Source organism: Anser anser (genome assembly GCF_964211835.1).
Source record: "Anser anser genome assembly, chromosome: 24".
In the NCBI taxonomy this organism is placed as follows: Eukaryota; Metazoa; Chordata; class Aves; order Anseriformes; family Anatidae; genus Anser; species Anser anser.
Genome location: NC_139745.1, coordinates 751,980 through 819,885, shown reverse-complemented (window position 1 = coordinate 819,885; position 67,906 = coordinate 751,980). Strand labels below are relative to the sequence as shown.

Genomic DNA, 67,906 nt, shown 5'->3' with positions numbered 1-67,906 from the left:
CAACGCTCGTGGCCCTTCCTCGAGCAGCCAGGCTCGAGCAGACAGGGAAATGGCTGTGCGAGCCAGGGCCTCCCTCCGGCATCGCCACCCCGCGCCTCGCAGGCCTGGCACGGGGCAGCTGGGCCCAGCGGCACGGCCACACTGGGGCAGGGCTGGGCAGGGCCGCAGGGGGAGCAGGGGCCCCGCAGGTCTGTCTTCTGGGCCTCTCCTTTCCTCCCAGGCACCGGGGCTGGGACCAGCATAGCTGCAAGCGCTGCTGTGTTCCGAATGCCTCCATGGTAGCTGGCGACTTGCTTGCAGCGTCAAGATGATACTGCTTTGCGTGGGAGTCCCAGTATGGGCCAACACCGGCCAGAAAAATATTCCAGGCTGTGGCAGTAAGTTTCCTTGTCCTCTCTGCAGCATTATAAGCCCCTCTCAGTTCTTGTTCTCCTCTGTTCCACCAGCCTGGAAAGAAAGGGTGGATGGGACATGTGAGGGACCCACCCGATCTTGCCCTTGCTGCTGTAGTCCCCAGGGCATGCAGCTCTGGCAGTGTGCTCAGGTCCCATGTGGGAATTCCCCAGATGCGTTTGGTGCACTGGCATCACTTAGGCTATGGGCATAATATCCATCTGAGTCACTTACATTGTAATGAGAGATCACATGTTTCTGTCTGCTATCTGTATTCACCATGGGTTGTCTAACAAGGAAATATTGTTACGTTTTCTTTGCTGTTAAGAGCTGGCACTGGTTTCTGCAAGGAAAGAGGCATGAGGTTTCTGAGGGCTGAGACAGCCCTGAGGGGCCAGTCACAACTGGTAGGTACACAAAGGCATGCTGAAAGCACATCAGAGCAGGAATACAACCTGAACTGTTATGAGAAGGAACCGGGTGTTTGCACATCCTGTAGTCTCCCCATCTACGCCTGCTAGACACCCAACTGCATCGTATGCAAAGCTACTGTAAATACCCGGATTTCCCAGCAAAGATGCACCAGCTTAATTACAGCCATTCTCCACAGAGAAGGCTGCCAGCATGCTCTCATTGTGATTAAAGAAAACTAGGCTATGATAGGAGGAGCGTGGCCAGCAGAGTGAGGGCAGTTAACATCCCCTCTGCTTGGTACTTATGATATTGCACCTTGAACAGTTTTTGCAACCATAAAGGGACACGGAAAGCTGCAGTGGGACTGACAGACAGCCGCCACTTGGCCCGAGCTCTGGAGCACAACCTACAAGGAGAGGCTGTGGGAGCTGGGCTAGGATAGAGCAGAGCCTGAGGGGCGATCTGGTGGCTGCCAGCAGCTATTGGAAGGGAAGCTGCAAGAGGGTGGTAGCAAACACTTCTCAGTGGCAAATGGTGTGACAGGGGGCAACAGCCACAAACTGAGGTGCGGGGCAGTCAGCTGGACATGATGAGATTTTCTCTAGGAGGGCCGTGCCGCCCTGAGCCAGGTACCCGGAGAGGCCAGGGGTCTCCACCCTTATCACCTAGCTAGATAAAGCCACAGCTGACCTCACCTGGCATTAGTGATAGCCCTACTTCAGACATGAGGTTGAATTAAAGACCTACAGAGGTCCTTCCCCAGAACATCAGTTCTGTGATTTGACCTGCAACAGTTGCACTGGGGCATGTGCCAGCATAATTTTCCTTTACAGATGCCCTCCGCATCATCAAAATACACTCATGCAAACTCAGTGCCATCCAGACGCACTGTTCCAAAGTGCCCAGGCAGGGCCTGCCTGCATTTGGAAAGGATGCAGTTTGACTGGACCCGAGAAGATGGGTGACAGATAAATCCCATGAATTATTTTCAGGTTACAGCTTTATCTGTTTTGGTGAGAAATGCTTTGGCTGTGAAGCAAGGGACTTTGCACCTTAGTGTTATGTTAATATTTAATACTACATCTGGACTTCTCTGCTGCTGCAGGACAACCGAATATCTCAGAAAGGCAATTTGAATGAAGCAGGCTGACAGAGAGGCTGGTAATGCGTGAGGGGCCATTTTAATGGTAGTGAAGAAGTCAAGCCAAAGATCTCCTGCTAGTAAAGAAAGACTTAATTCCCCCAAATTCTTATGCACCCGTTCTTGCCCGAGGAGTCTGAAGCCCTCCAGCTGGTGTGATGGGGGGGCCTCCTAGCAGGGAGGCTGCCAATCCTCAATAGCGAGTCAGGCAGCTCGGCAACGTTCTGTGCAAATGCTAGTCGCTGAGGTGCTGAGATCAGAGCAGGAAAGATGAGCCCAGCCCATAGGAGCAGCACACCCAAACATCTGCCCATCCTGTGGACAATGACAAGTCAGGACTGTGGAGATTCATCTTTTAAGGGCAAAAGGAGTTACCAGAGAGCCGAAACCACACGAGCTGCCAGCAGCCAGAGGTACGCTGCCACAGCAGGAGTTCTAGAAAACCAGATTTCAAACACTCCTGATGTAGCCATGCATGCTGAAAGGCCTGAGGACAGCTTGCTGGTGCCCAGGCAAGGGATGATGCCCCATTTCTGCTTGTGAATTGCAGGTCTTACAGCTCAGCTGCCTGACCAGCAGAGGTGTCGCTCACACTGTCAATTGTAAGAGGAAAAGGAAGCTAAGACAGCCCATTTACTCTAGATAACAACACTGCAATAGCCCATCACTTTTTTAGGGAAACTTGCTATGTTAAGTTGTATCGGGCTTATGTGGCAAGATTTTGGTAAAGGAAGGCTGCAGGGGTGGCCTCTGTGAGATTTCAGAAGCTGCCCCATGTTAGATGGGGGCCAGTTAAGGGCCAGTTAAGGGCCAGTTTCATCTGGTGCCAAAGGGACCCACCACCGGCCAGAGCCAAACCAATAAGCAACACTGTTTACGCATCTGTGAGAGCAGGTTTAAGAAAGGGGAAAAAAACCTGCTGCGCAACAGCAGCTGGGAGAGTGAGGAGTGAGAAGCAGCCCTGCAGCCCCCAAGGTGAGTGCAGCAGGAGGCAGGAGGTGCTCCAGGCTCACAGCAGCAGTTCCCCTGCGGCCTGTGGAGAGGCCCCTGGTGGAGCAGGCTGTCCCCCTGCAGCCCACGGGTCCCACACGGAGCAGATCTCCACGCTGCAGCCCGTGGAGGAGCCCCCGGTGGAGCAGGTGGATGTGGCCTGGAGGAGGCCGCGGCCTGTGGAGAGCCCCCGCAGGAGCGGGCCCGGGGCCGGAGCTGCAGCCCGTGGAGAGGAGCCCACGCAGGAGCAGGGGTCTGGGGGGAGCTGCCGCCCACCCGTGGGGGACCCGTGCTGGAGCTGTTTGCTCCTGGGGGATGGACCCCGTGGGACGGAGCCGTGTGGGAGCAGTTCTTGAAGAGCTGCAGCCCCCGCAGGCTCATTTCGGGAAGGACGGCATCCCGTGGGAGGGACCCCACGGGGAGCAGGGGCAGAGAGGGACCGAGAAGGAGCAGTGGAGACGAAGCGTCAGGGACTGACCGCAGCCCCCATCCTCTGTTCCCCTGCGCTGCTCAGAGGAAAGATGTAGAAGGGGGTGGATGGGGGAAGGTGTTTTTAGTTTGCTTTTAGTTTCGCACTGCTCTAGCTTGTTAGTAATAGGTAATGTATTTTATTAATCTCCCAAGTCTGTGTTGCCCATGACAATAACTGTTGAGCGATCTCCCCATCCTTATCTCAACCCTTGAGCCTTTTGCATTGTATTTTCTCCTCCTTTCCCTTTTAGGAGGGGGAGTGAGAGAGCGGTTGTGGTGGAGCTCAGCTGCCCAGCTGAGTAAAACCACCACATAAGCCCAACCTCTCACAGTTTCTCTATTTTCAGTTATTTTAAGAAAGCATAGAAGGACTAGCAAAATAAATTCTCTTGTGGGAGATGAGGAGAGCACCTGAACTTGGTCTTTTCCACATGGGTCCCTCTACCCAATGTTGCCGTGGCTATAGCTAATCCCCCAGAACTAGTTATGCTCCTGAAATACAAATTGCACGTGGCAAGAGTTGCTATAGCCCAAGGAGAAAGGGTGGAAGAAAGGGTTTTTCCATGCATTACAAAGACAGGACAGCTCTTTAGGAAAGAGGAAGGGTGGAAGAAGAAGATACAGCCACACAGACAGTATAAGAAACGTCATGTTGGATCCAAGCCGTCTGGCTCAGTGCCATGTCCAAGAGCAGCCAACAGATGATGATCAGAGAAGAAAGTGAACACAGTATAGTGCGTCCCTTATCATACTCCACCAGCATCTGCCAATATGTGGCAGAAACTTCCTCAGCTAGCAGTTACACTGGGATCTTTATAAAGCATTTATGTGCACGCATGCATGGATGAAAAATTATCAAACACTTCTGTCCTCAATGATAGTCTATGCTGAGTTCTGCAATCCACCATAGGAAAAGTACTTGTGTGTCTTTTCAACCAATTTCTTGCTGTTTTCCCCCCATTACCTCTTGTTCTCAGGTTCAGGAAAAGAACAGCTTTTGATGTCCTGGTTTCCCTCCGTACCACTGTTTGTTTTCACATACTCTTTTTGAAAGGCAATACACTAAAGCACGTATAAAAATAGGCATCTATGTAAACTGTAAGGCATGTCCACAACATGGCTTCATAGCAAAGATGACAGTATTTTCCATTTTACTCTGTGTCTTTGCCACTGTTCGCTGATTCATTCAGCCCTGTGGCTGAGTGACTAGGAGATGGCTCCTGAGCAGCAACAGCTCATTTAGAGCACCAAATGCCTGCACCAAACTAAGATAAATGTTAAGTAATACAATGGTTTATGTCTCAGCAAGAACGGATTTCATCTCTATCTTACCACTCAGGCTTTCTGCAGCCATCAGGACTTGGTTTAGGCTTTACCGAACAGCTTTTCCACCCAGAGAAATCTAGTTTACCTGGCAAGCATCTGGTGAAATCTAGACCTAGACCTGTCTACGTGTTCAGGGGGACACTCCACTCATCCCTAGACTATAAAGTAGCACCAAACATGGAAGTCCTGCACCCTGTCCCCTTTAATCCAAAAGGGAGGAGGTTCCTGTTGCAGTTTCCCTTTTGTTATTTTCTGGTACAAGTAAACTTGCAAAGGCCCTTTCTCATCCCACTATCACTGACCAGCAGAAAAATCCCCACAAACTGCAGATGAAGGGGAAGGCAACCCCCCTGCTTTAGAATGGAACCAAAACCTTCAGGAACAATTTCTGGGTTTCTAAAAAGAGCTGGACTCTGGTAGACCGTGGTGTACCGTCTTTGGAAATCAGACACATAAGACAAATGATTTCCACAGAAAACTAAAGCCAAGACCCTCCTGTAAGGTGTCTGTGTACCTATCTGGTACCTTTTCTCCTTCCCAAAGGAAAAAAAAATCCTTACTCCTACCAATGTATTTTCTTGTCCTACATAGCAAGGACAAATACTTTAGTCTACGTGGATCACTGACCCAAAAACTGCTCTAAAGATGGAGATATGAGGGTTTTTAGGACCTGCATCATTTCTATCTCTTGTAATTAAACAGTGAATTAAAATTCAACCTATCTCACTGCCTTGGCATACGTTGCAGAGGCCAGGCAACAGCCCAGCCTGCATCTGTTGGGCATCCACATCGTGCGTTCATTTCTTTCCCACCCAAGAAATTCAAAACAGTTTGCTTTTACAAAGCCTGAATGCAAGGGGAAGGTGCTTTTAGTTTCTCACTGCTCTAGCTTGTTAGTAATGGGTAATAAATTTTATTAATCTCCCTGTGCTGAGTCTGTTTTGCCCATGATGGTAATTGTTGAGTGATCTCCCTGTCCTTTGAGCTCTTTTCATTGTATTTTCTCCTCCTATCCCTTTGAGGAGGGGGAGTGAGAGCGCGGTTGTGGTGGAGCTCAGCTGCCCACCTGAGTAAAACCACCACAGAGAAACACTGCATGTTCAGACATACAAACATATCATAGGCGGAACAGGAAGAAAGGAAACAGGAACAGCTAACTTGAGAATGAACACCATTGTTTACAAGCCACATGTTTTGCTGCCCCAAACGAGTCACACTCAGTGGAAAAAATGACTCAAACTGAAGAAGCTCAGAAAATGATTACTTCAGTGACCTGGGCCACAGGCTACACTCTTTAGTGTGTGGCGTCATTCCACCGGTCAAATCTCAACCATCTACATCTCTGAGAAGCGGAACCAGAAGCTTAACATGGGTCTTAAAAGCATTTCAAGTTCTCATGGGACTCATTGTAAGCTACCTGGAAAAAAAACAAACATGTAGAGATCTGAAAGGTCTGTACCATGGGTCAGCAAAGACGGTAAACTGTATGAAAGGAAATGCTACCAGAAAGACCAAGATTTCAATATCAAAAGTAACGACTCTGGGAGAAAAAGTCACTGGGAGGAATCTCTAAGCCAGAAATAGTTTCACAGGGGAACCAGAGCCAGCCAAATTAGAGGGACAGCAAGTCCTCTGGGTGAGAGACTCCAGCTGGAGTCTCTCACACAGCAGTGCTCTAATCCGCTGTGCTACTGCCCAGCACCGTTCCTTTCTTACAGCCCTTCATCTAGGGAGCAGAAGAGCGTCTCAGAGATACCACCACAACAGTTAACTAACATTTTCCCCAGAGTAACCTTGTGTAACTGTTGCCTTTATAAAAAGTTGTGTCCCACCAAAGTGTTCCCAGTTAATGAGGGAATGGGCTATGCCAACAAAAACCAATTTCAGTGCCTGAACACAGCCATGCTGCATAGTTCAAAGTCTCCCATACCTATCAGCCCACTTTAGTCTACTGCTAAATATTGTTTGGCTCTTGTGTGTCACCCAGATGTCATCAACATATCATCTAAACTGTGTTTTGACCCTTGAGGCTCAGCTTGAGCTATCTATTTATCAGGTTAAACCTAGCAGGACAAATGAGGTAAAAAGAACTGTATTTCGCTATTTACACAGAAAATAGGAACCACATTTTACTGTTTTAAGAGCTAGTTTATGTATAAAACACCAAAATACCTTAGTTTTATTAGGAAAAGATGTTTCACTTTACATTCAGTCACACAGTCCAGTTCATTAGAGGAAAAGAAGAAACAAAGGCAAGTGGAGAACACACCAGCCGCTTTTCAGCAAATTCATTTAAGCCCTGGGCCCTGTCAGAAAGCACTATTTCTTTGGAAGCTACTTTCTGTAAGAAAAGCAATTTTCTGCAGGAAAATCTGTATGGTAACACAACAACTTGATTATGTCAGTCCTCGGCAGCATGCAGAAATAGAGTGCAATTAATCAAAACTTATAGGTTGAGACATTGGAAAATGGACACATCTCTTCAGCGGCAGCAGAACCAATCCTCCTCAAGAGAAACCTCAGCTGCGCCCTAGACACAAAGAACAGCACAAAGGATTGAACTCAACTGAAGATAAGGGTATAGAAGATGAAGTCCAAGTGAAGGGAGCAGTGAGGAGAAAGAAAAGCCGTATCTTCATGGAGGCAGCTACCAACAGGACCCAGGTGTGGGGACTGCCATCAGGAGAGAAGAGAAGAATCTCCAAACTCAGCCACAGGTCTCCAGAGGAGATTGCCAGGCACATGTGAATCTGTACTATACTCCACTTTGAATACCTTTAAATACTTCAGAATCTCTCCAAAACTTAAATGCACACCTGAAGTAGGCTTTTAAAACTAAAATCTACCATCTCTTACCAGGGAAAGTGTTCATGCCGAGCAGCCGTAACATCTCAGTGGCCATCACTCAACTCACACCCTTGCAATTGTATTTTTGAATAATTCCATGCAAAAAGAACGGTTACTTTGGGTAAAAATTTATTTTACATACAGACCATTGCAATTTAACTATTAATTGAGAGACGTTATTTTTTCCTTCACAGAAAGTGACCAACTGGTCTGAGATTAACAGGAGTCAAAGCCTGAGAGCTGGGATTTTTTTCAGTTTGGAAATCAGATCTTGGGGAGAAGAGTCCTTCCAAGCACCACTCAGTTCAGTGAGGAGCTGCAGGACTTTAACTGCAGGTCAGCTGCACTGCACAGTGCTGGAAGCAGATTCCCAGAGTCAGTTCGGACCTTTCCGAAGCTGAACTTGCTGAGAAAGGTGACGCCTGGACAGGTACAGGTACATTTCTGACACTGTGCTCAGCTCTCAAACTAGAAATGAATATGGTGAAACAGCACAATCTCTGTAAAGTACAAAACATTGAATTACAGGTCAGCGGACAGACGGGACAGCAATAATGGCGGGACACTCCTAAGCCAAGTATTCTACATGTAGCGGGTTCCTGGCTGGGTTCATACTATGGCCCTAGTTCAAATGGACAGAGTACAAAAAATACTTTGACCAATAATTAATTGTACTGGAAACAAACAGTCTACTAAAAAGCAATCCTTACTCTAGGTGCCAATGAGTCCTTAAAAGCAGGGAGGGGACTGAGGATCTGCACTTGGGCAGTGCTGCCAGGATCATTCACGCTGCTCCATTTTTACTTTGGGAGGTCTCAGGAAGGTCCTGTTTTTCTTTTCTTTCTTCCCCTTGGTATTTGCCTGGAAATTTCTCCAGCTGTCCACACGACCATCCCGACTTTCCTGGGAACAACAGAGAGGAACTAGAGGGTTAAGGAGTTCAAGAGCCAGAGAACAGACCTTGCGTACCAGTTTCAAGAGATTAATTTGCCTCTTACCCAGCACCCTGGCAGCCAGAACATACAGACATTGTAAAGAGCCGGAGCAGTAGACGTAGCACAGTGCAACCACAAGTGAGCTCATGAACACCAGTGTAAGCAGTATACTGGTTTCTTGTTTCAAAAGCAACCAGCTTGAAATGTGCAGTCCTGATTACGGTTTAGAGTCTCCTCTGACATACAAAGCAAATAAGAACCATCATCTCCAATGGATGTTCCCAATCTGTCAGCCCAGAATGCGCCATTTCCTTACTCTCACATCCTTGTGACAGCTCTCTTTGTGCTGCAGCTTGGAGGCAGAGAGAAGTAAGGGAGACGGGAAACATACTGCTGTCTTCTCTCACACTTTTTGCCACAGGCTTCACCACAAAGATGCAATAAGAAAAGGTCTCTAATGGTGCTCTCTTTTCTCCTCTTCCCGGCCTACCCAGTGAGCAGCAGAAACCCCTCAATAAATAAATTAATAAACTCACACCCCACAAACCCAGGCTACGATCCCTACAGGCTGAAGGTTTTACACAGTAGGACTGAACAAGTCCAGGGATGATTCACTTCACTGTACAATCCACGTGTTCAAGGCCCTTCTGAATATATCTGTGCCTGGAATACTGGTACTGCACACAGGCTCAGGCTAGGATAGCTGTTCTCCTCACTCCCATCCTCCTCTGCAGCCATACAGGAGAAGGCCGGTCACTATGAGCGATCTGGAATCACAGAACTGTAGCGGTTGGAAACAACCTCAAGAGATCATTGGGTCCAACCCCCCTGCCAAAGCAGGCTCCCTAGAGCAGGCTGCCCAGGTAGGCGTCCAGACGGGCCTTGAATATCTCCAGAGAAGGAGACTCCACAACCTCCCTGGGCAGCCTGTCCCAGTGCTCCGTCACCCTCACCATGAAGAAGTTCTTTCTCATGTTGGTGCAGAACTTCCTGTGCTCCATTTTTTGCCCACTGCCCCTTGTCCTGTCCCCACAAAGCACTGAAAAGAGGTTGGCCAAATCCCTCCGTCTCCCACACCTCAGGTATTTATACACATTGATGAGATCCCCTCTCAGTCTTTTCTCCAGGCTGAACAGGCCCAGGTCTCTCAGCCTTTCTTCATAGGGAAGATGCTCCAGGCCCCATATCATCTTTGTGGCCCTCCGCTGGACTCTTTCCAGGAGATCCCTGTCTTTTTTGTACCGGGGAGCCCAGAACTGGACACAGTACTCCAGGTGAGGCCTGACCAGGGCAGAGTAGAGGGGGAGGATCACCTCCCTTGACCTGCTGACCATGCTCCTTTTAATGCATGCCAGGATGCCATTGGCCCTCTTGGCCACCAGGGCACGCTGGCTCATGGCCAACCTGTCGCCCACCAGGACCCCCAGGTCCTTCTCCGCAGAGCTCCTCTCCAGCAGGTCACCCCCAGCCTGTCCTGATACGTCCGGTTGTTCCTTCCCAGGTGCAGGATTCTACAAAGACCGGACGGAATACACTTTCACTGAGTTTGCAAACAACACAGAACTGTGATCCCCCCCGATACATCGGGGGTTGTGCTGCTATCTAGGGGGACCTCGACAGGCTGGAGAAATGGGCCAGTAAGAACTTCGAAGATCAACAAGAAGTACAAAGTCCTACCCATGGGGAGGAAAAACTCCAGGCACCAATATATGTTGGACACCACCCAGCTGCAAAGGAGCTCTGCAGAGGAGGCCCTGATGGTCCTGGTGGACACAGAGCTGACCACAAGCAACGTGCCCTTGCTGCAGAGAAGGCTAAGGGTATCCTGGATTGCATTTGGAGCAACAGAGGGGAAAACACATTCCAACTTGTTCCTTTTCTGTGGTGCATCAAGATATGACTCAGCTCTCAAAGCAGACTATGAATAGCTTCAGAGATATTCCTATGAGGATTCAGCAACACTGTAGAACATACACAAATCATACAGGTCTTTAGGATAAGGAGACAGGACACCTGACCAGAACTAGTATGCAATATGCAGACAAGGACTGGAATCGCCAGGAGCAAGAAACCACAGAAGAGCAGTGCACTGGTACAACTCAAGCACCTTTGGGGTTCCTTTTTTTTTTTTAAATAAAACAAACAAACAAAAAAACAACTGCATAATGTCAATTTAGACTTTTTTTTCCTTAAGGTTTAAGCTTCATTCCAAGCACTAACATTTGTATCATACACGTTTCTTTCAGGTATACTGTAAAGGTAAATACTGAGTCAGTACACATACAAGAGCAGCTAAGAAATCACGTTATTTTGTCTCTAATTACCTTCCCTCAACAATGGTCACTAGCAGAAATAATTCTTATGCCTGTAGATTCAGATGATCCATTTTGGATGTTAGCACCTCGCTCTGATACTTTTTTTTTCCCCTCACATGGATTAAGTGGTCACCAGCAAGGCTGGAGAAGATACTTTTCTGCAACTGCAGAGCTTCAGCTGTCCAGGAGTAGTTGAGGACTGGCTAGTACTAAGATCTGCAGTACCGATAGGTCCATCATTACTTGCTTGTTTTGCTTGTAATACTTTCTCACATCTCCTCAGCTGCATCTGTAAAGCATCAACACCCAACTTCTCCAGCCACAACAGCCACAGAGTACAGAGCTTCTGCCAGCAGAATACCAGTGACATACGCATTTCTTTGTCCGGCATTACATGACAAAACCCCATAGCGCACTCAACACAACAATACACAAGTGCAGTCAATTCAGTGTTTTCCAGAATATCCAGCTTCCTCCATCCATATTATATAGTATATGGACACAGACAAACTCTGCCCAGATGAGTCTCTAGAAAAATGCCAGCTGTCTGCTTTCCACAGGATGCCAACCCAGCCTATACACTTCTCTCCCAGACACCCTGTTCTTAAAAGGTCTCTTGAACATACCCTGGGATCAGGTTTTGATTTAAATGAACTATCTAGCTCATCTTTTCAGCAGGTGCTGCACATGACTACTAACTTCCTTCCTGCCCACCCAGCCCTCCATGTCACAGAACTTTACCCCTGGTGTGTAATGAGGGAAGAGGCTAGATTAAATGTTTTGGCAGGCTGTAGGTTTGACACCTAGAATAACAGCACGATAACCAACCACAAAGCTACTTCTGATATGCCTAGACCTTGAATACAGAGTGGAAGTGGCAAAGAGAAGTGACATTCAGGTCTTTGACATCTGCATAAGATATAGATTGCATAAGTGTTAGCAACCAGACTGAAAAGTATCAACACCGTCCACACCAATGGTTGAACAGCTACTGGATTAAGTTTTACTGATCACCAGTGACCTGGGGTAAGAAGCAATTCAGATTTCTGACTTAGCTGCTGACAGAGCTGAAAAATACTATACAACTTCATTTAAGATACACCTATTGGAAAGGCAGTATCAAAGCTCTATCAGTGGGCTCTTCTCACCATACAAGGACAAAACCCAGGCTTCTGCAGAACATTTTAAGCGTCTATGTAAGTTATCTTGCAGCACTTGCAGACAAAAGTCTCTCTTTTTCGCTAGGACATTTCCAGCAGCATGGCTGAGAATTGCCGAGGCCCGTTCAGCAAGTGACATTGAGTTAACCTGCTGATTACCTCAAAGTTCTTCTGCCATTCTCGCTCTCGTTTAGCTTTCTCCTGTGCCTCAATTTCTTCTTCCCTCTGTCGTTTCCTGGAAGGGAAGCCATAAAGAAGTTTTGAACCACAAGCATCTACATTAAAGAAACACAGTGACACTTTCAAAATGTCCCAGAAAGCTCTTCTGACTTCTCAGCAGATTGAAGTGCTTATCAGAAGAGATAAATACGCACAACTAAGATTGCACAACAAATAAAATTTTGTTTCAAATCTGGAGAGAGCAGAGAAGATGGTTTGGCACCACTGACAGCACGCATGTATTTAATCAGTGAGTCATCTTCTCTTGCAAAAGAAGTTGGAATCCTTCAAAACTCTAGCAATAAGTCTCTAAAACGGTTGAGCGTACACATTAATAAAGTGTTAATAAATACTTGAGCATGCAAGCTAAGAAAGACAGATTTTTCTCCCTAATTTTCATTTGTAGTCAGAAGCAGTGCCTTGTAACCACCTCTCAGACTGCCTTCATTGACCACTAATGAAGCCCTGCTCTATGAAGTGCATCCACAGTAAGCACTGAAGCAACGTGATCAAAACACAAAATAGTTCAGGATCAACATGCCACAGAGTATTTCTGGCACTCAATTAAAAATCAATTATTTGCATGCTAACAACTTGCAGAAGTGTATCACCATTTGACTGTTTTGGCTGGCTTCCACAGAATATTAAACATACCAAATATACCAGTGTCTTAAATACTGGAGAGCAAGTTTTCTACTTGAATTTCTCATGCACGGACCTCTACAACCAACAGGATGCTCGGTGAACTGGTGGAATCTACATCACTGAAGTATGCGAGCCCCACTTTGAGAGGACCCTTCTTAACCCAATTCGAGGCTGTGCTTTCAGCAGGAGGTTGGACCACATGACCTCCAAAGGCCTGCTCCAACCTAGACTATTCTCAGATTCTGTGATTTCTAATCTTCTCCAAGGAAGCATGAGGGGAAGAGGAGACCCTGAACTGAACAGAGTGCTGCTCATACCTTTCATGCATTTCTTTAGCTTCTCTTTCTTTTCTCTTAATTTCCAGTTCAGCAAAGAGCTTCATTGTCTGTTTGTATACAGCTTGTTTGAACTGTGGAACACAAATCTTATCTTAAAATAATGCACATTAACACAGTTAGAGAAGTCTATTTTACTTAAGAATATAACAAGCATAACAAGAATGTAAAGAATACGTATGCCCACATAGCCTCATATCCTGCCTTGACTGTAGTTAATCGCAGAGGTGTGGAATAGGGTATCAACCACTACTGATTAAATTCTGGCCTGGACACCACTAGGAAACAACTACTAACACGACATTTTCATTTGTATTCACGAACCTGTGCCTGAACAGAACTTTTCATTTCAAGCTCTTTTACATCTTCTGTTGAGTCCTTCAATGTCATGATATTTGACAAAAAATGGTCACTGTACAGATGGTAATTTCCCAGCAGGCCTTCTTAACGTGTTTTACTAAAAGTCTAGCACTGACTTTCCAGTGGGACATGTCAGTATACTTTAAAACAAAAAAGCCCTTCATTATTAAAGAACGGCAAGAGTCTTCAGACAACCAACAGAAAATAAGACTGCTATGGGGTTACTGTGACAATACCAAGTGGAAAAAAAACACTTTGTAGGAAAAAAAAAAAAAAAAGGGTGAATACGGTAAGACTAATGTGTTTTGTTGTTTGAGAAACATCTAAATCATGTTTGAGTGTTTGAGAATCATCTAAATCATGTTTGAGACTATTAAAGCCTCAAATACTACTTGACTTTTTCAAACTAGAAACCAGCTAAGAGCAGCTATATTATGTCACGCCATAAATGACGTGTTGCAGAACTGCAAATCTGTCCTCACACGCTATATGCAAGAAACAGACCAAACAGCTCTTACCGCAAATTGCCACTAAAAGCCCATTTTAGACACGCTGCAATGGGTTCTTATACATTCCTCTGCTAACAGTAAGAATGTCAGAGTTCCAGCATTCAGAATACAAGATATTCAATTCAAAAAGACTGGGTGATGGACAAGCAATAAGGACTTGCTCATAGGAAAGTACTGGATATTCTGAGCTACATAGTCTCATAACATATTTCCTCTTTAGATTACAGTCAACCTATTTTCTGAAAGATATTGGATATTATTCAACACAAGGAACTTCTACAGTGATTTATCAGAATTTATTCTTCTGTAAGTAAAAGAATTTGCAACACCCTAACAAGTCTAATAAACGCTTGCATACCGGTTTTGATTCTTAATTTCTCAAAACACATTCTGTACTCCCCCGTCTCTCTGAACAGAACGTAACTTACAACTTCAGGATCATCCTCTTCTACGTTGGGAGGTTTTCCATCTTTCTTCAACTGCTTCTTTTTTTCTTTCACCTTAAGATTAAGGATGAAAATAAGAGTCTACAAAATTTTACAGGACTTCCATAATTGTATCTAAGCAGTTCTGTATTCTCTAGGAAGAACTTCAGATGACAGTAAGTTCTTGATTTGGATTTATTTCAGATCAAAACCTCACAGCCTTATGCCCAGATAAACACACACGTGATCACTATCATATGAACTGCAGTAATTAAAAATACTATGTTAGATACTATTCATCCAACACAATTCCTTTGTTTCGTTTCCAGTTAGTTTGTTTTTAAGATATATTTATACCCAATATGCACCATTCAAACCAGAAGGAAGTTTATTTTGCTTTGTAATATTTGAAAGACTAACAACAAGCAGAATATAAAATGTTCCTTGATTTATAGTATCTGAGTTCTCCCATATCATCTTCTTTCTCAGCTTTGTTGTGTTTTAGTATGCTCGTATCACTCAACTAACCTCTTGGCCAATGCAATCGGAGCTACTTTCTTTATCTTATAGGTCATTTTCCCCAAAACCTCTCAGTCTCCAGCTGCCAGCACCTATTTTCTTCCACCTACACATATCTGAACTGCATCATTCATTCACAGACTCGAAAAGAAATATTTAGGTCAGATCACGTGGTCTGACCTAATTATTTCAAGTACTGAATTTCACCGAATTATCCCGCACTGAGTTTAACAGCAGGCTTGGACAAAGCACATTTGTTCGTGCCTTGACTTGCTCAGAGTCCACCTGCACAGATACATAATGAATTTTGCTCAGCCCACCTTTTAATGACCGAAACATATAGCAGGTATACAAACAATTTAATTATAAAGGACTAGCTATGGAATACTTACAGTATGTTCCACATATTCTTTTCCTGCCTGTATCACATCCAAGGCTCTCTTCTTTTGCTCCTGATCTAGCAGCAACTTGTATGCTTTATCCACAGCTAACAAAAAGCATCACCATTAATAGCACCAGTAGTCAAATTCAAAAGGCATCACAAGATTGCTCTTTACAAAGATTTCAGAGTGTTTGGGTTTTTTTTCCAATACATCTAGGTAAGCGATACGATTTGTCAAACTGGATTTTGCGTGAAGTAATGGCAGAGACTGCCAGACACCTCTGGAGTTAGTAAGGTTAAGGCATCAGTCCTACCAAGTGATTTAGTTACAAGGCATGAGGTTAAGTTTAAGGTTCATAAATCCTCATGGTTAACGCAAAGCATATGCCTAAAATCAACACCTAATTTCTGCTGTATGGTCTTTTAACAAAATCTAATGCACAGACTAAACAGCTTTTTCTTGAACAATCCTGGAAACCCATGGATGTTTGTCCCCGTTGTGATCTGATAATGCCTTTACTGCCACCTTGTGAAATTCTGCTGCTGAAATGCCAACCCCCACATCTGTTCCCTCATCTAAAGCATCTCTACAGCAATTCTTCTGTCCTTCAGTGGGGCCTTCAGACCTTATACACATTTAAACCAGCTACAGAAAAATAGCAGTCCAACTACTGTCACACACCAGCCCAGAAAAGGTCGAGAGCATTACCTTCAAATGCCTTCTGTGCTCTGTCTGCATCATCTTGATTTTTGTCTGGATGTACCAATATTGACAACTGCAAGAGAAAGGATCTTGCTATCAAGATCATTGTAAAAGATAAAGACTACTTCAGAGATTTCTGTGAGAGCAGAGAAATAGTCTCAGACAGAAGTAATCACAGGGGATCACACCCCTTTGCATACACGCAAGTCAGCTGACAACATGTAGAGGTATGCATCAGTAAAAGCTTATAAAGATTTCTGACCGAAAATCAAGTACAACTCCTGTAGTAAACAGGCTATCTGAGAAAGTGGCTTGTGTGATACAGAACAACGCAAACACCTTTCAGCTGCAGGAGCATCGGGATGATAGGGTGACCCCTTGGCCTTAAGAAGAAACAAATCTACAAAGATCATCCTCAGCCAAAGTTTATCTTTCACTCAGTATCTCCCAGTAAGTTCTCCAGCATCCCTAACATTATTCAAATATTAAACTACTTAAAAGAATGGTAAGATTTTCCCTAGGCTCCTTTACTGAAAGTTTAGGAAACTTCCTCCTGTACTCTTCCTGTGCTATTCAGAGACAGGACACTGATCGCTACCATCTTTAGTGCAACCTTAAATGGACTGGAAAACACACGTTCTCCATCTTCCCCTTTCAAAGGATGAAAAAGCTCTTTCAAAATTTCCCCATATGGCATTATTTTTTCTGTACCTTTTATTTTTGCCACTGATGTCCGGACTCTCTAGTTTATCTGCATCTTTCCTACTATAATATTCAAAACCAGTCACAGTGCTGCACTGGTGACAAAGAACATAAAATATTTACTTCCTGAACTTTACCCACAACACTTGCTAGTTCACAGGTAAAAGGTCCTGTCCCCCAAGAGCAGCATAGTGCCGATTTACTCTGTGATTTGCAATAGCCAGTATCTTTCTCCTTCTGTTGGCTATTCCAAGTTCTGCACTTATATCTTTGATTTCTTTAATAAAAAATTCCATGCACTTTTTTCCAAACTTTTTTTGTGGTATTTTATCAGCCTAAAGCTGACAGCCCCAGTTTATTAATATGCAGAACTGAGAACTCAGCAACAAATAGGTTATCTTCCCATTCCCCGTGAAGAGTAGGCTACATCCTATCACCACTTTCGCACGTATGTTCCTCTGTCCGGACAAGGCAGCCAGCGCAGCTCCCTGTCTAAAGTCAGTTCTTCATGTCTATCAGGTAGGAAGATGCAACCCTCTGAATATCACATCTTTTTGTTGACTCAAATTTCTCCTGCAGATTTGGCAGCAGAATAAATCTGGGATGTTTCCTGTGTTGCATGGAGCAATGAAGAAAAGTCAGTGAGTAGGGCTGCTGCTGCCCCAGGTAGCCCAACCACCAAAAATGACCACTGAAATTCTTAAAAAAAAGAATAATAATTATATACAGTCAGATAACTTCTGGATCAAAGACAACACATTTGAGAAAAATAGATTTTCTCAGATCTTAATTTGTCAGATTTTGACCTTTTCTTTGGACTAAACTTCAATAAACTGATTATATGAGGGCAGTTCAGTTTACATTAGCATAGTGGCACATTTTACAGAGAAGAATACCATGCATGGACAAGGCACCCTTCTGCAGCTCTCCCCTTATTTATACAAAGATTGTTATATGCATTTTTTCACAAAACGGCTACTTGTCAGATAAAACTTTACCACCTTCCTCGTCCCCAAGCACAGCTGCAAAATCTCTACAGAGCTTCTAGTCTCCTTCCAGAGGCTTCAAATGCTAAAGCCAAATACCTGCCGAAACCTTTTCTTTATTTCTTCATCTGTGGCTTCAGGATCCATCTGCAGTACCTAAAGAGACCACAACAGCACAGGAAGTTTAATGGTACACGCCACGTTTCAGGTTCCTGGCAGCAAGCTCTAAACATTGGCATACAGACACAATGCCAGAAAGCACTTGCCATCAGAGAGCGTTTTCAGGACATGAATTTTCACCTAGTAAAACAGAAACATTTTAAGAGACACCATGTTTGGAACATTCTGCTTTTGGCAATGCTACGTTCCACTGATTATGCCACAGTACTTTCCATACTCAAGTCTTGTGCAGACATCTGCCATCCCTGAACAGCCACCTTTGGACAAAACCTTCAACCAGACCTGTTGCTTAGCTTAGCAGAAATGGAAGCACATGGTGGTTTGGGACACTGTCAGGCAATACATAACTGAGAACGTCAGGCAGGAAACACACTACTTTGTAAGAATTTACTGATTTTGTCATTTTGAAAGAAGAAGACAGGAGAGTTTTACTGTTTTGCCTCCACAAACAAGCCCACGATCTACTGGTCTTTAAGGATGTGACGATCAATTTAGTGATCAGAAGCACTAAGTAGCAACTGAACCTCCTCACTGCAGATGCACACTGGTCTGACATTAAGAATCTGTAAATGAAAAACACTGTCACAGAAAAGCCACAGTCTACTTTTAAATGGCCTTCATGATTTATTCTCCAAGTCAAGTACTAACACGATAAATTGACTGATCCTGATCTGGCTGACCAGTCTTAAATTAGGATTTTGAAAAGCACCTGAGTAGATTAAAAAAAAAGAAGCAGATGAAGACGATATCAGGAAGGAGCTCATTCAGTGAACGGAAAAGAGAGTATGAGCCAGCAACATAACCTGTGTTGTGCCAAAAGAAGCATGGCCAGCAGGTCGAGGGAAGTCTATTCTGCTCTCATGAGACCCCACACAGAGTACTGTGTTCAGCTTTGGGGCCCTGTTGGAGTGGGTCAGCAGGAGGCGATGAAGATCATCAGAGGACTGAAGCACCTCTCACGTGAAGCCAGGCTGAGGGAGTTGGGGTTGTTCAGCCTGGAGAAGAGAAGGCTCCGGGGAGACCTCACAGCAGCCTGAGAGTGCCTAAAGGGGACCTACAGGAAAGCAGGAGAGGGACTCGGCAAGTAGTAAAGTGATAGGACAAGGAGGAATGGTTTTAAACTAAAAGAGGGTAGATTTAGATTAGATGCAAGGAAGAAATTCTTTAGTACGAGGATGGTGAGGCACTGGAACAGGTTGCCCAGAGAAGCTGTGGATGCCCCATCCCTGGAGGTCTTTAAGGCCAGGCCGGATGGGGCTTTGATCAACCTGGTCTGGTGGGAGGCGTCCCTGCCCATGGGAGGGGGATTGGAACTTGATGATCCTTAAAGGTCCCTTCCAACCCAAACCATTCCATGATTCTCTGAATACCCACAGGAAAATCCTGTTCCAGGGGAACACCAGAATACGTTGCATTTCACGGAATCGTAGAACCATTTAGGTTGGAAAAGATGTCTAAGATCATCTAGCCTAACTTTCAACTTAAAAAAAATTACCAAAGAATGCACAAAATTAATGTTTATTCCACCATCGTCATATTCCCAGATTCTTCACCACCGTTACACGAGCAAAACCAACTGAAATAAAAATATCATGATTATCAAATAGGGAAAACAAACAAATTAACTTAGCAGCCATCAGCATAGGTTATAGCAAAAGTGATGCAGTATAAAAAAAATGCTAGAAAACTGTATGCACAATACTCTTTTCCAAACTAGCAAAATGTTACTGCATACAATGCAAATGTAAAACAGAGTGATTTCCTGCAGGTACAGAAATGCAACTTTTCTGAATACTGTGGAGAAAAAAATGTTTTTTGTAACAGTAATGTTTCTATCCAGCTATTACAGAGTGGGCCAGGAAAACACTTATGACTCAGGGAGGTGAAATGTACTAAAATTCTGATTGGTAATGGTTGCTTCAGCCAAAATAGAAAAAATTGAACACTGAAGTACAAGACAAAGGCGAATAAGACTTCTCACAAATCTTAGCAACATTTAAATGGAAATCAAATTTAAACGTAGTCCACATTTACTGTCCATGTTGTCCAAGTGTAGTCCATAGTCACTGTCTTCCTCAAGCTTTCATACTAATTAAGACTTTGTAACTGACTGTAGCTGGAATGAAACAATACAATGTGCAAGGGAGTTACCTGTTTTACAAGGACTCCTTCAAAATTGCTCGCTAGTATGAGAAGTAGGAGTCCCTGCTATCATTCTACGCCCTACACAAGTTCAGTGGAATGAACACCCAAAATAAAAGACACGGTTGTAAATGCTGAATCAAGAGTGGTCAGAAAAGAACCTGGCAGCGTAACACCCGTAGTGTTATATTCTCCTTCAGAAAGTACTTAGCATTAATCTGCCCAATCTTCCAGTGCCATTAAACGAGAGAAGCATGCGAAAAGAATAGTTTCTACCTGCCATAAAACAGTGAAGAGAGCAAGCACATACGCACCACCCTCCTGTCTTCTACAAAACTTCAGCACTGTAATCTACATTTAGAAATATATGTCTTTATGATGCTTGTCTCTTTATTGAAACAAATACCTGTTAAATCTAGGATTTGGTACGCTAAGTCAGATAGGAGGATAAAACATTCAGACTAACCTCAAAAGGATTCAAGTTGAAATAGGAAGATCCGGGTCGGGTCAGCCTGTCAATTTGGTTTTTTGATGTTAGAACAGAGTCTCGTTTTTCAATTTGTTTTACCTGAAGAGCAGAAGAGACCTTTATTAACTGGCCATCACAACACGCTCGCCTGCTTTCCTGTGTGACCACTATACCAATTATCATCCAGTGTGACAACCGATGATACCTCTTGATCCTCCCAAACCTGTAGTTACTTTACTTTACTTTACATCAGCAGGACATTTTTTTCAGGATATCCTATAGCATGACAGTGATTTTGACGTTACCTTTTGAATATAAATAATAATAAAAAAATACTTCCGCCTGCCTCTTACATATCTTATGCTCAACTGCTGTGGCTTTGTCGCCTCATTTCACTCCTACACTTTACCAGCACTGCCATCGGGATCCCCTGGACACCTGCTGCACGGCGTTCACCCAACATCAGCAGGAGAGCCCATGAAACGTTCAGTCACACCACTGCAAGCGTACAGACGCCTCATTCTAACCACCAATTACTTAATTTCGTTCAGTTTGCTTTTTTTTTTTTTTCTTTTTTTAACGTTAACCCACCGTCATTTTTTTTAATACCCCCCCCCAATAAATCGGCAGCGCCCTTCCGTGGGCAAGGCTGAGCTCCACACACGGCAGCCGCGCACAGGCCCAGGGGAGCAGCGCGGGCTGAGGGGCAGGGGCAGGGCCCCGCACCCCCCGCGCCCCGCGCGTCCCCCCCCGGCCCGGCCCGGCCCCGGCGGCGCCCCCGGCCCCTCCCTTCCCTTCCCGGCCGGGCCGGGCCGGGCCTTCCCCCCCCCATCGGGCGGGCACCGCCGCGCCGCCGAGGCCCCGGCGCTGACAGGGGAGCGTCTCCGCGAGGCGGCGGCGGGGCGGGCGGGGCGCGGTACCTCGTTGTAGAAGGTGAGGAACGCCTCCTCGGCGGCGCCCCCCGCGCCGCGCTCCCCCGGAGCCGCCATGGCCAGCACCGCGTGACGCCACGCGCGCGCCCGAGCGCGACGCCGAGGCCGAGGCCGAGCGGGGGAAGGCACCGCCCCCCGGCACGTGACCGCCGCGGCGCAGCCATGGCAACAGGCCCCGCCCCGCGCGCCGAGGGGGGTGGGGGGGCGGGGGGCGGTGCCGCCGCGCGGGGCTCCCTCGGGCGGGCGCGGGCGCCGCCCCCTGCCCCCGCCCCGCCCCCTGCCGACGTGCCGGGGCCGGGCGCGGCGCTGGCCCCGCCCCCCGCGCGCCGCCGCCTCGTCCGCGCGGCGGCCCAAGGGCAGGCGGCCATGGCGGCGGTGGCGGCGCTGCGGGGCGGCCTGCGCGGGGCCCTGGTGGCGCAGCAGCAGCGCGCCTGGAGCTCGGGCTCGGGAGCCGACCAGGTGGGGGGCGGCGGGCCGGGGCGGGGGGGGGTCGCGCGGCCGCCGTCCGCCTCACCGCTGTCGTTTCCCCGCAGCTGGGCGAGCTGGGCAAAGGCGCCGGGAAGGGCGGCGGCGGCGGCGGCGCCATCCGCGAGGCCGGCGGCGCCTTCGGGAAGAAGCAGGCGGCCGAGGAGGAGCGGTACTTCAGGTGAGCGCGGGTGAGGCCGGGCCTGCCGGGGGCCCGCCTCGCCCCGCACGGCCCGGCCCGGCCCGGCCCGGTCGGTCACCGGCCGCGCGCGAGGCCGAAGCCTCGCCACCCCCCCCGAGCACGGCGCCGGGGCCTCGCGCTGCCCCCCGGGTGTGCGCTGCCGTGCCCGGGAGCTGCCGGGCATCCCGTGCCGTGCTTCCTTGCAGGGAGAAGGAGAGGGAGCAGCTCTCTGCCTTAAGGAAGCACCATGAGGAAGAGATCGATCACCACAAGAAAGAGATCGAGCGACTGCAGAAAGAAATCGAGCGTCATAAGTATAAGATCAAGAAGCTTAAAGATGATGACTAAGCTGTTGCTGAGTCCTGTTTGCCTTGTACGGCCGCTGCTTATTGTGGTGTAAAACAGCATCGAAGACTCTATGCTTTGGCCAAAGTGATCCAAATTTGTCCTATTATACTGCGGTCTGCAACAATGTCAAATAAACTACTCAGTCTCTCTCTTCTGCTCAGTAACTGTTTAATTAAAAAAAAATCTGTGTGATTTTAAACATCATAGTTCTTCTGAAAAAGTATAGAATCGTAGAATTATAGAATAACCTGAGTTGGAAGGGACCCACAAGGATCACTGAGTCCAACTCCCGGCACCGCACAGGTCTACCCCAAAATTCAGACCTTGTGACTACGTGCACAGTCCAAACGCTTCTTAAACTCTGGCAGGCTTGGTGCAGTGACTCCTTCCCTGGGTAGCCTGTTCCAGTGGGTGACCACCCTCTTGGTGGAGAACCTCTTCTTGATGTCTGGCCTAAAGTAGACAAAAACCATCATCGTTCTTCTGTTCTTAAGTAGGCAGTCCTGTATATAACCTTACAGTTTTATTTCTTGTTTTTTTTTGAAAGAAATGACCGCGGGTTGTTAGTGTGCTAACTTTACAGTTAAAGCTGCAAGAAAAGTAGAAAAACGTGAAAAGGTACTTGAGTAGAGACCTGTTCACACAGAAATAACTTTCTCAAGAAAATTGTCATTAGTGGTCGTGCAGGGAGAAGACGGTGCTCTACTGCGCTAGCAGAGTGTGAATAAAAGGTTCTTTTGTTGCACTTAGCGATTAGTGCCATAAACAAAAGAAAAAAAAAAACTCTTCTAAATCATGGTGATTTCACTTGGGGTTGAGCAAAGCAGCTGAAATCCTGACTTCTACATAAATATTACTTTCTCCAAAGACTTTTTTTCCAAATGGTGGTTTTCTCTTTCTGCAGTTCTGGGTGTTTCAAACAAGTCTTTCAAACAAAGATGGATTAAGATGCATCTTATGCAGGTTCAATCACATAAGATTTCTTGACAAGAAATCAGCAAGATGCCTACAGAAGCGGTGTGGTCTTATTTCACTGAGCCCTGAAAAGAAGGGGATTGTGTGTAGTAAGAATGGACAAGTAAGAAAATAGGCTTTTCTTCCTCACCTTTACTGTCTTTCCTCTTAAATTTGCCCGAACAGACTTGTAGTTTCTATCACTGCCAAAAAGCCACCCTACGTTAAAGTAAATTAAACTGTCAAGTGTTGCAATGAAGCTGGACTAGGGGATTACGCAGCTAGCTCCATCTTTTCTGGAACAGCAGAAGGCAAATGGGAGCCTTTGGTATAGAAAGTGCTTAGACAAAGGTAGAGCCAGCTGGCTGACCGGGTCACAGTTTCTCATCCTCAATCAGCTGTTTACCCCTTGGGCCACTCTTTCACCAGAGGAACACTGCAGCAAGTGGTATTCCTTATTTCCAGAGGAAGTGATTGTAGTGCTAATGAAGAGTCCATGACCTTAAACTCTTGTTTAATGAAAACGTAATCTGGATGACCAGCTGCGGAAGAGAGGCTGCACTGTGAAGTATGCCATTGTCTTGCTTTGTTTGGTCTGTGGGATGTGGTGTTAGCAGTGCGTGGGGTGCGCATACAGCTGCCTGCAGGGTTCCATCTTTGTAGCTGGGGCTGATTAACCTGAGCCAGAAGCATTAATGTCTCCCCCTCCCCACCTCCCTGGCAATACGAAACCTGGTGGGAAGAACTGTGTCATGACAAACAGGATACTATCAATCTTAGTTCTTAAGCACTTAAAAATCCTCTTTTTCCTACTGTAGCTGTGAGCTGGTTGGCTTCCCCAAAAAGCTGTGGAGTCACTCGTGAGATGTCACCACTGAAAAACAATTTCTCTGCATTGTGGCTACAGTGGACTATGGAATAGCTGAAAGACATTTTAGGACAACATTGTATTCTAAGGTCTTCTGAGCACGTTCCACTGGCATCCCAAGGAGGTGAAACCCACAAACTGTGTGTGAAGTCCTAGAGACTTAGGTGTGTTAGGAATCACTACATGGGGTCATTCTGATGGTCTGAATTCATCATTGTTTTACAACTGAAACACTGCTATGCCTTGTATATGTCCAACAGCTCAGCCGCAGAGCCTCTGCCAAGGTACCTTTAGCGGTAGAGGGGATTTGCTGGGAGATGGTGAGAGTGTTCTGATGTGGACCGCTATAATCTCCTACTGTGTCTCTGGGAGAGGTTTACAGACTTTCTGAAGTGCCCTGGAGCTCAGGTGTGCAGTACAGTATTTTGCTATACAACAGAGAGCTTTCCTGACTGACGATGCTCACCAAAGCTTCTCTTTCTTTCCTCAAATTTAAACTGCACAAGTTTCCAGGGGGCTACTGTGCTACAGTGGTGAATGTGCTGGGTCCCTTGACGTGTTCATAAGCCCTTCCTGTCTCCTGGAGAAGGTCTAGTTGATTCACTGCTTTGCGGTCATCCTGAATGTGCATCAGGTCACAGCAATGGAAGTACTCACAACGATGAGGACAGACAGATGCGGATCTCAAGCAAGTAGGCAGGCTGGGGAGGGAAGGCCCTAACAGCAGCAGCTGGACTGGCAGATGATTATAAGGCCATGCCCAGAGGCTGTGGGTGCCGGGCAAACCGAAGCAATTAACGGTGCTGTCTGTAAGGCAGACAGTCTCTCTCCTGTTTGCATCTGATCTCCCTTCCACTGTCTTGACTCTATTGGACTCCCATGGGAGTTGTTCATCCTGGTAACTCGGCAGCAGTGTGTATTTTTATTTTGAACCCAATTACTCTTGTGCTAGGTTGAATGGCTTGTGCGGCCCCTAAGTGCCAAAATGACCACCAAGCAAAAACAAGGTATATTGAGGAGGGAGGTGTGTGTGTGGTGAGAGCAATCTTCTCCCATTTCATGAAATTACTTTTGCTAAATTAGAAAGTTCTCTATTTTTATCCATCTGGAATGACAGCAGATCCCGCAGCCATCCTCCCACCAGGGATTCCATTTTGCTGTGAACATTAGTGCCTTGGGTAGTGTCCGTTCGATTTATACTGTTGATGAGGCTTCTCCACCCTATTCTACTCACTGACCTCCTCTTCTAAGGGAGTCCCAATAACCTAAATCTCCCTGAAGTCAGTTTGCTTTAGTTTAATGCTGATGACACTGTGGACATTCCTAGTTACACAGGCTCACTTTCGCTTCCCTGGTGCTGCAGATATCTCTGTATAGTAAAAAACTTCTTCCCGAGCTTGACTGGTTAGCAACGCCTTGCCTTGAGTCATCTTGTTTTCTTGTTTTGTGGAGGTTCTGTATTTGGATATGTGGAGGTTACTGTATTTGGGGTGCTTTACTAAAAACATAAGAGAGGTAAATGCACAATCTGTCTGGCTGTGACTTAGAGACAGACCTCCCAGCAGAGGTACTTCAGCTACTGGAAAGCGGAGATGATTTAAGATGATTGTGTTTGTTCTGATGCATGCTTCGCCAACAGGGTCTGGTATCATGGATGCTTAACTCGGATCACCTTCATACTGCAGCTGTGTAACAGGCCACGGAAGGGCTTATTAAGGGTTTCCTCAATTGCTCTGGAATGGCTGATGGCATGAATAGCTCTCCCTTCTGTCCTGCAGGCATGAGGGCACAAACGGAAGGGATTCTTCTTTCTTCCCTGCTAGTACTGATGCATCCACCTTATTCTATTGTTCCTCAGGGTAGGACTGATCCCATCCATAACATCCTAATATCCAACAGCCACCTACAGCATGGATACATGAAGAAAAAGCTTCACTTCTTAGAGATGCATATTCTTCCCTGCCCCCAAATCCCCTGTCCTAATCTTGCTCCTGTAGGTCAATCACCCAACACCACTGCAGAAGCAAGCGAAGAACATTTTTTCAGCTAAAACCAACCTGGTGATTATTGCTGCAGCAAATGGAAGCTACTTCCCAAGAATTGCATCCTGCTGCATCCTGCACAAAAAGTGATGGAAGTTGCCAAGAATCTTTGACTGAAAGGTGGGGACAAAAGTGACAAGAGACAAAAGTCTGAAACTATGACTGAATTGGCAGGACCTCCTCACTTCACTTATGTTCATAGGATTTAATAAATGGAGTAAATGAAGTTGTCTGCCTTTGCACTCTCACTCTTTCTCTCTCTCTTGGCTCTGTGCAAGGCAAAATAAATAGCACAGCCTCCACAGGTAGAAATTTTCCTCAGCATTCCCCTGTTTTAATGGGGTGTGGAACACACTGGGGGCTTTCAGAAAGTTCCTTAGTGGTAGATGAAGCCTGTAGATTTCTCTCTCTCTCTTTTTTTTTTTTTAAAGATCTTTTCTTGGCAAACCTCCTCTCACTGGAAGTCTGGGCTTGGGCAAACACAGGAGAAGAGCTACTTGCAGAGTGCCAGCATATGAGATGTTTCCTGGAGGCAGGAATGAATACATAATGAAAGGTGCACTGATAATTGATCAGAATAAAAAGTTTAAAGCATACGAAGTATGCCTTTTTCCAGTACGTGTTAACAGCTCACATGCAAGCTACAGCAGAATCAACTCTGTCACCTTGCTACTGATATGGAAACAAACGAATTTCACTGCAAGCTTGGAAGAGAAGTAGTAGACTGATGGGAACAGGCTGAGTCTCTGTAAATCTCAACCCTCAGACAGCAAGAAAATAGGAAAATGTCAACAGGTGGCAGGGTAAATACATACAGCTGCTGAAAAGCCTGCTTCCTTCACCTCCTTTGCAGGGAAGTTGCTTTGGCTGCTAGTGGGTATACTCACCTTTCTCACACTGGACTAACCTACTACCTTCAGGCCATAATTTGTTCCTGGCTAAAGGTATTCCACATTCAGATCATTTTAGGCTGAGGCTTTTGTATGAGCATGCGAACAAAGAGTTTCTGCCAAAGCAGGTGCAGAAGCTAGGGTGGTAGTAGCTGCAAATATACAGGAGTGATCTACCAGAACTTGGTCAGTAAGCCAAATTGCTGAGTTCCACTGTCAGCATGGAGCTCTGGCACCTTTATACTACATAAAATACAACAGAAGATACCTTCTTCTGATATCCTGCTGCCTTTAACAGTGAAGCACCAAGAAGATAATAAGAGCGGAGCTGAGCTTTCTTACAGAAATAAGGGACTGCAAAACCCTAAAACATGGAGGGCAAGAACATCCAAGCACAGAAATGGAAGGAGATCTTCAGCTGGGGGCAAAGATATTCACTCAAGTCGCCCATGCCCAGGTGGCATAGGCAGATAACCACAGACGTACTAGAAGGACACAGACCTTGCTTCACATCAGAATTCGGTCAGCCCCATTACAGCCTATGTATGTGCAGTCTGCAGCGCACAGTAGATGATTTTCACACCGTTTTTTTCAGAGTAACACTGGTACTATTGTCCTGTGAAGCACTGCTCATAGACCTTGTCAGGGAAAACAACAACAAAAAACAGCTAGACTGCTTAATGGAACCAGTATTATAACTGAAATAATTTCAGTGTAAGCATCACATTACAGTGAAAAAGTAATAGTGCCAGATCCTGTTAAAGAACAGATGACAACAGACCCTACAATCAGCAAGGAACTGTCAATAGTGCCAGACCTGGAGATGGAAGCGCTACAAGTAGTGTGCTTTCACAAGAGAAGCAGCACATCTGCCTGCCACCAGACAGGTTCAGCAAGATAGACCGAACACCTCCAATGCCTGAGTTTGCCTCTGATTCCTGGACCAAAAAGTTCCTTTTATTTACATCAGCTAACACATACAATTTTATCCCTGCTCCATGTTAATAACGATGGAAATATGCATACTTAATACGCAGTAGGGGTGCACGCAGCCTTCAGAAGAGTTGTTTTGTTGTTGTAGAGTTTGAAGGCCCTTCTCTGAGGGTATGAGAGCTACCGCTATTTCTTTAGCAGACGCAAGGCCTGTCCACCTGGTTGGACGGACTGTCTCCACACAACGCTCCGGGACTCAGCTTGACCCAGCCAAGCACAAATTCACTTTCGCATTGTGCAGCTGCGGGCTAAGATGGAAGACCCTGCAACACTTTGTGGCTTAGGGGAAACACCATCAACTCCAACGAGAGGTTTTCCTACAGAAGTGTGTATTTATCGCATCACAGTGTGGCCGGCAGGACTAGGGAAGTGATTGTCCCCTGTACTCGGCTCTGGTGAGGCCGCACCTCGAGTACTGTGTTCAGCTTTGGGTCCCTCACTACAAGAAGGACAGGGAGGGTCTCAAGAGTCCAGAGAAAGGCAACGAGGCTGGTGGAGGGGTCTGGAGAACAAGTCTTACGAGGAGCGGCTGAGGGAGCTGGGGTTGTTCAGCCTGGAGAAGAGGAGGCTCAGGGGCGACCTTATCGCTCTCCACAGGTACCTTAAAGGAGGCTGTAGAGAGGTGGGGGTTGGTCTGTTCTCCCACGTGCCTGGTGACAGGACGAGGGGGAATGGGCTAAAGTTGAGCCAGGGGAGGTTTAGGTTGGATGTTAGGAAAAACTTCTTTACCGAAAGGGTTGTTAGGCATTGGAATGGGCTGCCCGGGGAAGTGGCTGAGTCACCATCCCTGGAGGTCTTTAAGAGACGTGTAGATGTTGAGCTCAGTGATATGGTTTAGTGGAGGACTTGTTAGTGTTAGGTCAGAGGTTGGACTGGGTGATCTTGGAGGTCTCTTCCAACCTAGACGATTCTGCGATCCTGTAAGGCTGCGCCCACCAGAAGCCTGACCAAGCCAGCCGGGCGCGGTCAGCAAGCTCCGTTCGATCACAGGTCAATGAGCGGGGCCGGGCACCAGAACCACGCGTGCCGGGACACGCACGCCGGCTGCAGCCACCTTCCCCTCCCCGCTCCCTCCCTTGGCGGCCGCCGCCAGCAGCGTCGGCGAGGTCCGTCCGCAGCAGCCCGGCCCCGGGCCCCCCCGCTCCAGGCTCCGGCTGCAGGGGCGGGGCCCGGCCACCGCCCGCCCTCGCGCCGCACGGCAGGGGCGGGGCGGCCCCGCGCCTTCCTCGCGCTCCCTTTGTTCGGCGGCTGGCAGCGGCGCTGCCCCTTTAAATCCCCCCAGCTCCGGCCCTGCCGGCGCGCCGGCTTGAAGGCGCCGCGCGATTGGTCGCAGCGCCTCCCGCTCATTGGCCTCCGGCAGCGACGGCGGGTCCCGCCTCCCGCTTCTTATAGGCGAGCCCGGCCGCCCGTCTCGAGCGGGAGGTCCTGAGTGGGCGAAGCAGCGGTCCCTGGAAACAGTTCCGGGAAACCCCGCGTGTTGCCGGGGTCGCGCCGCCGTCCATGAGGAGAAGGAGGAGCGCGCGCCATTTGCCGTCGCTGCTTGGGCCCGAGCTGCGCCGCGCAGGCCCCGCTCCGGTGAGTCCCCGGGGGGCCACCTCGCGCGGGGGGGGCTCCGCGAAAAGGGGGCGAGGGCTCCCGGGGGGGGGCGCCCGGCGGCGGGGCGGGCGGGCGGGCGGGCTCGGGGTAGGCCTGGCGCTGGCGGAGGCGGGCCCGGGGCGCTCGCGCCGCGTAGGAGAGAGCGGGGCGGGGGCGGCGCCGGGAGCGGCCCTGTCCGCGCGGCGGGCCGGGGTGGGGGGGGGGTAGAGGCGGGCGGGCCGCGCGCGGGCCCTGGCGCTGGGGGCGGGCCCGGCGGGGGGGGTGGGGGCGGCCAGGCTTGGGCCCTGCACGGGGGGGGCCGCGCGGTGGCGGGCGGAGGCTGCCCCCGCTGCGCCCCTGCCGGGGATGGCCGCGGCGCGTCCCCTGCGCGGGCAGGGCCCTTCCCCGTCCCCTCCCGGCCGCCGGAGCTGTCAGGGTCGAGGCGCCCTGATGGGCTGGGCGCGCGGCTGCCGGCCGGGGTGCGGGAGGGAGGCCGAAGGCGGCGTTGACAGGAAAGCCCTCGCTGCCGCAGCGCGCTCCGGTCCTGGCGTAGCGGTGGTTGCGGTGCAGCGGGCCGTGGGGCACGAGAACCGCGCTGCGCTCGGAGCTCCCGGGTGCGCTCTTAATGCTCTCAGAGAGTGCTACTCATCTAATGCTGCGAAAGGAGAAATTCTGCAGAAGTGTGTCGCTAGCACGTTGTTTTTCTTATAACGATGGTTTAAGAGAGGTCTTTGCCAAACCTGCAAAAGTTCCCCTTAAGTATCTTGAAATATGTTGTTGTTGTTTTTGTTTCGTAAACGTGGCTCTAGTTACAGGGTCTTAACAGTCTGCTTACCTATCGATTTTTGAATGTGGTTCATCATATGCATAAACTGTGCTAGATGACTCTCTGAAAAAAGTTGCTTGGATTCTCTTGGCTTCTTACACTGTGCTAGAGGATCGCAGCAGTAGTGATTCTCAGTTTTCTGTCCGAACATGATTGCTTTGGTATAATACTTGAGCCTCCTGCTAACACTGAATTTACTAGTTTAGTCAGGAGAAGCAATGTTTCCTCCTTCCTTAGACAAAGGTCTGAAAAATTCCTTGGGGATAAACTCACGAGAACAATGCTCACTTTTGTTGAAATGTTGCTTTGAACTGGAGTGCCATGAATGTTGTTCTGTACAACCCAACCGACCAGATGAGCTGTAAATGACCAACTCCGGTTAAAAACGAGGATGTGCAAGGCTTTATACTTTGGGTTAGCAACATGTTGTAGCTACTCATGCAGCTGTATTTTAATGGCACAGATGTGCGCATTGTTGTCCTCTGTGGTAAAGTTACCTCGTGATGGGGAGGTTGCTTATACTTGTGTAGATGAAGCATAGTTTCTGTCAGGGCTGTGCTAGTCTTTTGGTCGGCATCATGATGGAGTTTCTCAGATTTTTTTTTTTCATTCCGTAGGTTTATGGATTGGGAAGGGCTGAGAACTCGGTGCTGGAGGGATGAGGGTGCTAACTACTCATTGTTGTAAAGGTCGTCTGCCACTGAAATACTGGTCTGGAAACTGGCTAATATGTAAAGGTTTTTCAGGGGACGATAACTTCAAAACAAATCTTCTCATAATTAATGCTAATAAACATATAAGCTGTAAAAATGTACTTTCTGTGGTTGAATAAACTATGGTACAAAAGAAGTGGCAATAGTGCTTTCACATAAAAGTTACTTGTATGCTCCCATTTTTATGAACAAGTGGGGTTTTAATAAGCTCCCAGTTTAGTCTTTTTAGTGTGAGTTCTTACCTTCCACTTGCTTGTATGCTTCTTCTCTTCCTGTTTTGGCAAGAATCTTCTTGAAGCATAAGACAACTTTATAGTGGCTACTTACATTTTCCTGTGGTTCACTTAAAAAAAAAAAAAAAACTTTCAAAAAAAGTAATACCCCAATGCTATTTTTAATTTCTTATAGATTCTACAGATAATACAGGCTTACAAATGTATTCAATAGCAGGAATACTAACATAAGCAACTTGGAATTACTTTGGTGCAGTTTTATGCACGACTTAGTTATGCTTCCAGTGCACCTGAGCTAAACAAGTACAGTTCAGTTACTTCATGAAGTCAGGAGTTACACAGCAGAAGGCTGAAAACAGTATTGATGGATAATCACTGTGAAGTTGGTTATGGTAGTTTACAGTATTTTTCCTCTGCCAGAAGTTGCCGTTTCTGCTCATTTAGGCAGTTACTAAACATTTTTGCAGTTAACTAGACTGCAGTTATACTTAATTGGCTGGAGTTATACTTAGTCTGTGGGTGGCAACCTCTGGAGGAGTGGTATGAAATACAGGAAATAGTAACCTCATGGCTGTTCCAGTGATTGTTGTTCTCAGGCTAAGCTTCTGTTTTCAAGACGCTGTACACTGCTGGGCTCAGGTGTGTGTTGAGTGTTTTTTTCCAAAGGGAAAAAATAAATGAGCCATTTTATTTATTTGTTTTAGGCATGAAAATAAGCTTGTTTCTGGCTAATCGAGAAACATCTGTAGTTTTTAACCTTCTGCTTGTCATATGCTTAAAAGAAAAAGAGTCTAGACACTTAGCAAATTCGTCTCTTGAGATGCAGGATCCAGAAATTCCAAGTGAAAGATAGTAGATGCCTTAAAAGTACTTCTGATATAACTGAGTGGTCATTGACTTCAAAAAAACATTGTTGACAATGATGTGTCAACAATCATGTGAAGTTTTAAAACGAGACAGCCTTCACAACACCCCCCGCTTGCACACACAGTTCTGCAGCTCGGAGATGGTGGAGCTAGGCGTTGTTTCAGGTGCCAGTGGAACTCTCCTTGCATTTGTAAAGTTGCCCACAATATGTATTTACTGCTGCTTATTCGGTAAGCCTGTTCTTGTGTATGCTGTTTTAAATTCATCCATTTTTGCATGTTTTAAAAACAAATGCATATCCCACACATACTAATACACATAATTCTTTGCTTATAATCAACACTTAAAATCTTTGCGATTCAACCAGCCTCCCTCTTTTCTTTGAGCTATTTAATGTGTATCAGAGTAAAGTATTTGTCACTTCTACCTGCATGCACGTGCTTTTCTGTGTGGCTTGTGTGGGCTGAGCCACGTGGACAACACTGCATATACAAACATAGATAATGCTCCTCTTTTTCTTTAATATGCTTTTAAAATTTTTTAGAGGAGAATAAAAAGTGTTGTTAAAATCATTGTGTTTTCCTTACTAATTAAGTCAGTAGAAAAAAAAAAACTTGATGGCTACATGTAGCTGATGCTTTCTGGAGGGAGAGCAAAGCGGTCTTGAAAAAGATGACTACGGCTATGACTTTCACTCATGCATCTCTAAGGAACTCGGAGTCAGGATTTCAGTGGTGTAAGAGATGTAATTTTGCTTGTTGGTGATCATACAGGATGTGAAGTCCTCCTAACCTCAGATTTCTGGCCAAGCTTGTGAAGCCAGCAGGGAATTTCTTACTATAACTGAGAAAAACACATTTCTTCTGGATGCTGGTGGGACCCAAATATTCTGACAGCTATGTCACTTTAAAAACTTTCCAGAGAAAATTCCTTTAAGAAAGTCTTTTTAAGTTACGTTTCTGGGACAGGAAATAGCTGAAATTTGAACAGCTAAACTGAACTTTAATGGCTGGGGAACACAGAACACATTTGAATTTGGTTCTTCACGAGGATACTAGTTCTTAAGCAAAAAGTAAACCATCTAGCTGTGAATTAAAATGCTGAGACTTAGTTTACGTTGTCTAAAAACCTAATTAGAAAATAATTTGATCAGCTGTGGTGCCGTGTAGTAATCTGATGCTTAGGCATTAGATACAGCTCCACACACTGGTTTGTGATGAAGGTAGATAATCTTTTCATGCCATTAGGCTGCAAATCTTGTCTATCGTGGGTTTGAGTTACTGAACTGCAGATAAGGGGTTTCTACCTGACCCAGTATAGCTGTCAGCCTTTTGTTCAGTTATGGGCAAGTCCCAGACTGCGTTCTGCAGTGCTAAGCTTACGGGAATGTGACACTTGTAAACAATCTGGTTTCACAAAAAAAAGCACATGGTCAGGGAGCATAAATCACTGAAGTTCAGAAGGTACTTGTTTTAAATACTTCTGTGTTAATGTCTTTGCGTAGCTTCACAGTTCTTGTGTGTGTGTGTACTGAGGTGTGTAAGTAACAGATTTTTATAAGGCAAATAGGAGGTGAAAACAAAAATCTGCATATATTTTGTATATTTGTTATATTATCCTCACTTTTGAGAAGAGGGATTTAGAATGATTGACCTGAAGCATTTTCAGTTTAACGAAACCCCTTCGCCCTGTACTGTTTCAAATTTGAGTTACTACAGTGGCAGTCTATCAAGCAGACATGGTTGATTTTTTTCTTTCCATACTTTTTGTATGCATACCTATAGAAACCTGATTTTCAGTTATTGCTTGGAATGCTCAGTTAATACTTGTAACGATAGGTAAGCATTACTGTAGTCTTCAGGTAGCATTTTTTTATTCTGTAGTTAGGCTATAGTCATGGTTGCGTTTTAAGTAATTAACTTTGTTTTGAAGCAAACTGAATCGGTTAGAAAGCAATTTCTCTGGGTCAAGAAACAGGATGTAGCTATAAAAGGCTTTGTATCCGTTCTTTGCTAATCACATAAAGAAGTGACAAATGATAAAGAAACAACATGAGGCTGTATTATCTCTTTTTAAAATTGCCCTTCAAGGCAAGACAGTTTTAGTAAAATCATTACTTTTCTGCCTGAAGAAAAACTTTTTTTTCTTGCTCGAGCTTGCAAGTCATCATAGGATATCTTCCAAAAACTTTGCTAGCTCTCATCTAGAAGGGATGGGTATGCAAAGGACTGTTGTAGGTGTGGTTGTCTTTGGAGACTTGTTTTTTTCAGCATAGTAAATAGCTTAGGGTTTCAGAGTCTAACACCTTTTCACCCCCACCCTGCAAAAAAAAAACCTGTTCTTGAATCTTCTTACCTGTATTCCAGTACTTAATTGCATTGCTCTTGCCATGCTGCCTATGTCTATCTGGTTATCATTTCACTGCTGATCATCGACTTCTTCCTTATCTTTCAAACCCTGAGGCTCATCTCATTTCTGAACTTAAATTGATCATCCTAATGTTCTCTGCTGGGTAGTTGACTTGTCTTTTGTCAGCCTTTTTATTTGAGAGTACTAAATATCAGCTGGCTGGCTAATTGAGAAATGGAAACTGTTTTTAATGAATTGGGCAAAGCCCACTGGAATTGTCTGAACATAGCTGTGCATTTTTCAGTGCACATATTTGCAATCAGTTTGTTAATTCTGAAAGCAAGTCTTTAAATGAAGATGCTGCAGTCATGGCTTCCTTTTAAACCAATAAGTTATATATTCTAAAAAAGTACTGGTGATTTTTAGAGCTCTTATTTGAGTAAAACTGAAAGCATGGAAACAGCTCTGCAGCTTGAAATTTTAATGTGCTTGATAGTGCAATTTTTCTCTTCCTACCCTTTCTGAGCTCTGACAGTGTTGTGAGAAAGTGTTTGGCTAGTCTTAAGCAGTATGTTGGGTTTGAAGGAAGACATGGCAACAAGCCAAGAAAGTGAAAATTAGCAAACAAGTATTGACATTTTTATACGTTAAGCTACCCTGCAGGGTTATGTGTTCACTGAATTTTAAATGATTGTTTTAAAAGTAGAGGAATGGGAAATGAAAATAGAACTAGCTCTTCTGATTCTTCTCTGAAGGATGTTGTTATCGTATCCCAGTACATTCTAGCTGCTATGGTAAACAGTTAACTTGCTGACAATCTGAAGTGTAGACGTTGTTATGTACATGAAGTACATTTAAAAAAAAAAAGTAAATTCTTCCATGTACATTTTCTGTAGTATTAAGGGTTGTACTTTATTTTGCAACTTAGATCAGCTGCATCCAAAAAGTATTAAATAAAACTTCTGATAGAGGTCATTTGCAGCATGTATACAAATTAGTTTAGATAAATCATGCATTGTCCTACAAACTAGTTTTTTTTTTCTGGCTTATTGTAATATAGCTCCTGAATTTTTTCCAGCAGCATAATAAAATGGCTAATCAGGTGAATGGTAATGCGGTACAGTTAAAAGAAGAGGAAGAACCAATGGATACTTCCAGTGTAACTCACACAGAACACTACAAGACACTGATAGAGGCAGGCCTCCCACAGAAGGTGGCAGAGAGACTTGATGAAATATTTCAGACAGGTATAATATGCATTTCTTGTTTCTGACTGGTTATGAAAGTGAGGGCATACCATTTTCAAATTTTTATAGATTAAGGTTTAAAAATACATTGGTTTTGATCTGTGTAGCTCTGAATGTTTTGCTACTTTGACTTCCCTAAAGGCAAATTGGGTTTTACATTGACTAATTATTTGACACATCCTTAGCGTTGTATGTGTTATCTTAGTTGCTGTAGGGCACAGAGCACTAGTTTCTTAGTTGTCTAATAAAGATGTATGTTTGAGCATACTAAACTGTACGTTTTTTTCTTCAATCCAAATCATCATTTTGCTTTTACTTTTCTACTGTCAACTCCGCACAGTGGTTCTTAAATACTCAAAGGCTGGATAGGTGACCTAGTGAGGGAAGCAACTAGCTTGTCTTGCCTGGGACTACATTTGAATTGAGTCTGCCTGTGGATTTTGTGTTCTCTCTAGTTCTGAGTGGACAGTTTAATCCATGCTGGTTACTACACTGAAAAGTTCAGTTTGATACTAACTGCTTTTTTTAACAAAGTCAAGGACTAAGCTATCTAGCAAATGGAGTAATGCTTTGCTGGTAGCAAGTGGTCTCTGCAACTGCTATAGAGAAGGTTTCTTTATATGCAAAGTTTTTTTCTATTTTATTTTTGTAACATCCTGTCCACCCTTACTATTTTGTCCTTTAGACAGAAGCTTCCTTCTCTTTAGAGTGTGTTCTGTGAACAGATGTACAAGAAGCAATAGAACTGCTTTATGAGCTTATCTTGAACGCCTTGGTGGCAATATGATAGTTTTTGTTGAAGAGTCAAAATTCCACTGATTAAATGAAGGCAGTTCAAAACCAATATCTTACCATCATCAGTATGACATTCTGGATCACGTGGATGATGTCTTTTGGAAGTCATTCACAGTGAGCTTTCATCAAGACTTTACCAGCTTTTAGATATGCACTTTCTAACTGTGGGTCATGATGATGAGCACTTGATGGTTTGAGAGAAGGTGTAAATGCCTGGGCAGAGGAACTTGTGGGGCTCTAACATGCGTATTAGTTAGGTTGTGTTGTGAGGAGTTCTCAAGGGAGTTAAAAGCTTTTCAGCCCAGAACCTGACTACCTAGTATAATTCCATTGCATGAGTGACCTGAAAACACATATTCATACTTCCTTAAATGCACTGAAGATACTTGTATTGTACAGGGGTTTGTCAGTGAACAAAACTACTTCTGACACTAGAGCTAAATTTGGGGTTGAAGTTTGGGATTTTTAATCTGCTGAGATCTTACCTGAAAGATACAGGTGCCTTCCAATATGCAGGATCACTTCTGAAATGTAGTCCTTGGGCTTGGCACTACTTTGCATTTTTGAAATCAAGCAGTAGCTAAATAATTATGTATTCTGAAGATCAAGCTGTTGCAAAGTGTGTGGAGTTCTTGGTATTTTTGCTGTGTGTGGTTTTAAAAGTGCAAATGTTAATATCTATAGTTCTCACACTCCACAGCTTATGCAAGTGCATTGTAAAAGGGAAAAAATAACCTGTGAAGATCCTTAAACAGAAAAAGTGCTTCAGAACTGGTCCAATGTTTCTTGGGGGAGTCTGTACCTGTAAAATTAATGTTAGCTTTTTCGGGTACACAGCAGGGCTCAAAATAATACCTTTTTAAAATTCTGGCTCTTAAGCTGCTTAGAGCAACAAAATGAGTGTTAAAAAATATAAATTTTTAGACACAGGAAGTCTACTGATTGTTTTTTTGACGTTGGGAGGAAAGAGTGAACAAATTATTCTACTTACTAATATTTTGTAGTGCTTCGTAAGTGTTTAACCTTCAGTTAGGTAGCTCCTTTTTCATGTGCAGTAGGATACATGTAATGTTCACGTCAGCTTACTGTAGAACAGCTCCATTCAAGAGAATGAAGTGTGAAACTTAAAATGAATGCCAAACAAACAAAACCCAAATCATTAAAAGTGAGCCAGAGTTTACTGTTGGATTTTCAAATGTTAGAAAGCTGTTGGGATGTAATCTTGCACTTCAATTAATGCTTAGGTATATACATTTTAATTTAACTTTTTTCATTGTTGTACTCATATTCTTTCATATGCTTGTGTAGGTATATGTAATTATATTAAATGTATAACTCTGTTATGGAACGTAACTTTTTGACTTTAAAAGCAGACTGCATAGTTCTTAGTTTGTATGAAATTTAATAGAAATCTGTAACTTCTTTATCTTTAACTTTTAGGGTTGGTAGCTTATGTCGATCTTGATGAAAGAGCAATTGATGCTCTTAGGGAATTTAATGAAGAAGGAGCCCTCTCTGTATTACAGCAGTTTAAAGAAAGTGACCTGTCGCATGTACAGGTAAGGTGAGAGCTCCAAGAGTGTGAGCACATAAGTATAAATAGTGTTCTGGCACTACTGGCAGGAGGACAGTTAAAACTTAGAAATTCTTTGTTCCTGTATTCTAATGTTTCAAACCCAAATCACAGGCCTTTGTAAAAATTGCCCTAAATGTGTGGGTATTTGAGTGCAAAACAAAAGCTCATAGATAATAAAAATGAGTGCTATTGAGAAAATGAGGTAAAAATACTTCCTGAAATTCTAGTCTTACAAGCTTGTTCAATTAATTGTTTTATTTTTCTAGAGGATTCTTTTGATACGTTGTTTACTGCATTGGCTTGATATAGTGACTTTGCAGTATGGAGTGTAAGATTCGGTGCGTTTCCAGGGCTTTTCTTACCCACGATTTAATGATTTTGTAAATTGTATCTACAGAACAAAAGTGCATTTTTATGTGGAGTTATGAAGACCTACAGGCAAAGAGAGAAACAAGGCAGCAAAGTACAGGAATCAACAAAGGGACCAGATGAAGCAAAGATCAAGGTAACATTTAGAAAATACTGACTTATTCTGTACTGTATGTACCTAGGCTGAAGTAATTTTAATGTACTTAAAAAGCATTAATACTACTTGGACAAGTATATTCATACTTAGCTTCAAGGAATGTATGAAAGATAAAAATTGAAAAGAGTACTTGTCTGAAATGCAGATCTACCTGACTACACGATTACCAAAACGCGTGAACTTATGTAAGGATTGTCAAAATATTGATATCTGTTTGAGAATTCTTACTTGTCTTTTTACTCTAAAGCTTTTGCAAGCTCAAACTACTGAGACTAGTCGGACATCTCAACAAGATAGCGTCTTTATGCACTAACACCGAGACTCATTGTTTCTCTGTTGTGCAAAACCTAAATACAAAGTGGGTGAGAAGAATTGCTTGGTGTTCTGAAGTTCTTGGGGTACTACATATGTTCTTGTAGAGTGAAATGGTAAAAGGAAACAAGTTGTTCCTGGTGACCTTAGCATGAAATAAATTTTGTTTGTGGTGGTTGTTTTTTAACCCTTCCCACGTAACACTTTTTGGTAGGCTCTGTATGTCCATATATACCTTGTGGTATATATCAAGTGTGGCAAGAAGCAAATAAGGAAATGTTTCTTATGACACTTTATCTCATTATTTATACTTCTAACCCACTACCCTCTTTCATATAACTATGACAATTTTTTTTCAGGCTTTGCTAGAGAGGACTGGTTACACTTTGGATGTAACTACAGGACAGAGGAAATATGGGGGCCCTCCTCCAGATACTGTATATTCTGGTGTTCAGCCTGGTATTGGAACAGAGGTTAGTGTATACAGACCAATCTAATTATTTTGTATGTTTATGCAAACTAATATATTAGATATACTGGAAAATAAAAGAAATCATAACGGAAAGCTTTAAGCATTGTAGAAGAAAGCTTTCTTCTGTGTTTGTGTCTTGATCAGTCTTAGGCCTTGGTATTCTGCAGGAAAAAAGTAATAGGTTGAGAGGAAGAAGCAGGTGGAATATACAGGGGAAGGCCACATTCAATTTATTAAAATATAAAATAGATGAAATTGTTGGACTTCACCATGCAAATTAAAGATGATGGTTCACAGCTTAAAAAGTAACTAACGTAGGTATTAGCTGAATGTATAGGCAAAAGCATGACTGAAAAGTGTTTGACTCTGTTTACAACTTAAATAGAATTTGTCAGTAACAAAGATTTTCATGCAATGTACTAAAAGCAGAAAGGACTTTGGAGTATCTTTATTCGATACCTTTACTTATTTATTTATTCGATACATCTACCTATTTTGAAGAGGGCGACTTAGCTCGGTATTAATTATGAATTTATTTGCTTTCACTTCAATCTATACAAAAGCATACTTAATAATTTCATGGTGTGATAGTGAAACTACCACATTAAAAGAGTTCATGTAGCTTATTTCTTGTAAATTTTTGCGTTTCTGTATTCATAAAGGTAGCTTAGAAGTCCGTTTAACCAACTTAGGGTGATTATATGATGATTTTTTTTAGTGTTATTTAATTGCACTGTCTGATGACTGAAAATACTTGATTGCAAACTTGAGTATTTTGTCCTATTTGCGGTGGTTAGTCTCTTTAGGAAGTCACAGGAAAGCTGAAAAGTTGGCTGTGTTTAGTTGTATTAAGGATATATGTTTATACTCGTAAGTTTCTTGAAGCTTGCTGGGAAGGTTAACTTGAGGAAACTCTAAGGTAATGTAAATGCTTCTCCAGTGAATCAGCATGAGTCTGTAGCAAAGCCCAGCCAACCAGTTACAAGTATCATACCTTGACCAAATTAATGCTGGCATTTTGGAGGGTTTGAAGGCTGATAACTGCTCAGCTTGGCTTGTTGAGATGCTAAACGCTTCGCGTTAATAAAGCATCCAGCAGTTTAATTTAGTCTTTTGCTGTTGGGCTATGAGGGTCAGTAATCAAGATTTTAAACATGATCTTCTGATTTGGTAGACAGACCATGTTTTAGCAAACGTGACTGTATATTATTATAACATTTTTTCCAGAACAAGGGGTGGGGTGTGTGTATATATGTATTTTTACTCTTAATTTTGCCTATATAGGAGTATAAAAGCCTCTCTTCTAATACTGTGGGTAAAAATATGCAAAGACACCACATGTATCCTTTAGGACTGTGACAGTGAATTTGTTGTGTTGGAAACTTATTTTAAACAAAATGAATAAAATTCTCATAGCTTTTTGCCTGCTCAGATATGTCAATTCCAAAGAGCTGTCACTGATGTTGGCAATGGCAAACCTCTTTTTAAGTATACCCAAGTATTGCTACTGATACCAAGAAAATACACACTAGGTAAACTTTTTTTTCCAACAGATGTATCAGGTCTTTTTTACTGTAAATATTTATGCATTGAATGTGTTTTTTTAAAGTGGAATTCCTTATGTGGTAACTGATTTTAACTCTTTCAAGGTGTATTTGAACATAGTGCAGTAAAATCAAGGTATTGATAAGTAACTATGAATGTTGGGCACGTCAAACGTTCACACTTACAGATTGTCACAGTGAATTGCTGAAGGGATTATGTGGGTGAGCCTAATCAATGTATTCAAGTGGGTGGGCTTTAAGAGCAGCTGGATCTTTTGGGGATGAGATTCTGCAACAGAGACAAAGTAGTTAAGGTGTGGAAGCTTGGAGGAGAAAATAATTGATAAGAAATTATATAACTTAATAAAAAATCCTATTTATTTAAAGACTTGCTGTTCCAATGAAAAACATTTTGCTTAAAGTGAACTCAGTAAATGTTGGTACTCAGACATTTATGGAGGCATTTATTTGAGAATGCAGGCAGTTATGTGAATGCTTCTTTCTCTCCTTACACTGGCTTTGTCATTTACATCTGAAAATATAGATAATTGCTTATCTACTGTGCTGCTTTGTTTCTGCTTTAAAATTTGTAATATTTTTTTCTCTTTTTCTTATCTTCTGATAGACAAGGTGTTCAGAAGGATTTTAAAGATTTCTTTTAATATATAAAGAACGCAATCTAGTCACTACACAAATCCAGAAATTCAGGGTCATGAATGAATCTGCATATTGCTAACAGGCTACAGGCAGACTTTGGTTACACAAGTGCTTGAGCTGTGCATTTCATAGAATCCTAGAATGGCTTGTGTTGGAAGGGACCTTAGAGATCACCTAGTGCCAACCCCCTGCCATGGGCGGGGATGCCACCCATTAGATCAGGTTGGCCAGGGGCCACTCCAGCCTGGTCTTGAACACCTCCAGGGATGGGGTACCAACGGTTTCTCTGGGCAATCTTTTCCAGTATCTCACCATCCTCTGAGTAAAGAACTTCCTCCTAACCTCTAATCTAAATCTCCCCTCTTTTAGTTTAAAACCATTCCCCCTGTCCTATCTGAGCAATAAGTCACTCTCCATGTTTTTTATAAGCCCCCCTTAAGTACTAAAAAGCCACAATGAGGTCCCCCTGGAGCCTTCTCTTCCTTAGGCTGAACAGCCCCAGTTTTCTCAGCCTTTCTTTGTAGGAGAGGTGCTCCAGCCCCTTGACCATCTTCATGGCCCTCCTCTGGACCAGATCCACATCCTTCTTGTGCTGGGGTACCCACACCTGGACACAGCACTCCCAAGTGGGGCCTCACAGGGGCAGAGCAGAGGGGGATGATCACCTCCCTGCTGGCCACTCCTCTTCTGATGCAGCTCAGGATGCGGTTGGCCTTCTGGGATGCAGGCGTGCACTGCTGGCTCATGTCTACCAGACTCCCCAAGCCCTTCTCTGCAGGACAAGGCTTTGGTCGCTTGCCGGTTGTTTTGTAGTTCATTCTAAAATCTCAGTCATGCTCTTTTGACTAACCATTGATACAGGAGTTGTTGTGGAGCCATCAGATTAGGTTTAAGAAAATGGTTAAATTCTTTATTGTTTTTCAGTTTATAGATTCTTTTTGCATCCTTGTAAATGTTGAAACTTGTGTTTACCATCAAGAAGATGCTTTAGTGTCACAGGAAGGATGATTTCTAAAGGAAATACTGCATATTCTGAGAAGTAAAAAATCAGTTCTTTGAAGGGATGAAAAAATAGAATGGACCCTTAAATGGGAAGATAGTGACTGACTGTACATCAGGGTCGTCTTAAGCCTGCTTTCTCCATGCTAATTGTAGTTTATCACTGCACTGAAGTGTATATACAAGTGATACTGAAAAAAGTATTTTTCAGTATTCTTAGAGTAGTTTTGTATAAATAACCAGAATTTTAAGTTGTCTTATTGGGAACTCTATGTGGCTAAAAACCAGATGTTCAGCAAAATAGGAGGGTGCCTAGATAGTAGTAACTTCTATTTAGTAATTTCAGTAACTTTTGAAATTAAGTGCAGACAAGAAAAGTAAATGTTAAAAATATTTATTTTCCAGCACAGCAAAAGCTTGTAAGTAGGAGCTTATTTAAGATATGAGGAACAAAAGGAATTTTAGTCATTTGTCCATTACTTCAAGATGATTTCATGCAAATGAGACAAGCATTCAGTGTTTTCATTGCTTAATGCTGGGTGGTGGTAAAACAAATATATCTAGTGTCTAATGTGGGGGTGGTATCTGACTAGATTGAGTTGCATATTTTAACCTGTTAAGCAAATACGTTTTCTCTCCTGATTTTCAGTGTGCTGATGGAAGACCTTTTAGCTGTTAAACTCAGGAAAACAGAAGTCTTTGTAATATTTTATAAAAAGACAGCGTTTAAAACCAACAAACAACAAAAAACAACAACAAAACCATAACAATAGAAGTGTGTGCATACTGCCTGTCCAGACTAATGTCACACCAAAAAAATGAAATACGGAAGTGACTGATGTGTACTTCATTTCCATCCTTCAGCTATTGGTGTAAATGAATGTACTATCTCAAGGCATGATTAGAAGAACAGGAGACTTCACTGGTAACTGTAAAATACCAGCTCTCTACTCCACTATGCTAGGCATAAGAAGAAAGTACCCTGTTCCTCCCTCCCACCCCTTAAATCAGTGCAGTACTTCTAGCGTGAGTAATTGACTTGAGTCTATACTGATTGCTGCACTGATTTTGGTTTTACTGACAGATATCAAGGTAAAGTAAGTCTTACTCCTAAATTCAGACTTCTATTTCAGTGTTTTGCAGTGATATGAAATAAAAATTCAAAAATATTGCAAGTAGATTTTTTCTTCATAACATACTAAGACAATTGCGTATAAGCTGTTCCATAAACACATTCTTACGTAGGAGTGGCTACGTATCCTTTTCAGAGCTGGAATGTATTGGGTAAATACGATGGACACAATCTTCAAATGTCTTTAAAAAATGTAAAATTACCTCTAGCTTTCTGAGGGTAAATTGGTATTCCATCTGCTATACTGTGGATGCATGGTGAGTATTTGTATAATGCCAGGAAAGGGTTGTGAGGCTATCTTGTAGTCTGTAAAATGTTACCTTAGTGGGGATGTTGGAGCAATTATTATAGACAAAAGGAGTTTTAAATTGAATGGGAGGAATCAGATAACATAGTAACTTCCTAATGTAAGAACCAATGGTAAAATAAACTCAGCAGGAGTTGAACTAGACAAAGCTTCTATAGGATGTGGTATGCAAATGGAATGTTGCTCTTCTGGAAAAGCTATTGGGGTTCAAAGGCTTTTGCACTACCCTATTTTTTTGTTTACTTCAGTATATTTTTAATGATGGTTGTAGATATGGATGAGTTGAAGCAGTCATGCAGCCTACGTTAATTTGCACTTAAATCTGCCATTTGGAAATGATTTACTGCAAAGCACATGAGCACTGTTACAGGGAGATGAAGTTTTGAAGAAGCTCTTAATGATGCTTCTGTTGACACTTTTTTGTGAGTTTGCGGTGGCAGCAGAAGAGGCTCAGTTGTTGAAATAACTGAAGGATGCATCATCAAGAGTGCAGATGTGGATTACACCCCTGAATAATGCTCTGTAAAGTTAGTTCATGAAAATGAAATACTTCTTAGTTAAAGCACTGTTTTCATAATTGGTCTTTTAAAACACTTGTTATATGTCCTTCAGGAAGCAAAACTTGAAAAAGTAAGTCTAATTAAAGAATCATAGAATGGTTTGGGTTGGAAGGGACCCTTAAATATCATCAAGTTCCAACCCCCCTCCAATGGGCAGGGACACCTCCCACCAGACCAGGTTGATCAAAGCCCTATCCGGCCTGGCCTTGGACACCTCCAGAGGTGGGATATCCACAGCTTCTCTGGGCAGCCTGTTCAAGCGCCTCACTATCCTCAGAGTAAAGAGTTTCTTCTTGATATCTAATCTAAACCAGCCCTCTTAGTTTAAAGCCATTACCCATGTCCTATCACCACACCCCCAACAAAGAGTCCCTCCCCAGCTTTCCTGTAGCCCCTTCTAGGCACTGGAAGGCTGCTGTGACGTCTCCCTGGAGCCTTCTGTTCTCCAGGCTGAACGACCCCAACTCCCTCAGCCTGTCTTCACATGAGAGGTGCTCCAGCCCCTTGATCATCTTTGTGGCCTCCTCTGGGCTCCTAACAGGTCTATGCCCTTTTTGTGCTGGGGGCCCCAGAGCTGAACACAGGCTCCAGGTGGGATCTCACAAGAGCAGTGAAGGGGAGTCACCCCACTTGTCCTGCTGGTCACGCTGCTTTTGATGCAGCCCCGGATACGGTTGTCTTTCTGGGCTGGAAACGCATATTTAACAGCTTATGTTGAGCTTCTCATCAACCAACATCCATGGGTCCTTCTCATCAGGGCTGCTCTCGACCCATTCTTCACCCAGCCTGTATTTGTGCTTGGCGTTGCCCAATGGTCAGTGATCTCAAAAGCATGGAAGCAATGCAGTTGCATCCTGCTTACACAAGATCTCCTATTTTGTTTCAACAGTAATGCTGGTTTCTGAAGCTTTTCTGTTGCAGTCTTCTTGTAGAACTGAAAAATGAAATAAGGCATGATAGTTATATTCTTTAGTATTTCAGAATCTCTTTCCAAGCTTGTTGACTTATCTTTAACTTTTTTAAAGTAACTTTTTTAATGTTTCTTTTCACACTTGGAAGATGTTCACCTGGTGTTTGTCTGATCTTACAGTTCATTAATGCATTAAAGTTTACAGGCTCAAGGCAAATTCACTTAAATTCCTGTTATTATTTCCATAGAGACATTTTAGTCTGATACAGATGTGAAGTTATTCCAGAATATAGGTCAGGTATGAATGTAAGAGAAGGAAATCATTAATTCTGTTGATCATCTTAGCTACTGGAGAATATTACCTGAACTGTTGTAGCAATCTTGTTGAATTGACACTGGTTTCAAGTTTTTGGAGGTAATAAGAGACTGAGTCAAAGAAACCAGAAGGAAAGGGGGACGGAGAAGCTTTCAGCGTGGTAGATTGGACAGTTCAGCTGACAATTTCGCAGTCTTAATAGCAAGTTGGAGTTCCTGTCTTGTGCCATTTTTAAAGACATGAAAGTGATACTACAGTGGAAGCACGCATGCGTTTTGGAGAGGAATGCTCCAGGTAATGCCAATGGAAACATCTATTGCAGGGATTTCTGATTTTTTTCTGAAAAGGAGGCCTATTGGATTTGAATTTAAACTTATGATCAGTATAATAAATGTTCCTTTTCCTCAGTAGCAAATAGACCATAGCCAGTTGGCATTCATACTGAAGTGGAGAGCCTAAGCTATGTTAAAGGAATGTTCTCGTAACTGAATTGCAGGAATAGCTGTGTAATGTAAAGAAACATGTGAATGATCTAGCTTTCCTTTGGAAGAAAATCATGTGTTCTGCATTTCTTGAACCAGTCAGTGCCCTCTCCTTGTGGGGTTTGTCCATATCAATGCTTTTCTGGGCATTTGTAGTTTCTTTAGTTTTGAAATTGTCTGCTAAGCTTTCAGTACAGATGTTACCAGATGAGACTGAGACTGTGGCAAGGCTTTACCTAGATGGATGAGGTTAACTTCTATGAGATCTTTTTTTTTAATATGAAAGTTGAAGGCCCAACCAATGCTTAGGTGATAGAGTTAAAACCGAGATGTGCAAAAATGGACAGCTTTGTTTACCAACGCAAGGCACACTTTAATGTCCGATGTTCTAAAATGTTTTTAGAACCTTTTTCTAAAGTAAATTTGAGAAGAAGCAATGTTACATGTTTAAGTCAGCTTGGATAGAAATTAGTGTAACAGTTGTAGTGCCATGCTTGGGAAGTACTATAATTGGTACACTAGTGATTAAAAACAATCAAATGAGCAAATATCTGTAAATATTGGAACTAGAAAAAAATCTTTTCAGTTATATCTCAGCTGAACAGACTAAATTATTTAACAAAAACTTGTGCAATGTTTAATAGTCATCACTGTATAAGGAAGAAAAATAAGAATTCCTAATTTTTCGTAGACAAGTATAGCATTCAGCTATTGTAAGCTGAAACAAGTAGAAATAAGACTACAGTGTATATTAAAATTGAAAATGTGCATTGGGGTAACGTATTAAGGATCTTTTTTTCAATCTGTAACTTCTTAATCAAGATTGGACTGGGGAATGATATGAAAATATTTCAAGAGCAAGGAAATACTTGGCCTGGAGTATTACAGGACACCTGGCTGGATAGTCTGTAAGGTCTTTAACTGCCAGAATTATGACAGGGTAAGAACTGTTTTCATCTTCACTGGTGGAGATGTACAGCCTTTTATATACAAATTACAAAGCCACATTTCCATGTGCAAAATCTAGTCCTAACACTGACTTCAGAAGACTTTAGTAGGAGATACAATAACGTTGTCCCTAGTGAAGGCTACAGCATTTCTGCTGTGATGGTTTCTGCTGCAACCTACTTACTTCCCTTCCCAGGAACTTTGAAGTATTAAAAATAAATTTGGATTTCTGCAAAAGCTTTGTGTGCTCTTCCTTCTTAGGTTTTTGTTGGTAAGATTCCCCGAGACTTATATGAAGATGAATTGGTACCACTCTTTGAGAAAGCTGGTCCAATTTGGGATCTGCGCCTCATGATGGATCCTCTGTCTGGTCAAAACAGAGGTTATGCTTTTATTACCTTTTGTAGCAAAGATGCAGCTCAGGAAGCAGTCAAACTGGTGAGTAACTTTTTTTCAGACTGGATGAGATGATGTAAACTGTAAGCAAGTTGGGAATCTGTTAAACAGTAAGGTGTTTGTAAAGCATTCGTCGATGGACTCATAATATTTTTTTTTCCTAAATCGTCTCCTGCCTTGATTTAGTATATCAAGCTAAAACTAGATTTGTATATAGTCTACTGTTTTTGAAATTGATTACTCCTGAATTTGTGTGTTAATGTGGTGGATATGAGTTACTGACACTGAAGAAAGAAAAAAGGTTATCTGAAACTGAACTCTTAGGTTGAAGCTGCTCAGAGTTGTTGCTTTAAATTTCTAGTGATTGGGGGAGATGAGGGGGAAGATGCTGAAGTGACAGGAGATGTATCAAGTGATACACCAGTGATGAAAGACTGGCCTCCATTCTCCATTACACCAATTAAGTGAATTTGTGAATATATTCCTTGTATCTGGATTCCCTTCCCCTGTACATCTTCCACCTTAACGTTGTCTGGTAATGGGGTCAGACTTGTATTTAGGTGAAATATTTTCCCCAGGTTACTGGGAGAAAGGAAAATGGGGTGTGCTAAACTTTGTAGGAAAACTAAGCCTTGATAGGAAAAGCAAGATTCTTTTAATACTGAAAATAAATGTGAAATTTTGAAGTTTAGTTTCTCTGCATCAGGGGTTCTGCTGCTTCTGATGTGCAGGTATCAATGGGAGTGGGGTTGATTCTAGGTAAAATGGCTTTATAAAATATACATTGAAAAACAGATTCAGATTAAGTTCATGGCAGTTGAACACAAGGTTTTGTAGTGATACGAATCACTATATCTGAAGCAAAAATCTGAAAAAAAAATCTTTAAAGTGATCATTTGATAGCCTGTAGTACCTTAGCATTGTTCTAGTTCTTGAATATGAAGGTTTTTGAGGATATTGCACTGCTAGCTGTATGCCGAAGTCACACTTAGGGTAAAAACGGCTGGAAAAATTTACAGAAGTATGAGATTTTTCAGAAGCTGGCTAGCGATCAGAGTTCTGTCTCACTAGGTCCTGTCTGAAAAATCCTACCCAAGACAAAGATGACTTGAATTCTTAACTTTTTTTAAGTGTTGAACTCTCCTGCCTTTAAAGATACATCAGTTGTTCAGAGTAATACAACTGTGCGTACAAGTGTGAAGAAGCGGGCTAACCTATTTTTTATGGGAAGCTTCTAAAATAAAACTTCAGAAGTTAAATTTATAGAGGCCTAGCACTTACGGGGCCCAAAAAGTCCCTTTTATAAGAGTGGGAAGGGGGTTGGGATGGCACAGTGGTTTAGTGTCTTGAAGCAAATGTGCTTAATGTTTAAGAAAGCAATTGAAGTGGAAGAACTCATGGTACCTATAACTCTATGCATTTGTTTTTTAGTAACAGCAGCAATGACTGATGTTGACTCCAAGCACAGGAAACAGTCACCACTCATTGTCTAGGAATAGCTTTTAAGTCTGAAATAAACAGTAGGTGAATTAATTTACCCCATGCAGCTTGTATGTTGCACATTGTTCTTGTACATCAATTTCTCAAGTGAACATTGAAACAACAAAAGTTTAAGACTGCAGTACTTGATTCAATGTGAATTCCATATGCTATGTATAAAGATAGTAGATATTAAAACAGCTGATTTTATGGTTTGGGGGATCTTTTCATCCACTTCGTATTGGGTAGTGCAAGTGAATGGCTTCTTCTTTTCTCAGTGTGACAACTATGAAATCCGTCCTGGGAAGCACCTTGGAGTATGCATCTCTGTGGCAAACAACAGATTATTTGTTGGGTCAATTCCAAAGAACAAGACTAAGGAAAACATATTGGAAGAGTTCAGTAAAGTCACAGGTAAAGGACTTCATAATAAGTTTGTCACACTGATCCTGAAATACCACCGAACCTCTCATGTATTTATAGTTACATGACTGACTCTCAGGTATCATTTAATCTATTTCCAAATTACTTTCCAAGTTTTATATTTGGTAGAAAATTTATATATCATGTATACTTTGTGGTGGAGTGTAAAGGGACTAATGTCTGTTTTACTGCTCTTTAAATGATTGTTATAAGACTGCAATTTGGGATGGAAACAGTACAAATGAACTCTGAAAGATGGTGGTGGAAGTCCTAATTCTGTCATCAGTTGTATGTTAGTGTTGAAGACTCTGCATTTGTAACTGGATCTACAGTAGGTTCTGCTTTCACAGCTGAGAAGTTTCTGGAGAGCTTCAAGCAAACATTGTTCCTCCAAATGTTAAGGGATGATAGAGGAGGGAATACAAAAGTGTTTGAGAGAATGCTACTGTAGAAATAATAACAGATTAATGTCTGTCCCAGTTCTTCTGCAGCAAGTAGGAAGAAAAAGTAGTTTATCACAAGAAGGATGCTTCTGGTTTGAGAGGTTGAAATCTTGATCTTCTGCTCTTGTCCTGTAGGAGAGTTTTAACCTACTGCTTCTTTTTTAGGATTACTATTTTTAAGTACTGCAGGGAAGTGGTGAAAACAGAAGGTGAATATTCATTTCGTTATCTCCTCTTGTTTTGGAGAGAGATGGAAGAAATTCTTTCCATCTTCCCCTTGAGACAGGGGAGATGCCACGTGTTACTGCTGACTGCTTTTCACAAATGTAAAAATGGCAAAACATAGAAAATTGACAATGTTTGAACTGTTCATGTTGATGTTTTTTGGGACATAGTTTTGAGGTAAGTTTGTTCTGGAGAATTTCACTTAGTAGGCAACCTGTTTCTTGGTAAATTGGATGGATATGTTTTTCTCCTCCCCATTTCTCATGCCCCTGCCCCATCTCTTTCAGGTGTTAAGTTCAGAGGATGTGTGCTACAAAAAAAAAGTGAATGCATTAGAGAGTAGACTCTAGATTTTTTTTTCTTCTCGCCTTTTAAAGCTCAATACTAAAGACATGTTTTTCAGAGGGTTTGGTGGATGTAATCTTGTATCACCAACCTGATGATAAAAAGAAGAATCGAGGATTCTGCTTCTTGGAATATGAAGATCACAAGTCAGCAGCACAAGCTCGACGTCGCCTGATGAGTGGGAAAGTAAAAGTCTGGGGAAATGTCGTGACAGTGGAGTGGGCTGATCCAGTAGAGGAACCTGATCCAGAAGTCATGGCAAAGGTAAGTAAAACCTGGACTTGGATTCTCTTCTGTTTTGGGAGAAATTATTTTTATGCTGCAGTAGATTTGGTCCAGCTGAGCAGTGCTAGTTTTGGGGAGTAGAAAGAAGTTAGAGGACACTTTCATAGTAAGCCATCAAAACTGGTATCATCTGAGCTCTGTAAATCACTTGCCTGTGTAACACATTAGGAACTTGCTGTTCTGTTCATGGTTTAAATTAATAGTGTACACGGTTATTCTACATTCTGCTTATGCTGATGTCTACTAGGTGGATATCTTTTAAGACTATATTTTTCAGAGTGACATGAAGCTGAAGTGCAGCATTGTGCTCTTTTTTCCCTAAGTTTTGCTAATTCTTTGCTACTCTTGAGGTCTGTTACTAAAATTTTTACTGGGACTTGTAGCTTCCCAGAAGCAGAAAGTCATTGTTGGATATTCTTGATATTCTTCTGGTCATGGAGGGGAAGTGTGGAAGGAGAGAAGTTGTAGGTATTTTATACAGGTAACTGCATAAAACTATCGTATTTTTTTTGGAAATGGGTACAGAATTTACCATTGGGTTGGACAAAAATCCTTAATGCGTAGAATAAGGGAATAACATCTTATTGATTAATGTTAGTTTACTTTCATGTTTGGCTTTTAAAGATTATAGCTTTTGTTTTCACTATGCACTAGGTGAAAGTTTTATTTGTAAGAAACTTGGCCACTACTGTGACGGAAGAAATTCTTGAGAAATCGTTTTCTGAATTTGGGAAGCTGGAAAGAGTAAAGAAATTAAAGGACTATGCTTTTGTTCATTTTGAGGACAGAGGTGCAGCAGTGAAGGTAGGTTGATTATTCTTCCCTAAATAAATTAGATGTCAGCAGTTTATGTACTGATGCTTTTAGAAATTTAATTAACAATAAATATCTTAAGATGTTTTGTAGAGCCCATGTAATAGGGCTTCCATTTTGAGAATTTTAACACTAATAATTTTGTTCCTATGATTTCACTAGCTAGGAGGATGTGAAACTTGCCAAAACTGTAGCACGTTAACAAGTAGACTGGAAAAGAGGTATAGACCAATGCAGGAGAGACTAGAGAAGATGAAAAAAAAAAAAGATCAACCTAGACAGTTTTTCTGAGGAAACACTGACAGAAGGTATCAGTTGTCTCTCAAAGACCCCTATTTAAAGGCTGTGTGTAGCTCTGGGGATGACAAATACTGCACAGAACTTGTAGGGTAGTTCAAAAAGTATCTTGTGAAAGGGAGAAGAATGGTACTTGCAACTCTGACGTAGACTATTTAAAGGGGGGGGGGGGGGAGCAAAAAACCACCAACAAACTGCATGCTCCCTGGAAGGTTTATTTTAAATAACTTTTTAAACTTTAGAGGTGGTTAATGTAAGTTTTGAAGGTGTCTTTCTTTGGCCGTCTAAACTGGTCTTAGATACATTAGTCTATACTGATTGCACTTCATTGGCGTGAATTCTATAGAAGTTACTCCCCTTTTAGTTTTTGAAAGCGATAGGGCATGGAGGCAACAGCATAGTGGAGGAAGTGTTTTACACCTTGGTGTCTCTTGAGCGGTATGGTGTATATTGTGTCTGTGGTTGCATAGTTCTAAGGATCTTTCCTTGCTCAACCGTATTAAGCATTTTGTAACCATTTAATTGCTTACAAATTTCCTGTCTACCAAAATAAGGTTTAGAATACACTGACTTTGGATTTAGAATCAATGTCACTCATTTAATGATGTTGAAGTCAGTTTGGATAGTCTTAGACCATGTCCAAGAAAGGGTAAGGAAGCCTGATTCTATGACAGGAGGGGTAAGTCGGTGACACCTACTGACATGTTTTCATGTAGTATGTCTTTATACAGCCTCCAGCCTGATCGCACTAGGTCTTACTTCTGAATGTTCTGTTTACATTTGAGCATCTAGAAACTTCCTGTGGCACATGAGAAGATAGATGCTCAACTGCACTTCATTTGGTCTATCTCTGAAATAAGCTAGAATACTGTTACATCTGCCCTGTCTGACTCCAGTTTATGGCCACTAAATTGTTTTGTGAATTTTGTGGGTCTTTTTTGTGTATGGGTGTGCCATCGGTGTTTTAATGAAAGAATTATTAAGGTATAGAATGCATGGAATTGGCTTATTGAAAGTACAGTAGGCACTGGAATCATATCTCCTTTCAAGTAAATAAACCACTATCTTTAATGTTTTTGAGGATGTTTGAAGTCTTAGTTAATGCATATATTAGTACTCAGAAATATTAAATGCAAGGCAGATAACTCCAGGTAAAGTACAGGAAGGCATAGGCCTAATTGTACTTTATGTATATTATTTTTTTACATAAAAATAAGAATCGCAAATTGCGTGTTGCCCATTACTTTTCTTGAGGATTGTTGCCTCACTTGAGATAAGGGGGAAAAAAGTAACACTGAAACCTGTTTGTGTCCTCGAATCTCTTCATTGTTCAGCCAGCTGAGTGTCAAAATAATTGATGTCCCCAGAGACACTCATGCAGCACATTCAACTAGCTAGGAAGACCACATATAAAAAATATATTCCTGTGTGTGTACACGTTCTACCTGTCTTGCAAGTACACTGAATGTTCATGTCAGTGTTTGTAGTGAGAACTTTTCTCAGCATTTCCCTGAACTATTTTTAGGGAATCTAGGAACATAAAAATCAGACATAACACTGTCACTTCTTAAATATGATGCTCCATATGGTTTGGGATTCTTTTACCTTATGGTACAAGGAAAGTATTCTTTAAAGAAATGCTGCCTCAGAATATATGGTGAGCAAAGAGGGACTTAAACGGAATTCTTCCATGTTATCCTTTCAAGGAGCACAGAGATGAAGTACAGAACATAGTTCAGTCTGCAACAGCCCAACCAACTGGTTTATTTCAGAAAGTTTTTTTTAGTTTCCTTTGGAATGGAAATGAGTCTTTTATATTTTTCTTCTAATTTTCATATAGGCTATGAATGAAATGAATGGAAAAGAAATAGAAGGGGAAGAAATTGAAATAGTGTTAGCAAAGCCACCGGATAAGAAAAGGAAAGAACGTCAGGCTGCCAGGCAGGCCTCCAGAAGTACTGCGTGAGTGTTCATTCTTGCAATACTGTAATACTGCAGAGTGAAATTCTGCTGTGAAATTCAAGTTAGTTCAGAAGAAACTGAATCACTTTTTTCTCCATGTTGTGTATTGCTAATTAGCAAGGGAAAACTTGTACTTTATTTTGGGAGATTTTTCAAGATAAATTAATGCACGTTTCTTTTTCTTAATAGGTATGAAGACTATTATTACTACCCTCCACCTCGCATGCCACCTCCTATTAGAGGCAGAGGCCGTGGAGGGAGAGGTGGATATGGCTATCCCCCAGATTACTATGGCTATGAAGATTATTATGATGATTATTATGGTTATGACTATCATGACTACCGTGGTGGCTATGAAGATCCCTATTACGGCTATGATGATGGCTATGCTATAAGAGGAAGAGGAGGAGGAGGAAGGGGTGGGAGAGGTGCCCCTCCACCACCTAGGGGGCGGGGAGCACCACCACCAAGAGGTAGAGCTGGCTATTCACAGAGGGGGGCACCCATGGGACCACCAAGAGGAGCCAGGGGTGGGAGAGGGGGTCCTGCACAGCAGCAGAGAGGACGTGGTGCTCGTGGAGCCAGGGGCAACCGTGGGGGCAACGTAGGAGGCAAGAGAAAGGCAGATGGGTACAACCAGCCTGATTCCAAGCGCCGTCAGACCAACAACCAGCAGAACTGGGGCTCCCAACCCATCGCTCAACAGCCGCTCCAGCAAGGTGGTGACTATGCCGGTAACTATGGTTACAATAATGACAACCAGGAATTTTATCAGGATACTTATGGGCAGCAGTGGAAGTAGACAAGTGAGGAGGGATTGAGAATTTTGGAAACATAGAATTGGCTATAGCTCTACATCCTTCAAAACAAAATTGGCTTAATGTTTCATCCTTCAGTAGCGATTGGCTGCCATTTGTATTGGGCTGAAGAATCACTCTTGTGTATATACTCGAGTCTCTTAGTTTTCTTTTTTCATAAATGCACTTGGACATTACTGGGCTTGCAGAATTTCTGAACTCCATAAGGGGTTTCAATGCTTTTACCATTTTAGGCTTCATTTTAGCAGTTTAAAAGCAGGAATGGCACACTGTTCAATCATGATTTTGCAGAACCTCTGGTTTTGGACAGTTTTTTTTGGATTTGGGATAGACTACATAGGAGTATGCTGTACATAAAAGTAAAAGCTAGTGCTTTGTCTTAGTAGTTTTAAGAAATTACAACAAATTAAGTTTTCTTGTATTGAAAATAACATGATTGTATGTTTTGCATTCCTAGAAGTAGGTTAACTGTGTTTTTAAATTGTTATAACTTCACACCTTTTTGAAAATCTGCCCTACAAAATTTGTTTGGCTTAAAACGTCAAAGCCGTGGCAATTTGTTCCTTGATGTGATTGTATTTCCAATTTCTTGTTCATGTAAGATTTCAATAAAACTCAAAAATCTATTCAAAACATTACCTATTTCAAATTCAATTGTGTCCTAAAACATTATTTCATTGGTAATTCTTGCGAAAAACATTGTTTTCAAAGTATAACTGCCTATGTGAGTGATCAAATTCATGCAAAATTTCTTGTCCTTTCCAACGTGTAGCACTGTGGACATCAGTCTGAACTAGGAGAAATTACAGATGGCCCAAAGGGCACTCTGTTTAATTGCTGTTCAGTAACTTACCAGCATTTAACTTCGAATCTTTTTTTGCTTTTTATTTGTTGAAATGTATCCAAACATTCATGGAGATCCAATTCAAATATAATTTGTTAATGTAATGTGGAGAAGGAAGCAGAGCCTACAATAGTGTTAATTCTGTTCCTTTTTGCTATGTATTGTGGAGTCCCTCTAGAGGCTATTCTGTTAGAATACAGCCACATTGTATTACTCAGTGTACAAACGTGTAGGGAAATGGTTTTGATCTCAAGCATGTTAGTTTAACTTAAGATAGTGTTTGAGTAGGGATAAGAACTAACAAATTAGGTGCTGTGGCACAGTAAACTAACTTCGCTGCAGATAACACAAACATACTCTCCATATTCTACCTAATTCTGTCTTGACATTTTAATTTGATGTTCTGCCATGATGAACAATTTGCCGTAGAATTCTCGTGCCTTGTAACAAAGGCTGTTTAAAAAACATCTTTTGTGGAGACTACTAGCTACATTATTGGGGTATTATGTGTTGCTTTTATGGACCCTTGTATTGGACATTCCCAGATGTCAATCTTAACTGGCGAGTTATGACATTATTCTTCTGTTGCATCTGAGCCATTCTGTACCCCAATGAAGAACATTTGCTTCTCAAGAAAGAGAAACAAAAAGGATTAGAACTTTCTCTAAAGAAAACTATTGTTGGACCTCTAAATATCCAAATCAAATACATTGCTCATACCTGATTACAGCATTATAAACACAGACTATTGGGGAAATTAAACTTCAACGGTCGTACTCCTCCCTTTGTCTTCTATTCCTGTCTGGTGTCTTTTAATTGTATTATGTCAGAATGTTAACAAAAAAGCCTTCCCACGCTTTATTGTTGTGGGCCTGGTATATAATTGCATGGTTTGACTTTTGAGCTGAATTGAAATTAGGATGTATATCTGGTTCTCAAAAATGGGTTTGCCCCTTTGTCAGGCGCTCTTCCTTTCAAATTAGTATATTGGTCATTAAGTAATTTAAAGTGCTTTCCGAAATTAATATCTTAGTATGTTAAAGCTTTTTTCTTTTTGTTCTTGTTTTTTTATTTCATAAAGTTAATGGGGCCAAATCCTGTCCTCTCTGTTCCTTACTTGAGCAGTGAAGTCAGAGGGGTATTGCCTGGGTATGCGTTTCAGGCTTTTTCTTGTGGTAAGGATCTGGCTTGTAATTTTGTTTTAATACAAGGGATTGCTGTTCTATCACTATGACTTTATAGTAATTATATAGATTTTGTGGTGTTGAGCAGAACCCTGTAGTTCCAAGAAGTATTTGTATTTCATTAATCATTGTAAAGGGGATAATATGGTTTAGGGGAGATTAATTGGAATCAAACCTAAAGTACTGTCTGTCCTGGAAGAAAGGTAGTAACTCACATACAGCGGCTTTTGAGTGGTAGACCAGGAGAGATTAAGTCCCAGTGCATGCTTAAGGGGAAGGGGAGCTGGGGGGGGGAGGGAGTGAAAAACTCCAATTCTAATGTTTATAAGACAACTAAGTAACAAAAAATGTCTTCTTCAAGAATTGTAAAGCTACATCTTGTATTTGTGTCTGCCAAAAACCACTAATTATCCTAATATTTTCATTGAGTATGACAAGTGAGCTATACTTTCTTATAACTGAAAATGAAAATCAGTAGAAGTTTATATTTACAAGCTATAACAAGTTCTGCAATTTATGTGATTGATGGATACTTAAATTAACCATTTAAATTTGCAACAGTGCTCCACTGAATCCGTAATGCGTACTACGGCTTAGTCTAGTAGTGGTGTACAGTGAACTTGAACTTAACAAAATTATTGACAAAAACATGGAACAAAAATACTGTAGCACAGTGGAAAAATCTACTATGCCTGATGACAGATATTCAAGGGAAGAATCTTCTCGGCACAATTTTGATACATAGTCAAAGCAAAAATAAATTTAAATTTACTCTCATGCATCTGTTTTGATCTTTTCTTCAGTATAACTTAACAAAAATCCTCTTATAAAGTATGTTGAGAATGGATTTCAACTTGCAAACCAATATTAAGCTTTTGAGTGTCCTGCTTGCATTGGAGGAGGAGCCATGAAATGGGACTTTAATAATCATTTGATCACTCATTTATAGCAGTTGCTTAAATGTCTGTATTGATAAGGTGTTTGATATATAAATAAAAAAGTAGGTTGCCAGATTTATAGCAATTCCAAAACTTCTGAGCAAAAGATTTTTACAGCTATTATGTTATAGGATTACTTGCACATAATTAACAAAATCAATTTACTAAACTCAGCTTTTAATTTTACTAATTCATTAAACATAATTTGCATTTTTCAAAGCATTAAAAAGTTTAATTTTTGTAGCATTGTTTATTTTCAGGACCCAGCATTTATAGTCTCTTTATTAGAAAGAATATCTGCATTGCTTAAAGCATTTTCAAAACGAACTTAGAAGTCTAAGTAGAATATCGCCATATGATTTTGGTGACTATCATTTTTGTACCCTCAGCATTTGGACATGAAGCCCATTTCTGTAATTTGAACTATACAGAAGGCACTCTTATTATAAGGCTAGCAGGAGAACAAATTTGAGGTATTAAGCAAAAAGGCTTCGACTTCTTAGTAAGGCATGTTTGGCACCTAGGCCTGTAGACTCTAATGCATATGTATTAATTCTCAGCAAGACTTAATAGTAATCTAGAAATGATGAGATCGGCCCATATGTGAAAAAACAAGAACCCAGTCCTACAAATCTTTCCTGAGTGATCTTTGATCATGTGTGAGTATTTGTGTGATTAAGGATTACTTGCATAATGAAAGCTTGCCAGATTGGATTGTCATTCATGTGAAGCACTTAAATAACTTAGAGCCTTATAGAAAGAGTGTACCAACTTGTGTTTCCTGTTTATCTTTTAAAAAACAAACAAACAAAAAAACCACTTAGAGCTTCTGTTAACTTAAAATTTGAATGAAGCTGTGTAGATGTAGTGTATTGGCTTAAAACGTGTTTTGAAACTGAGTGGCTTAGTTTGGCATACTTTGGCTGATAAAATCTGTAAAGTTGGAAAAAAAGTCATTTGCTTTAAAGGGAATCTTAAACTTTTGTTCTCATTCAAACAAAGCAGTCAAGGTGTATCTGCAATATTTGATCAGGAATTTCTGAAAATTTAGAATAGGAGAATCCCTCTGAAGAAATGTTTGAACAACCTGGAGGTTACCAGAAGCTCTGAAACACAGTTCAGACTATATTGCATCACATTTTCTGATGTCCAGAAATGTGCAAGTGTCAATTTTGTATTTTAACTCCTTCCTTTTACCTGACTATCAGGGAAGCGTGATTGAGGCTGACCTGACATGTCATGATGTCGACTTGCTAGGTGGGGTTCGCAAGGGACATTAACCTTGGAGTTATCGGTAAGACAACTTTCTTTCTAATTTACTTCAATAAGATTAAAGGGTTTGGGGGCGGAGGGAGGGAAGAGATGACCTCCACAGACCTGATCACTGGAATTTTGTTGAAAATCTGCAATTACCATGGAGAGTTTTCAAGCACTGAAGGTAATGATTGAATTTAAATTCATCCATGTCCAAGAGGCGCATGGCGTAAGTTCTTTCAACTGAAACCAGTTTGAAAATAAAGGTGACTTGTGCGTCAGAAGAAAAATGGATGCTGTTTTTGAGATGCTGGAAACATAAAAGGTTTTAAACACTTACATTTTTCTTCTGTAATCAAAGCCAGATTTTTTTCCCCATGCTGAAAAAGTGAAGAACTTGCAGCACACTTCTTTGAAGTCTAGATGCTGTAAAAGTGTCTAAGTAGATTTGTCTTTTTAAAAAAAAAAAAAAAAAAAGCTTTATCTTAGGGAAAAAAAAAAAAACAAACCCAAAACTGGCATATCATGAGTTTGGATCTTTTATCTTTTGAATCCGACAATCCTTACAAGGCATTCATTGCAAAAGAATTACCACTAAACCAAGGGGGAGTTGTAGTTGGCCATGTTAAAATCACTGGAGTTTAGTAATGAACTTTTTTGTGGAAGGTGTATTATGTGAACTATAGACAAATCAAAAGCTGAAGATCAGATTTTGGAAGGATTGCAGATCAAACTTAAAAATCCTTGGATATCTGAGTCCTTCAGGATAGCACATTTGCTCAGCCAGGTGCGTCAAGACCTTTGTTTTACTGAGTGCACAATACAGTAGTTTGGAAGGACCAGAGAAGTTGGAAGAGTTTAGTAAGCTATAGGGGATTACTAGTTCAATCATTTTTTTTACTGTGAAACTGATGAGCATGCCAGTTGTAGCACTGACACCAATACTGAAGAAATCTAACTGGTTGAATTAGAGGTATTGGTGAGGATTTCAGAAACAAAGTATTTACTTAATCCCAGATGAACCTTGCTTGGAATACGTTGATTTGAAGACAGTCTTAATCACACCAAGTCACTGATGTAGTTTCACTCAAAAGATTTTAAACAAATGAGCATCTCTTCTGTTAATTAAGAATTGTTCAGGATGTATAATCGCATAGAGTACTGATAGTAGCAAGTGTAATGGCAGTTCGTGAAAATGCACAGGTGGCCTGAAGCAGATGGCAGGTTGTTACAGGGGAAAAAAATTAGCTTTTGCACATGTGGGATTTAGGGATAACTGTAGGAGTACACAATAGGCAGTATTCCTATCAGAAAGCAGAAACATCAGCTTCTGGTGAGGTTTATGGCTGCAAAATACAGAGTCAAAATGTACGTCTGATCTATAATCACAAACTGTATTAAATGAAGAAAAAAAGTAAAGATTGAGGAGCAGACCTAGCTTTAGTTCTGCCCTTCTCACACGTATACTTCAAGTACAGCTTCACTTTTCTTCCTTAGTACAAGTGAGCTTACTGTCTTGCTCATTAACTTTATGTAGTGTTTGTGTAACTGGGATACACAATTATCCCTCCTCCCTCAACTTTAACAGCAGACTATGAGCTATGAGAGAAGTGATTGTATGCATATTTTAATTTGAAGGAGTGAATATCAAATGCATCTATACCTGCTTACATGACATTATTCAAACATACCTTGAGACTTTACAAATTGAACATGCAGAAAATCCATATCTAACTTGAATTTAAGAGAAGATGTAGAAATAACATTAGATTTTCTCCTATCACAAAACTTACTTGGGAGAACACTCAGCTATCTTAACAATGAACAGTCTTTTCTCTTTTAAAATTCACTGCTCTGCTGCTTCTATGCCTGTAGAAGTAGGGGAAGTGAAACACCACGTAGACTAAAAGTGCTGTGATTAAAAATAGTTCAAGTGTATAACTGAAGACAGTATCGTGATGTATGCACGCAGAACTGAATAAAAGTTGTACAGGCAGTGATTTTGATGTCTGCTTTTTTAAACCAATTCCTGGTTAGGAACCGGTCTATTTCCTTTTAAAGAATTATTTGAAGCATGTTGTTAGGTGCCATCTTGAATCCTACTTTAAGTAACCAGTTTGAAAATTCAATGTATTGAACTAGTGAGGTAGAGATAATTCAGAGAGAACCTCACTGGTTAAAACTGGAACTTATTCCTGGTAGCACCTATAACAACAACAGAACAATAGAGAAGAGGTCCAGCCCTCTAGGAAAGGTAGGGAAGTGATAAAGCTGAGGAAGTCTAAGCCTGCAGCTCATTTTCAGATGCTGTGAGAGGTCCTGCTTTAGGTTAAAAGAAAAAAAAATCTTGCCTGCTTTCATATAAACCTTAGAGAAGTGCTTGCACTGATCTCACCAGGTCTTTGTTACAAAGCTTGTCTGTGATCTTGCTCTGAGTAAGAAATGTACTGGAAACTTCTGTTCTGAAGGTTGGGATGCACTCCTGAAAGTGGATTTTTTCAGTGCAAAGGAATAAATTATTCTTAAATTCAAAATAAACTGTTCCTGTGGTTGTCTTTCTGTGGGTTCTACATATTGTACATCAGGAGAATGAGAATAACTTTGTCTGTGAGCCAGTTATGAAGTCTGCTAGGCAATTCCACATATGTTTCCTTCCAAAGCCTAACAAAATTATCTGATCCAAGTGTTCCATGTTAGTGGATCATTTGTACAGAAGAGGCAAATCTATAAATAAACTTATGGATGAACTTCTGCATGTGATGCCTCAACATAGTTTTTTCCTTTGGAAGTATAGGGAGTCCCTCGTGTTTGGCAAGATACAACTTCAGGCTACCCTCGCACGTGTTAGTACATTGAGACATTACAACTCCTATTTCTGTAAAGGGGTGTATGTGCTTTTGACATCTATCGTGTTTCTGGCGAATCGCACTGAACTAAAGAGATCCTGAAACCAGGCTTTTACCCTGCTGTACTTGCTTGCAGCTTATCTTTCCACTCTGCTGTGAGCACTGTGTTGAGGAAGTCAAAGCTGTGTGCTTGGAGTTTTTCAGGCAGACTAGTTAGCCTGTTCTCTGGCTGCTAATCCTGTTCACCTTCATGCTAGAGAAGAGCTAATAGATAAGAGTAGTTCTTGTCTATCAACTTCTGAAAAGCTTCAGAGCTTCCATCTGAATACTTTTGAATGCGTTGGAGAGAAAGGGGAGTAGTGCCTTGGTATGCTGGATTGTGTAGGCATTTTCAATACCATGGAGCTACCTAGAAAAATTCCAATAGGCAAGAGGCAAGTTATGTTCAGAACCACGTAAAGATACAAGAAAAGAAATGATTCTTGCCTCATTTTTCTACATTTAACGCTTTGAATATGAACCCTAATACTGTATTTAATGAAGAAGTTGAGATGTGAGTCGGGTCGTGTATGTTGTCAGCAGAGGACACTTTTCCATACCTTGGTATACTGAGACAGAAATAAAGGCTACATTCCCTTGGACAAGTGAAGGCTTAAGAAGTGCTGTTTCAAAGGCTTCCCAGAGATATTACAGGCATGATCTCTGCCTTTTTTCCAAAGCACACTGCACAAAACTTTACACAACAATAAATGTTATCTTTGGAGAGCCCTGTGTGGGGTTGTGTGTGGGAGCAGGTGGGTGTCAGTGACTGTGGTGGACTGAGTGCGGCTTTTGTTTACACAGTGATTCTTATTGAAAGATTTTTACAAAGCTTTCCATTCTCACTTACAGAAAATATTTCCTTAAAGTGATGGGTAACCAATTTTTCAAGTTTGTTGGCAGCACTGTATCAACAGTGCCTTAAAAAAAAACTTTGATTTTTATTAAAAAAAAAAAAGACTTCGTGTTAAAAATAAAGGGTATACTGTAGTTAATTTGTGCAGTTTCTTTGCACAGATCTGTTTTCCAGTTAACAGTTTGTATATCATCAGTAATCAAAACTGGCTACTGACAATTTTAGTGCCCTCAGAAAGAACTAGGTGAACCAAAATTTTTAACTTAAAAAAAGGGGGGGTCTTGGAGGACTTGGTGAGAGGGGAGAGTAGACTGCTGGGGAGAATCCAGCCCTGACTGTGTCATACCGGTGCTGGATTACTCCAGAATGCTTCTAATCTAACCTTTTTTCAGTGTTTTTTTTTCCTGTTTCAAAATGTGACAGTTCACAAAAAGTTAGAACTATCTTGACCCAGCTTGTGCAGTTGGATCAAATTTCTTAAGTGATGTTTGGCCATGGATGTCATATAGACAGTGGATTATTTTCCAGTTATTTTACAAGTTAATTAAATCTAGTGCTTAAAGGCCTTCTTTAAAAGAAGGAGGACCAAAAAAAAAAAAAGCCAGAATGGCCATGGCTGTCACACACACATCGTGCTGGGCATCACCACCTTCTGTATTTGTGAAGGGCAGAGTGATTTGCAGTAGCGGTCCTGCAGCTAGGTGCTAGCTAGTCAGATTTATGGAACGTTCCATAATGAGAAATGTAGCAACTCAAGAGCATACATACAGCTGATCCCCTTTCAATAAAATTTGTTAATTGGTGAGGATGGCTATATTCAGACATAAATCTTGTGGTCTCTCTTGTACACAAACCTTGCTTTATGCCTCTTCAAGAAGAGTAAAAGAGCCATGATTTTTTCCCTATTTGTGCAAACACAGTCACTGTGGTGCAGTGTGGGTTCTGTTGTGAAAAGCGTCTGAAGTGTACTTGAGGCTTTTTCAGAAAGACCTGATTAAGGTCTATAGAGAATACGTGTGCTCCCCACTCCCTTTATTTTCCACTTCACTCTTAGTTGTATAGTTTTTAGCCTTTACTCGTAGGTCAAACAGATGTCTTCAGCTGCGTGCTTTGATTGTGTTCAAAAGGTGTGCAGTGTAGCATGTGAAATCTGAAGGTCATAAATAAAATCTATTTCACTGGACCAAGCAAGGGTGTGTGCAGTGAAAACGGCATCTTCCAGACTTCACAGGGCTGTTCAGATGTGAGAGGCAGTTTGAAGAATGTGGATCTGTCTTCCGCAATTTCATTGGAAATAGCTTCAAGAATCCTTTTAGCAACTGAACTGAGGTTTAAAATAGAAACAGCTAAAGAACATGAAGTGACTGGCTGTATCAATAGAATTTGCTGAGATGAGATACAAACGTGCTAGTACTTGAGTATCTCAAAGTGATTTTAGAGTATATGACAAGATCTTAGGGCAGTGCAGGAATAGCAGCATTTTTTATATGCACAGAAGAAAAATAATGTAGTTGTTCAACTACTAGTCGCTGTGATTAGCTGTCCTACCACCTAGTGCTGCTGTCTGGTACTTCTGTTTTCCTGCGTGGCCCAGCCTTCTCCTACTTGCTTTTTAAAATTTGTTAGTTCTGAAACATATAATGGGCCCTATCAGTTACAATGTGTTGCTCATTTCAGTCTGAGAACCTCCTGAGGCCATCAGACATTTCTAGAATGAGATGACTCAGGCAAGGGATGCTGGAACCCAGGTAGCAATAAATGCTTTTGGCTTAGTGTTCTGTCCTGTTCTCCCCCCAATCCTTTAACCAGGAAATAGTAATAATGGATTTTTAATTAAATCTGAATTTCAGAAATATAATAAACATTGCTCTTGTGTTATGGAGTCTAGCATTGAGGGCTTAGAATTCAATTCTGCAGCTAGAATCACCATCCTTCTCAGAGACAATATTTAGTGTCTATTACTTTTAACTTACTAATTTTCTCCCAAGCTTTTTATAAAAACGCAGAGTTCTGTTCTCTAACTATATAAAAGCAAGAAATTTGAATGCTTTGGGATTGAGGTATGATAATATAGCTTTGTGTGATTACTTTCCCTGCAAGGTAGAGATTTTTTGTCAGATTGAGGAAAAATTGCTCAGTTTTTTGGTAGGCTTCTCTTGTGTGAAGCAGCAGCTATAACTGAAAGCACGTGTCTTTAACTACAGTATTTTGAGCATGAATATTTTCTATTGATTTAGGCTTCTTTCAGTGTTTGTATGAGGGGGAAGAGTTGAGGTAAATTGGCGAGGAAATTTCTCCACTAAATTATTCTGCAGAAAGGCTGAGTATACTCATTTCTCACTAGCAATGAGAAACTTTTTCTTTACGTAGAGAATGGCAGTAATCCTTAAAGATACAAAATAGGAGAATAGTGTCCAGCCTTTCTAGCTTATTATCCAATTCCATGTTGTGGAGTGATCCAGAGAGCCACAAGTTGGGGAACTCCAGGAGAGCTCCCAGAGGAGGACCATGATAGTTGCCTTGGGGATCCTACCACTCATCGTGACCACTTTCTTCCTTCTGCTGTGTTCTGTCCAATGTGAAGTGGACTCTGTGTAATTCTCAAGGAGAAAATTTCAGTTTGCGAATAAACCCTTCCCTAATCAGTCAAGATGTGAAAATGGCTAATTTGAGTATATGGCAAGTTTGTTTGCGTTGCATTTTGATGCTGTCACTGGAAGGTAGCACTGTGAAAGCAGGGTGTGTTGAGCAGTGCAACTTGTAGAATCCATCACAACGAAAGGCGATAGAAGTTTTCAGAAGTGAGTAAAACTATACCTTACTTCAGTTCTGCAGGAACACCACGTTCACCTCTTTAGCTACCCACCTGCTTTCAAAGAAATTGCAGTGAGCAGCATTGTTTACTACTCTTACATACCCAGCCATTATATTACAGTGACTTGTTTCTGCCTACTGTGTCTTTGCAGTTTGGTTTCGAAGGTGTGCATTGTGGATGTATAGTCTGCCAGTTGATACATGTTCTACCCTTCCTAACACCATACATGTGTGTTGATTAATATTAAGTGATATAGCTCAGAATCCAGCATATTAGGAAAATAAACGGTAGATAGTGTGCCTAAAAAGTGTAAAATACAAGAACAGGCTTACTAAAGACACTAGAAGTCATATTCTTTTAACAATTCTGGATTGTACTACGTAGTACAACAGTACTCCAAATACTGGAGTTTTTACCAAGTTTAGGAACTGGTCTTGGTTTTCACTCTTCCCTCTGTTTGCTCTGCCGGAACTCTTCATTTGACCAACAATCAAGAGTGAGAAGCAAGTTCTCCCAAACAGCGATTCCTCTCATCTCAGATAGATGAGTATCTAATGGTGTGGTTTTACAAATATTGTGAGTTTGTCATTGCAGTGTCGATGCAAGGAGCAGTTCTTTCTAATGTAGGCATTTCTTTTGCTAGTGCTTAGTCTGCAGTGGGGAACTGACATAAGATAACACATTTATTTTCTGATTTGATTTTAGTGTGGGTTTCGTATAGGGTTGAGAATGATGGCTGTAGAAGGTCCAGAATACTGCTTTTTGATGTACATCCCCAGAACTATGGTCCCAAGTAGATGCTGTAGCACAAAGACTTGTACAAGCTCGTTCATCCCACTAATTGGAAAGGGTTAAGTGTGGCGGATACCATCAATTAGTATTTGACTTTCTGAAAGGGAAATCCTTCCAGTAGTCTGAATTTACAAACTGGAAACATGTTGGTTTTGTGTCCTTGGTGTGTGTGGCTGTGTTACTGTGTTAAACAGGCAGACATTCTGTACCAGAAAGTAGTTTAAGTCAAGGGAATCACAGAGATGTTCCCAGGATTGAGCGGCAGGACCACAACAGGGAAATGGGTAAAATGGTTTTAGGTGATGCGCTTAAAGTGCAGGATGGTAATGATGGACAGCTTCCCCAGTTGAGGACAACACCTAGCAAGTTATTGCTTTGTAAGTTTTCCTTTGAGTTAAATAACAGTAATAAATAAAAAAGTGGCAATGCTAGAAGGCACAAGGCTAGAAAGAATGAGTGGTGGACTGGGATATATGTGCTGCAGATAGTGACTGCTGTTCCTGTCAGCTAAAAACAGGGAGTAAAACAAGTGAAACAGATCTGTGGGTGAGATAGGAAATCACACCCAAAGAATAGAAGGCAAGATATGGCACCTCTTGTTCATTGCAACATCTTTTAGAAGTACAACTTCTACAACTTCTTTATGCTCCGCAGGGGTCAGCATTGGGGTCCATCCTCTTTAATATCTTTATTGATGACTTCGATGAGGGAATTGAGTGCACCCTCACTAAGTTTGCAGATGACACCAAGTTGGGGGGAAATATCGATCTGCCGGAAGGTAGGAAGGCCCTGCAGAGGGACCTGGGCACGTTGGGTCCATGGGCAGAGGCCAAGGGATGAGGTTCAACATGGCTAAGTGCTGGGTCCTGCACTTTGGCCACAACGACCCCATGCAATGCTACAGGCTTGGGGCAGAGTGTCTGGAAAGCTGTGCAGAGGAAAAGGATCCGGGGGTGTTGGCCAATGCTCACCTGAACATGAGCCAGCAGGGTGCCCAGGTGGCCAAGAAGGCCAACGGCATCCTGGCTTGTGTCAGGAATAGTGCAGCCAGCAGGAACAGGGAGGTGATCGTCCCCCTGTACTCAGCTCTGGTGAGGCCGCACCTCGAGTGCTGTGTTCAGCTTTGGGCCCCTCGCTACAGGAAGGACGTCGAGGCCCTGAAATGTGCCCAGAGAAGGGCTGCAAAGCTGGTGAAGGGCCTGGGACGCAAGTCCTGTGAGGAGCGGCTGAGGGAAGAGGGAAGTGGGGTTATTTAGTCTGGAGAA

At 42.3% G+C, this 67,906-nt stretch overlaps 3 protein-coding genes and 1 long non-coding RNA gene across 7 annotated transcripts; 2 read left to right on the top strand and 2 right to left on the bottom strand.

The window, feature by feature from the left end:
• Positions 1-7,694: 7,694 nt before the first annotated feature.
• Positions 7,695-21,645, bottom strand: DNAJC8 (DnaJ heat shock protein family (Hsp40) member C8). The gene is made up of 9 exons (XM_083810182.1): positions 21,489-21,645; positions 20,566-20,667; positions 17,877-17,933; positions 16,096-16,162; positions 15,397-15,491; positions 14,489-14,560; positions 13,174-13,265; positions 12,152-12,227; positions 7,695-8,485 (listed from the first exon to the last, which is right to left on the bottom strand). The coding sequence occupies exons 1-9, from the start codon at positions 21,555-21,557 to the stop codon at positions 8,363-8,365; spliced, it is 753 nt and encodes a 250-aa protein (XP_083666308.1). The 5' UTR covers positions 21,558-21,645; the 3' UTR covers positions 7,695-8,362.
• Positions 21,646-21,799: 154 nt separating this feature from the next.
• ATP5IF1 (ATP synthase inhibitory factor subunit 1) lies at positions 21,800-22,643 on the top strand. The gene is made up of 3 exons (XM_083810183.1): positions 21,800-21,959; positions 22,034-22,146; positions 22,353-22,643. Exons 1-3 carry the CDS (start codon positions 21,867-21,869, stop codon positions 22,492-22,494), a joined length of 348 nt encoding a protein of 115 aa, XP_083666309.1. The 5' UTR covers positions 21,800-21,866; the 3' UTR covers positions 22,495-22,643.
• On the bottom strand, positions 22,350-29,374 carry LOC310886099. The gene is made up of 2 exons (XR_014575174.1): positions 26,374-29,374; positions 22,350-26,219 (listed from the first exon to the last, which is right to left on the bottom strand). It is a non-coding gene; the product is annotated as an uncharacterized lncRNA (long non-coding RNA).
• Positions 29,375-29,657: 283 nt separating this feature from the next.
• Positions 29,658-55,708, top strand: HNRNPR (heterogeneous nuclear ribonucleoprotein R). Of its 4 annotated transcripts, none has more exons than XM_083810168.1 (11): positions 29,658-29,816; positions 35,883-36,051; positions 38,287-38,405; positions 38,820-38,927; positions 39,620-39,733; positions 47,849-48,025; positions 49,741-49,876; positions 50,957-51,162; positions 51,838-51,987; positions 54,134-54,255; positions 54,445-55,708. In XM_083810168.1, the coding sequence occupies exons 1-11, from the start codon at positions 29,742-29,744 to the stop codon at positions 55,055-55,057; spliced, it is 1,989 nt and encodes a 662-aa protein (XP_083666294.1). In that variant the 5' UTR covers positions 29,658-29,741; the 3' UTR covers positions 55,058-55,708. The 4 variants fall into 4 exon arrangements, with proteins under 4 accessions (XP_083666294.1, XP_083666296.1, XP_083666295.1 ...); XM_083810169.1 differs by having other exon boundaries at positions 29,660-29,816; positions 35,886-36,051; XM_083810167.1 differs by having other exon boundaries at positions 29,661-29,816; positions 35,865-36,051.
• Positions 55,709-67,906: the final 12,198 nt, after the last annotated feature.

Coding starts and splice junctions, on each gene's coding strand:
- DNAJC8 (XM_083810182.1), bottom strand. CDS start 21,557: ATGGCGGCTCCGGGGGAGCGCGGCGCGGGGGGCGCCGCCGAGGAGGCG. Junction 15,492..16,095: donor AGCACAGAAGGCATTTGAAG/GTAATGCTCTCG, acceptor GCTTTTTGTTAG/CTGTGGATAAAGCATACAAG. Junction 13,266..14,488: donor AAGAGGATGATCCTGAAGTT/GTAAGTTACGTT, acceptor TGTGTTCCACAG/TTCAAACAAGCTGTATACAA.
- ATP5IF1 (XM_083810183.1), top strand. CDS start 21,867: ATGGCGGCGGTGGCGGCGCTGCGGGGCGGCCTGCGCGGGGCCCTGGTG. Junction 21,960..22,033: donor CGGGCTCGGGAGCCGACCAG/GTGGGGGGCGGC, acceptor GTTTCCCCGCAG/CTGGGCGAGCTGGGCAAAGG. Junction 22,147..22,352: donor GAGGAGGAGCGGTACTTCAG/GTGAGCGCGGGT, acceptor GCTTCCTTGCAG/GGAGAAGGAGAGGGAGCAGC.
- HNRNPR (XM_083810167.1), top strand. CDS start 29,742: ATGAGGAGAAGGAGGAGCGCGCGCCATTTGCCGTCGCTGCTTGGGCCC. Junction 49,877..50,956: donor AGAGTTCAGTAAAGTCACAG/GTAAAGGACTTC, acceptor CATGTTTTTCAG/AGGGTTTGGTGGATGTAATC. Junction 51,988..54,133: donor ACAGAGGTGCAGCAGTGAAG/GTAGGTTGATTA, acceptor ATTTTCATATAG/GCTATGAATGAAATGAATGG.